General features: G+C 46.0%; 1 protein-coding gene across 1 annotated transcript; it reads right to left on the bottom strand.

Annotated features, from left to right (window-relative positions):
- Nucleotides 1-18,828: 18,828 nt before the first annotated feature.
- LOC147718153 (secreted Ly-6/uPAR-related protein 1-like) lies at nucleotides 18,829-47,742 on the bottom strand. Its single transcript, XM_086919228.1, has 3 exons — nucleotides 47,559-47,742; nucleotides 30,736-30,855; nucleotides 18,829-19,019 (listed from the first exon to the last, which is right to left on the bottom strand). The coding sequence occupies exons 1-3, from the start codon at nucleotides 47,608-47,610 to the stop codon at nucleotides 18,829-18,831; spliced, it is 363 nt and encodes a 120-aa protein (XP_086775354.1). The 5' UTR covers nucleotides 47,611-47,742.
- Nucleotides 47,743-72,089: the final 24,347 nt, after the last annotated feature.

The raw sequence follows: 72,089 nt of genomic DNA on the forward strand, positions 1-72,089 counted from the left end.
CAGTCAGTGATGCAATCCCACTAGCAGCATTTGATGTATAGACCCTGGGCACACATGGTGCAGTGTATTAGGGTCTGACAGTACATAAAATAAGCCAATCATGGAGTCACTAACCCATTATATTCATTTACAATAGGGAGCACTTGCACTGTGGCACTGAATAGCAGTGGCACAGTGTCCAAAGCATCTAAAACCAGCAAAGCATATATATCAAAAACAGAGGAGACATCAGCTAAAAGTGGAGGGGAGACTCATGCCAATGGTACTAGATCTAATACGTGTCCCCTCCAGCTGAAATGTTGGGAGAACTACCCAACCTCTTGGGAGTCCTCTTCAGTTAGGTGGAAAAATCTGGACAGACCATCAGCACTGCCGTGTTCTGTACCAGGGCGGACTTCCACCGTGAATTCCATCTCCTGTAGGGAAAGGGACCGCCTCAACAACTTTGGATTTTTACCCCTCATCTGCATCAACCATCTGACGGGCCTATGGTCTGTCTGAACCCGGAAGTGAGTGCCAAACAAGTATGATCTCAACTTCTTCAGTGGCCAGACCACAGAGCCTAGGCCCTCCTCATTGATCTGTTCTGTGAAAGAACAGCACCCACACCATGCTCTGAAGAGTCTGGTTGGACAATGAATTCCTTTGAGAAGTTTGGTGCCAGGAGCACAAGCGCGTGCACATGGCAGTCTTCAGGGCGTCAAAAGCTTTCTGACAGGTGTCAGTCCAGTTCACTTTCTTGGGTTGCTTCCTGGAAGTCTGCTCATTCAAGGGGGCAACAATGTTGCCATACCCCTTGACAGACCTCCTGTAGTACCCTGTGAGTCCTAAAAAGGCTCTCACCTGTGTCTGGGATTTAGGGGGTTCCCATGCCCCGATGGTATAAATCTTGGGTTGTAGGGGCGCCACCCGAAGGCTTCCTACCTGGTGCCCCAAGTACACCACGGAACCCTGCACGATCTGGCACTTACTCGCCTTGATCATGAGGCCTCCTTTCCCTAGATCTGTCAATACTTGCCAGAGGTGGTGCAGATGTTCTTCCCAACTGGCTTTGAACAATGCAATGTCATCCAGGTAGGCGGCACTAACATCTTCCAGTCCAACCAACACCAGGTTGACCAACCTGTAGGAGAGTAGGATCTGCTTACTATGGTTACCCCCACTTTTTGCTTGGTGTTTCACTGTTTCTCGACTTTAGTCTGGCTGGGGCCCTGCTAAACAGGACCCCAGCCTAGCTGCTTCCTCTCTACAATGATTGCATGTACATTAGGTACACTCCATATTGGTTACTGGGTTACCCTTGTGAGTCCCTAGTATATGATACCTGAAGAAATCAATACTTCACCATTAGACATGTGTCTAAATGAGGAAGGGAATATTCCAGTGGAAACTATGAATTCTAGTCCCAGCCCCATTCCTGCACAAATGTCTGGTCACGTTATGTTAACACCAATATAATAATATAATTATAATAATAATCTGCGACTATGCCTTTAAATAAAGTTTTGGATCCTGAAAAGAGCAATGTTCATGACCAAAAGGGCGCTTTAACAATCCTTAGCTGGAATTTAGCGGGTATACACCGCAAATTGGCATCACCTGAATGGAACTCTCTAGTGGAGGCACACAAGATCTGCCTGTTCCTGGAGACCTGGAGCTTAGAACCACTCCATAGAGTTGGCTACGTAACATATTTTGTGCCTCCAGAGAGACATACAAATGGGAAGGGACGCCCTTCAGGTGGCCTGCTTACCTGGATTAGTATCTCTCTCAATTGTCGTATAAAAATCAAGCAGATTAATAGCCCGGACATTCTAGGACCCTCTTTAAATGGTCCTCGCAGGGGGTTCACATTGGACCTGTATAACATCTACGTCAGAGGCACCAAACATGGGTCTATGTCCCCCATCCTAACCATACTTGAAGTGGAATTAAGAGAAAAAAACGAGGGTGCCAAAATTATAGTTGCGGGTGATTTTAACTGTACTTATGAGCCACTCTCCTCTGATGATATTTTGGACCTGTGGGAGAACGATACTAGAAGGGGCATTCCGCTCCTAAATATTCCTCCGATCAAGAGATGGTCGCATAATGCGATCCAACTAAACGCCCTGACAGTGGAGTTTGGCTTAAGAGCTGTGAACGGCCGAACACAATCAGACCCCTTGGGTGCTGCCACATATAATAGATTCAATCATACTTCCAGGATCGATTACATTTTGATAGATGTAATGCTATGGGATCGAGTTAAGGATATGGCAGTCCTGTCTACTGTGGAAAGCGATCATAACCCGCGCTCTCTCTCTATATCAAATCCCTGGCCTAACAAATTAATTGAGAAACCTCCCAACGATGCCCACAAAATTTCTGTATCCACCTGTGGGAAACGTCTAAAATGGAACCAAATTGCCACTGACGAGGCCAAGCTTAAAAATATAAGAGCACTACTAGTGTCCTCACAATCGGAACTAGACACCACCAATGCAGTCTTGACAATAGATGGGGTGACAGCAATCTTTGAAGACACTCTTAGGTCTATAAGTGAAATATTCTTGAGAAAGGGGTGTGTGAAAAGAAACATGACATCCCGGAAGCCTATGGGTAAGAATGATTGGTACACTCCTGCATGCCGACATGCAAAATCCCTCCTAATTGAAAGTGTTAAAGGTAAAATACAATCCCAGATACAAAAAGCTAGGAAAAGGTACAGACGTACACTGGAAATAGCTAAAAAGGAGTGGGATGAGGAGTTCTGGTGCACTTTTAAATAGGCTAGTGCAAGATTCAAGGTGCTTTTGGGATATCATCAGAACAAGAAATAGACCAGATAGTGACCTCATAACATGCAACATTACTAGCCAAGAGTGGGTTAACCACTTCTCTAAGCTATACACTCGCCAATCTGATCATAATACCCTAGATACATCTAAGAAAGATCAGGTACGGGAAGTGGTTCCAATTAGGATACAAAAGGACTGGGAAGCAGATCCAATAGATCTAGACTTCTCTATAAAAGAGGTTGAATATGCCATTAGTACCATCGAGCCCCAAAAGGCACCTGGCCCTGATGGCATCCCTGGGGATTTGCTGTGCTCTGACATCACGACATGGGGGAAATGTATCCACAGTTTATTGATTGCCATCTGTAGGGGCGCCCCAGTCCCTACATCCTGGAAAGGGGCGGAGGTCGTCCCAATTTTTAAAAAAGGCACCAGGGATGACCCGTCCAATTACAGGCCTATTAGTCTGCTAGATATAAGCCAAAAGGTAGTCGGTAAGGTATTATTGACCAGAATACTGGAATGGAATAATGAAAATAATGTCCTTTCTGACTTCCAGGCAGGGTTTAGAACAGGCACTGGCACAATAGAACAAGCCTTCAGACTGATGCTAGTGTACTGGAAGGTGGTGGTCATAGGCAAAGGCAGTCTTTATCTCGCATTTATCGATTTAAAGACTGCCTTTGACCTTGTACCTAAGGAGACCCTCTGGAGAGTCCTTAGTGATACGGGATACCAAATTACATTTTATCACTACTTGTAAGGCTCCATGATAACAGCTTTGCCCAGATTAGATGGGGTTCAGGGGGAGAAAAAACTACCAGCATTCCAGTAGAGAGAGGAGTTCGCCAGGGATGTGTTCTGGCTCCCACTCTTTTTTCTTTGTACATCAATGGAGTGGTTGAGCACCTGCTTAAAGACCCTTCAGATGAACCATCCCTGGCGGGGAGGCGTATCCCTACTCTTCTCTTTGCTGATGATACGCTCCTCCTGTCTAAATCCCCAATGGGTCTCCAAAAACTCCTCAACAACTTCCAGACCTTTTGTGTGGAGCGGGGCCTTGTAATCAATACCGACAAAACTAAATATCTTGTAATGAATCTGCCCAAAAAACCTGTACGCCCTCCTAAGCTGAAGGACGTACCTCTGAGGAGGGTAGACGTATTTGATTACTTAGGAATCCGCTTGTCACACAACATGCAGTGGGCCCCTCACCTAGACAAAATGTTGTTAGCCCACAAGAGGGTAACTGGGTCCCTTCTGAAGGAACAACGCTCTTGTGCTATAAGACCCATAGCTCCAGTCTTTGACATATACGTAGCAAAGGGAGTTAGCTCTGCTCTGTATGGGGCAGAATTATGGGGTTCATGCAAAATCAAAAAACTGGCAAGCTCTGAAAGGAAGTTTTGTAGGGCAATCATGTCACTCCCACAAGGTACTCCCACAACTCCACTAATTCTTGACCTAGGCTGTCGACCTATTGAAGACCTAGCAAGGTTCAGACCTTTACTTCTATGGGCCCGGTTGTGGCGAGTTCCGGAGCTCGCGTCTTATGCGAAAGGGCTTTCTGAAATAATGTCTCTGCCTGGATGGCATAAAATTAAATGGCTAAAGGAAATGAAATCCCTTTTGTGCGACCTGGGTATAAGCGAAGCCTGGACTAACAAATCATCTCCGCCAAAGGCAGTACTTAAGAACTTGTATTGGAGTTGGATTCTGAATAAAAGGAGCACTGATCACACATTGGGGAGATTGACAGAGGACTTTTTGTGTTTTAAGGACTTACCAATTCGGGAACTCTATTTAGACATTATTGAGAAACCATTTGATAGGTCCTTATATTTTAAATTTAGAACTCGAACACTACCTCTGCATTCCTTTACTTGTCTGGGACACTGAAAAGCACACGAAGAGGCTTACCGGCATTTTACCGGCATCTCGAGGGTTTCAAGGGCAGTTCCGCCCCCACGGCTTGCCGCTCCCGCTTCGCGGGAGCCGCTGCGCACAGGAGTGCGTCTTCTTCATTGGCAGCACCTGGACACTGCAAGCGGAGGCAGGGGTGAGTGGAAAGGCGTGGGCTGCGAGCGTGCAGGGACTCCGACATCCAGGAGTCCCTGCGAAGACCACGGATTGAACATCCGGTCCGCTCTCCCCGCCGGCCCGCCCCCCGCCTACCTGTCAGCTTAAAGGGTGCTTTCTTCAGCCATACTGCGGGACACTGAAAAGCACACGAAGAGGCTTACCGGCATTCTACCGGCATCTCGAGGGTTTCAAGGGCAGTTCCGCCCCCACGGCTTGCCGCTCACGCTTCGCGGGAGCCGCTGCGCACAGGAGTGCGTCTTCTTCATTGGCAGCACCTGGACACTGCAAGCGGAGGCAGGGGTGAGTGGAAAGGCGTGGGCTGCGAGCGTGCAGGGACTCCGACATCCAGGAGTCCCTGCGAAGACCACGGATTGAACATCCGGTCCGCTCTCCCCGCCGGCCCGCCCCCCGCCTACCTGTCAGCTTAAAGGGTGCTTTCTTCAGCCATACTGCGGGACACTGAAAAGCACACGAAGAGGCTTACCGGCATTTTACCGGCATCTCGAGGGTTTCAAGGGCAGTTCCGCCCCCACGGCTTGCCGCTCCCGCTTCGCGGGAGCCGCTGCGCACAGGAGTGCGTCTTCTTCATTGGCAGCACCTGGACACTGCAAGCGGAGGCAGGGGTGAGTGGAAAGGCGTGGGCTGCGAGCGTGCAGGGACTCCGACATCCAGGAGTCCCTGCGAAGACCACGGATTGAACATCCGGTCCGCTCTCCCCGCCGGCCCGCCCCCCGCCTATTCCGCCCATAACGCCCATTATATCTTGGCCTAACACTCCCGCAGCGCGGGACGCAGCCCGGGCGAAGACAGGGCTAAGACCGGGCCGTTTGAGGCCGTTCGAGGACGGCAGCGGACGGCCCTGGCCCACCCCCCTTGCTACTCCTACCCCGCCTGTTGCTCTACCATTGGGGCAAGCATTATGAGCACCAGGATGACACGTAGCAAGGCTACGAAAAGGGGTTCACAAGTCAGCGGCCCGATGGATGACTTCATCACCCGCACTAACATAGCGATTGATGAAGAAATATCCAAACTTCAAACCAGGGTATCCCTAGAACTGGCAGCCGCACGTAGGCTGTCTGAGGTAATGGCCCACTCGAAAAAATCTTCATTAGGCCACATAGCCTCTGTTGTCACCCCTGCTCGCCCTGTTCGCCCAGACAGCATTGTTATTCAGGCCGACCTCCACCATTCCCCGAGCACTCTTTCTCTTATCCCCCCCTTAGAGCAAATACGCACTGTAGAAGACCTAAGTCTCCCTGTACTCCCCCACGTTCAGCCATCCACTCTTAACTTTCCCGCCCAAGAAACCTTAACTACCTCCTGTGCTTCTAGCACACATTCTAAAAGGAAACGTCAATCACGCTCAGCCTATTCCCGCAAAAAGGCTAAAGTGGCAGGCTCCCAACATCTTACAATGGCTAATACCCAGGTATGTATTGCCTTACCCGAGGGCCCTTTAATCTCACAGCCAGTATGCCAAATAACGGGCGACGGCTTAGCTGCTACCACACTAGAGGTTGAGGGGTTGCAGGTACAGGACCAGGGTCTAAAAAATAACAAAGAATTCATAGATCAAGTTTGGGAAACACTAAAAAAACTTCTTTCTCCACTCGACCTAAGACTATCTAGAATAGAAAATAGTCTACTCGAGATGGAAAAGAGCATCATTGCTCTGGCCACTCTAGGCCTAAGAACTCTTGAAAACCAGGGCGTGTCTTTATCCGACCCACAACAGCCAGTTTCCGCTGTACAAATCGAGCAGCACCCCGTGCCAGCACCTGCTGCTGCAAGGCCTGTTCCCAAGCCAAGGACGGTGGCTGTGGATCAAATTTCTACGACCGCTAATCCCCAGGCTTCCCAGCCGCAGGCTCCCGCACGGATCTCAAAGCCACTAAATACAACTTCAAATTTGGCCCCACCTACTAGACTTCTTCTTACTGAAACCCAGGGCCCCCGTCCTAAAGAAAATTTTAGAGGTGGCTATATAGATCTCCCTCCTGAGGCCAATGAGTTTGTAGTTGTGCTGACAGGCGTCCCTGTCCTTGGCACTGACCAACACGAAAACCATTGGTCTTTGAAAAATAAAACAATGCACTGGCTCAACGTTAATAGACCGGCTCCTAATGGGAGGAGAAGCCGGGTAATGATGGTCCGCAGAATACCTTGGGTGGGACCAACAAAGAAATCCAAAAATGGGGACTGTGTAGTTGTAACTTTTGACGATCCATATACGGCACGTCACATCTGGTCCTGGCCAACCAGCGAAGAATCACTTGTTATCCCGAGGCCGCTATCTTATTTTTATCCCCCACGCCAAGCATATACCCAAGCGGTCAACTGGTCCTTGGTGCAGCACCCTTCACGGAACATCCACCCTATGAGGCCAACGGACACTCTTCTACATTGGAATGGTCTCTCAACCTATAACAGCTATGGAGGCCTGGAGGAGGTTGATTGACTTTTTGTGCTCACTACCACTCCGCAAGTAGGAAAAGCTCTGTCTCCCACGGTTCCGGAACTATCTGCAAACCAAACTTGCAGCCCTCAAATTAATGTTGGCGCACTTTTGCCTCAATTGCCATGTGTTCCGGACCCGCCCAAAACGGCTGCTTCAGACTGTTTAGGGATGGATCTACGGCCAGACACCCACTCCTTAACCCCATCTCCTCCTGTCTACCTCAATCAATTGGAGATCGAACAGCCTGGTAGTACTGGCCCCATTGAATTATATCGGACTAAGATCCCCTCAATACCAACCATTCGGGACGAAGAAAAATCTCTTTTATCTTTACATGTCCCTGCAATCCGTCCACCTGGCGATTCCTCATTGAAGATCATAAACTGGAATGTGGCTGGCCTTGAACGTAACCTCGATAATCCAGAATGGAACACCTTCCTGGCACCCTATGACATCTGTTTGCTTCAGGAAACATGGTGCCAGGAACCTAGACATAGAATGGGTTTTTCGACCTTTTTTGTCCCGGCTGTACACCAACAAGGTTCCAAAGGACGCCCGTCAGGCGGTCTTATCACCTGGATTAATATAGCTCTTGACCTCAGCGTTTCCCAAAGAACCACTGAATCTCCCGACCTCCAATGGCTAACGCTCCAATATAAAGGGGGACGGAAGCTAGAACTGTTTAACATCTATTTAAGGGACAGCAGGTATGGAGGATCTTCAACCTTATTAGGTCTAAACAACATCCTGGCTGCCTGCGACGCTGATTCTCTTGTCCTGCTGGCAGGCGATTTTAATTGCTGTTTTGAGCCTCTAGCTGCAGAAGATATCCTGGACACCAATGAGGAGGACAACAGGAGGGGAATCCCCATTTTGAATCTTGACCCGATCCCAAAATGGTCACAACGGGCGATCGATATAAACGCTCTCTGTATGGAGCATAACCTGAGAGCAACGAATGGGCGTTCCAGGTCAGATTCCAAGGGTGCCCATACATATAACAGGATGGGTCACTCTTCCAGAATCGATTTCGTTATGCTCAACTATACCCTCTGGCCATACCACCAAGACATGGAGGTTATAGAATCTTGTGATAGTGACCACAATCCTCTTGTGGTAACTATTTCTGATCCTTGGCACCAGGACTCCCAAGTAACTACGAACCAGATATGGAAATCGTCTCGTGAGATCCTTCCCTCGAATTGTGGGAGACGTCTCAAATGGGCAAGAATTGCATCAGATGAGGCACGGATGACGCAAGCCAAAACCATCCTACTCCAGGCTGAATCCAAGTTTAGTTTCACAAATGGTGACACTAAGAAGGCTCTAACACTATTCTTAGAGACAATAACTGCGTTAAGTGGGCTATTTACCATTTTTAAACCCAGCGCCAGGAGCGCTGCAAAATGTGTCCCAAGACCATATGGAAAGTGGTTTACAGCGAGTTGTCGTAATGCCAAAAGTAAACTCGTGGCTGCAGTCAAAGGGAAAGACCAAACTGCTATTAGGTCTGCAAGGAATTTCTACAGGAATTCTGTGTCCGAGGCCAAGCGGACATACGATCTCAATTTCTGGTGTGACCTAACGGAGGCAAGCACAAAGAAAGATGCCAAGGGGTTTTGGGACTTGCTAAGGTCAAGAGAAAAGCCCGTAGATCACCAACTGACCTGTAACATTCCTGGCGCTGCTTGGTTTGCCCATTTTTCGAACTTGTACACAGCTCAAGCAGGGCCCATCCAACTAGACCCGCCACTAGGGACCAGTTCTTCAGTTCTCCCACCAAATGATGATGTATTTACTACCGTAGAAGTGGAGAAGGCAATTAGCTGTATTGTCCCCAACAAAGCGGCAGGCCCGGATGGGATCCCGGGGGATCTGATGAAAATTAATCCCACATTTTGGAGCAGACTTATTGCAGACCTACTCAATGAGGCTACAATGGGGGGATCCTTACCTGACTCCTGGAGGGGCGCTGAAGTTGTCCCTATTTTCAAGAAGGGTAGCAGGGAGGACCCAGCAAACTACCGCCCCATTAGTTTGTTGGACTCAACGCAAAAGGTGGCCGGGAAAGTAGTTTTGGGTAGGATTCTGGAGTGGGTGGACGACAACCAGATACTATCCGATTTCCAAGCGGGGTTCAGAGTAGGGACAGGTACCGTCGAGCAGACTTTCCGCCTTCTAATGCTCTACTGGAAGGTAGTGGTGCTAGGAGGAGGCAGTTTATATCTAGTCTTCATAGATTTGAAAACGGCCTTCGACCTGGTCCCACGAGCACTATTGTGGAAGGTCCTTGACGGTCTAGGTCTTCCTCCCTACCTTCTGGCCCTATTGGTAAAATTCCATGCAAATAACTTCGCTCAAATCAGGTGGGGTTCTCAGGGAGAAAAAACATCGTGTATCCCAGTTGACAGGGGTGTCCGCCAGGGATGTGTGCTAGCCCCCACTCTGTTTTCGTTATACGTGAACGGAGTGGTGGAGCATCTTTTACAACATCCTGCTGATGCACCATCCCTGGCTGGGAGGAAAATCCCGACACTCCTGTTTGCTGATGACACCCTCCTGATTTCGAAGACACCCACAGGTATACAGGCGTTACTTACCAGTTTTAAGGCCTTCTGTGATACCAAGGGCCTAGCAATAAATATTGGTAAGACCAAATTCCTTGTTCTGAATCCCCCAAGGAAATCTGTAAAACCCCCCACTCTAGACTCCGTCCCACTAGAGCGGGTCAAAGAATTTGATTATTTGGGCATTCGCCTTTGTGACAGTATGAATTGGAAGGCCCATCACCAGAAAGTATTTCTAACCCACAAGAGGGTTGTTGGCGCTCTCCTCAAAGAACAACGTGCCTCTTCTACAAAGCCGATCGGGGCACTGCTTGACATCTATAGGGCTAGGGTCGTGAGTGCAGCGTTGTATGGAGCAGAACTTTGGGGAACCCAGAGAGTGGACACCTTGGCCCACTTAGAAAACAAATTTCATAAAGACTTGATGAGGCTACCCCAAAGCACTCCCACAATCCCAATCTTGCTTGACGCGGGTACTCGCCCTATCTGTGATCAAGCCAAACTACGTCCCTTATTGCTGTGGTCCAGAATCTGGAATGTCCCTGAACTTCATAGCTATGCGGACGCTCTAAAAGATGTCTTGTCCTTCCCTGGCTGGCATAAGATCGCCTGGCTTAGAGAGGTGAAGAAGGCGCTTACCTTGCTTGGTTTGGGCTCTGCATGGGAAAATAAAACTGCACCTTCCAAACAGGAGTTGAAGAAGGCATACTGGACTTGGGTCGACAGCGAGAGACTGTGCAAATCAAATCATCCAAAAACTGTTGCCAACTTCCTGATGATTAAATGCAATCCCTCTAGAGAAGTTTATTTGGACTTGATACACAGCTCTCATGACAGGGCTCTATATATTAAATTCAGGGTTGGGGTTTTACCCTTGTGCCAGTTCACTTCCACTTGGAAACCACCCTTGCAAACTGTTCCAGACTGTCCATTTTGTGAGCTGAAAACGGAATCTGTAGCACACTTTCTATTTGAGTGCCGGGCCTACTTAGCTCCGAGACGGAGGTGGTTGAAGCCTCTTTTCAGGAGCCTAGGAACCCGTTCGCATTTGGAAGCCTTGAGAATACTGCTCTCAGACACAAGACCCTTCTTTTCAATCTGTTTGGCAAAGTTCCTAGGATGGGCCTGGCGTATAAGAACCGCTAAAAAACTGATGATCCAATAATGTCTCCCCTCCCTTTTTTAAACACATTTTTAGTCCATTGGACAGATCTCTTTTATTCCATAAATGAATTGTAAGTTGTTTTTCGTTTAATGTTATATTGTGATGTTCTGCTTTTATGATATGTTTTTATATATCGAAATAAAGCTTACTTACTTACTTTACTTGTCGGTGGAAAAAGCCAACTCTGACCACAGATCTCTGCCCTGCGTGTCCACACAGACAGGAGTCAGTGGCACACTTTTTGTTTGAGTGTCAAGAATATACCAAACCAAGAAGTAAATGGCTTAAGAATCTGTGTCGTATGCTGGGGACTAGGTACCATGTTGAGTCACTTAGCATTTTAATGTCAGACTCACGTTCACTTTATGTTTGCACTCTGTCAACATTTTTATCGTGGGCCTGGCGCATTAGGAGCAAAAGGCTAAAAGAAAAAGTTGAATCCTTTTTTTAACTTAAAACTTTTATGAAATGCTTCTTTTAATGGAAAAGCAAGGTTTTTAAATTCCAATGTAATTAACTTGTTGTACTTTTTCTAATGTACTTGTGTATATCTTTTATTATGAAGCTGTTATGATAATTTTTATCGAAATAAAGCCTTCTTGACTTGACCTGACTTGATACCTTAGGTACTCAAGGCATAGGTACCCCAGAGGCCTACCAGGGGCTGAAGTATGTATTATGCCACCCCTGGGAAGTCTTCCAAAATGGCACCACAGGTATGCTACTGCAGCCTGGTGGTGCATGCACCCCTTACTAAGATATTCGTTACCTATATCTACCTTTAATCACTGACACATACAAACCTGTAAGTCACTCCTATGGCAGGCCTTATCAAACCTGAAGGCAGAGTGCTTGGTTTTGTGTGAGAGGGTGCCCATGCATGAGCAGGATCCCTCTGCAGCTTTCGGAATCTATTCTCTGAAGCTGATCTGTGATGCAGCCAGACCATATACTCTTAAGTGCATTATAACCTCGCAGTAAATGCTAACTTTGGAATGGCTGCATGAAAACATGTTGTGTTTGGTGTCAAACACTTTGGAATCCTACCCCTGCCATTCCTGGCAGCAGGCATAGAATTCCACCCTTCTAGAGGGCGAAGACATGTACACACTGCTCTGCCCTGTAATAGTTTAAACGAGCCCCAGCATCACAAAATGGATGCTGCAGCCACAGACAAAAGTCTGGCCTCCTGCTGCTGACTGAAACTCCAGCAGGGGAGGCCTGGACAATAGGTTTCCTGTCACAGGGAAGTGTAACCACCTCCCAGACAGGGGTTAGTGTATTGGGGCTGGGTGGGTTCATTCAGAGAATGCTTTTCAGAGAATGCCGGGGGCACATTTGGTATCCCTGTGCATACCCCAGTTCAAATCAGTAGCAGGGGCACTCAGCCCATGCTCTGGTGCAAAACTGGACAAAGCAAAAGGGGTGTAGCCCCCCCTCCCTAGATCCTCCCATAGGTGGTCCCCAGAGTATGTCCATCCCTTTACTTCAGTAAAAGTATGAGAACTCAGTCCTTAGGACTTCAAAATTACACCTGGATTAAACTATGCCACATATATCCTAGAACGTTAACATTCTACATTGACTAGAAGGTGGAAGACTCTCCCTTGGGGTCAAGGAGTGACTCCCCTGTTCAAACAGGCACCAAAGAAGCATCTTGCTGGTCTACATTTCCGAGGGTCCTGCCGGATCCCAAAGTATTTTTCAATTCAGGACATGGACTTCCAGACTTCTCAGAGGCCTACACAAGATCCCAGCAAAGCTGATACCTGCGGCCCTTACGAGTGACATGGGACTAGAACTCCTGGACACCGTGCACATTTGCTAGTGCATTGACTTCCTGAGCTTTCCCAAAGTTGTGCATTGGGCTACTTGTAATCCAAGCCCGAGCACCATCTGCACTGAAGATTGTGGGCCTACACTCCATGAGTGTTCTGTGAGCCCACTTCTAGCATTTCTGCTTGATCCCCCTTTGCGATCCTTGGTCCGTAGACTGGTGCTCCAGACGTGTCCTGACTTCCCACCGAGTGGTGAGTCCCTCGGACCTTGCTTGTCTGCACCGAAGCCAATCTTTGTTTCCTGCATGGGTTGCTGTTGCCAAGGCTTGTTGGTTCCCATCCAGAATCCCACACTGCATCACTCGACATCCTTTGTGGGACAGCTCGAATCCTGCACCTGGTTGTCGTCGACACCTCCTAGTCCTCGTGGCTGAAGAGTCAAAGATTTCCTGCAAGCACCCGACATCGGTGTGCATCCGCTCATCGCCTTCCTGGTCACTGGCTAGTGACCCAGACTCTGTCCCCTCTGCTTTAAGGTTCTTCAAAAACTCCGATCCAGACTTGGATCTATCCGGATACTTTCCCATTGGTCGCCAGCAGCACTTTTGCAGCAACTCGCCATTGAAATCAACGACGAAACTCGACCTCAAAAGAAACCTATGCAATCGGCTTCCCTGGGTGAGGTAACTCGAGTACTATGGTGCTCCCATTGGTGTTGACTCTAGAACCTCCTAGATCTAAAGGGGTTTGCTCCAAGCCCTCTTCTAAGTGTCCTTAATCCTTAAAATTCGAACCGCGACTTTCCCCGAAGAAGTTAATGGTGATTCGCCGCTGTGTTTAGACACTGCACGTGTTCCTGGTGGGTCCCCTGTGTCACTACCTTGGGTGGTCTCTGGTGGGCCCAGCGGTTCTGAAGGCTCTAGGCCTTGTATCTATGCAAGTCATGGTTCTTATACCACTTTCTTAATATATGGTTTGGTATTCCCCTAGGGCTCAAAGTATATTGTGCTAATTTACTGTGTGCTAAATAAGTTTACTGCATGTACTTTTGACTCTAGCCTCATACAGAGACTAGAGGGATGTGTTTAGAATAAATACATATATTTTATATATATACCTGGTGTAGTTCTCCTTTTATTTGGTCATTATTGAGATTATAGACTGGTAAAACAAGCTTCTTTACATTCCTCCAACACTTAGCTTGAAGGCTTCTCTCCACAGCTACCCCTAGGATAGCTTTCTATAAAGGTTGTCTTTAACCTACCATCAATAAGGGTCGTTTGGACTTGTGCTAGGTGCCCACTAGAATAGTGGACAGCATATGCCAGGCCAACTTCTCACACAACCTCTGAAAGGTGGCAGGGGCATTCTTCATCCCAAAGGGAATAACTCAGAACTGGTAGTGCCCATCTGGTGTGGAGAATGCTGACCGCTGTTTGGCCCCATCAGTTAAGGCGTTCTTCTTCTGTGGCACCTCACGGTAAGCAAACAGAAGGCATGGCAAGAGGACGTTCCACTTACGCCTCATGGGTTCTTCGAGACCCATAATCATGGCCTTCAGGGTCCAGTTGAATCTCACATCCAGCCCATTACCTTGGGGGTGGTAAGGAGTGGTGAACTTGTATGTTACACCGCACGCCTGCCACAGGGACTTCATATACTTAGATATGAAGTTTGTATCACGGTCTGCAACCACCTCTCTGGGGAGCCCCACACAGTGCACGTCCCACCACGGGGCTGTCACTGTCCTGAGAGGGATGGCCTCCGGGTACAGGTAGCATGGTCCACCAAGACCAGGATAAACCTGTTGCCCATGGTTGTCTTGGGGGCCAGAGGCCCCACAATGTCAATACCAACCCGGTCAAAGGGGGTGCTGACTACAGGGAGAGGCTGGAGGGGAACCATGTGCATCTGCATCCTCCCACTCGAACCACTTACCTGGCAAGTCTGGTAAGTGCTACAATGAGTATTTGAACTCTTGCATATCTGGGGACAATAAGAGTGGGTGAAAAGCCTTTCAAAGGTCTTTTCCTGCCCCAAATATCCAGCTAACCATACATCATGAGCCAAACACTGTAGGAAGGCTCTAAAGCGCTGGGGTACCACCAGCACATGGGCTGACCCAGACTCAGCAACCTTAGGCTTGCTATACAGGAGACCATTCTCCCAGTAGATCCAATGTGATCCAGACTGACCACCTGCTGCCTGGTTTGTGTCGTGTTGCGTAAAACCCACAAGAGAAGGGCACTTCTTCTGCTCCTTACAGAAGTCCTCCCTGGATGGTTCTCCTTATTGCTGCCAATGGGTCAGCTCAAGCAGGTCACCCAGTTCAGAAACTTGCTCCCCTGTAGGTTCCAGGGCATCCCCCTCAAGGTCCGCCTCCTCCTGGACTGTGGGAACTATGGGGGCTGGTTTCCTGTACCCCCAACCTTTTCTCTTTAAGGCAGGTACGTGGGACATTCTTTCAGGCTCCAGGTTCTCTTGAATACCCTTACTGTCTGCCATAGACCGGGTGGTCACACACGCCCACTCAGGCAGACCCAACATCTCTAAATGAGACCTTCTCTCCACCTTAGCCCAAGGGAAGCTCCCTAAATCATTGCCCAACAGACAATCCACAGGCATGGCTGGCCTCACAGCTACTTGGAGAGTACCTGAGAACACCCTATTCACAGGGAACTTAAGCCACCTCACACTGGCTCTGTGAGTTGTCCGCGGAAACTACAGGGAAGAATGCATGGGAGATCACCTGATGTTTGGACACTGCAGACAATTGACAGCTGTCACACTGGCCCCGGTGTCTCTCAGAGCCTCCACCCTATGGCCATAGATGGTCACCCACTACCTGTATTTCTTAGTGTTATCAGGTAGTTGGGTCCAAGGGGCCATCTCACAGTCTCCTAAAGAGATCAATCGACATCTCCGCAGAATCCCACCCACCATGGGCACCTACTTCCTTCCCTTCCAAGGCTACACTCGCCATCTGACGGGGTGGTGCACAGGATGATGCACGGGGTGGTGCATTAGGATCCTTCAGGGGACACTGGGGATCAAACCAATGGTGGCCCACTTGCTTGTACTTAAAGCTTGTAGGGGGCCCCTTGGGAACAGGTTTACCTGTTGGGGGCTCTGTCTTCTTCTCAGGGGGAGGCAGGGAACCCTTACCTTGGTTCCCTTGGTAATTACTTTGGGACCCTTTCTGGAACTCCCTCTGTTTACCCTTGCCCCCCCCCCACTCTTCTGATGGGGACCCTGCCCACCTTTGGCGAAGTCTTCCACATGACCCTTGTGGACCCGGCTACACCCCCAGCGGTCAGCTTCCTATCAATAAGGTGTTGGCGTAGCTCTGGAAAACAATTACTAGACAAGTGCTCCCATGCAAACAAATCATAGAGCGCCTTGAAAGTACTCACTTTCCTACCCTTCACCCAACCATCCATAGCTCTGCAAAAGAAAGATGCATACTTCACCCAGGTAGCTGCCTCCAGTTTCTTACAATTCCTGAATCTCTGTCTATAGAGCTCTGGGGTAACCCATGCCTGGTCATCAGGGCTTCCTTCATGTGGGCATAAAGCATCCTACTCTCATTGGGCGGATCTAACAAAGTATCCCTCCCATCACTAACAAAGCGACCCCACAACCCAGCTCCCCAATCCTTCTCAGGGACCCAGTGGGGCAACATTGTCATTTCATAGCCTGCAAACCACTGTCCAATATCCTCATGCTTATGAAAATCCTTGGTGACATCCTTGGGGAAATATACCCTGCCTTCTGCAGGCGCAGATGCTGCACTGCCACCAGAGGGACACATTTCTAAGCTTTTAGCTTTAAGCTACAATACCCTCAAAAATCTCTCATGTGCTAATCTCTCTTTTTCCCTTTTTAAAAGCTATCCTGTTATTCTCAAGCTCCAGCTTCTTACTCTCTAGGTCCTTTTGACCCTCTAACTTGAGCTTGGCCAGCTCCATTTTTTGCAATCTATTTATCTCCCTGTCTTCCAGTTCTCCTGGGTCAGGCCCTTGGAAGAGACACTTCTGCCTATGGGGGAAAACAATCTCTTCCTGACTGGACCCAATGTCCCATCTAGCTTCCCTTTTGCATCCTCAGCCTCCTCTGCCTCTTTCACCTGCTCAGAGGCATTTCTTGCTTCCATCCAGGCCCTCAACGCCTTTTGGAATTCCTCCTTTTTGGTGAGGTCTGTGATAGCATCTTTAAATGCTTCAGCTGTTTCACAGTGTATACATCCACCTTCTCTTCCTCAAACTCTGGATCCATAGATGCAATAGATACTGGTTTGCTCATGGTAATAAGAACTGTTTTAGCAAAAAGGAAAAGAAATTCTAACAAAAATGTATTTGGTTGCATTAGGTCTGCACTCACTAGTAGTGTACACCAATCACTGTATATGAGTCACAAATGTAAGTCCAGAATCCTCACCGCTGACCACCAATGTTAGAAATTGGGGTATTGCTTCTAGTCAGGGTAAGAGGGCTACACCCCTAAATAACCCCTGCTCACCCCCTTGGTAGCTTGGCACGGGCAGACAGGTTTATCTCAGAGGCAGTGTGTTCACAGGCGAACTCCATCTCTTCCCCTTCTCTTTAATTTACACAGGCTTCCTATCCGGAAGAGAATTAATTTTAAAGTGTGCTGTTTAGTATTTAAGAGTCTTAATCAGATGGCTCCTATCTATCTGACTGAAAAGCTAACTAAACTCATTCTTTCTTGCACACTGCGTTCAGTAGGGAAAGGTTTACTAGTGGTCCCTTGTATTAAACGATCCAGACTAGGAGGCAAATCTTTCACCTGCATGGCTCCCATGTTATGGAACCAGTTGCCTTCGGATCTTTGCCTGAATACCAACTACCTGGCCTTTAGGAAAAAGTTCAAGTCTTATCTTTTCTAGCTCTGCTTCCCTATATGTTGTAGTGCTTAGTTCTTAGCGCGGAGATACCCCATGTGGGGTGAGTCATGTGCTTTACAAATGTCATAAATAAATAAATAAATAAATAAAGCATTTGTGAACACATATAGCAATACAGTGAAAACACTACAGATGGACTCCACACATTTTTTATAATATAAGTATTCTTTATATAGACTTAACACAAGACCCAAATGACAAAAATCCACAAGTATTAACAAAAATGACTTTCTTGGGGGCAAAACAAAAAATTCCCTCTAAGGTTTTTTCCTATATATTTGCGTATGCCAATGCAGAGATTCGGGGGAGCTGAACAGGTTATCTGAGGGGCAGGACCTTTGGAGTATGTTTGACTACAAGGCTCCCCCTTTCCCACTATCTGTGAGATACGTTTTTCTTCCCAAAACAGGAGTAATTTTTGCGTACATCTCAGAGACGGAGAGATTAGTATACCCTCCATTTTTTCACGAAGGAACAGCAAATATATAGGAATAATCTTTAACTTTAAATCCAGGGAGGGAATTTTTTGTGTTTCCCTGAAGAAAGCCCAGGGCCTAGCTGGTGGCTAACAATGGCTAAAACATGTTGGCACATTCTTATGCTCATAGGACCATTACCTCCAAAAAGACCCGCATTTCTATATATAATTTTAATTTCCGCTACGTCCCCTTGAATAAAGGGATACTTGGGGAACGCAGTATGGTTTTTTATCTTTAGACTCCCCGGCCTACATTTTCTAAGTTCTTCTTGAAATACGGTCGAGCCCACCCTGACCTCTAGAAGTCAGGGTGAACCCGATGAGGAAGCATAACACCAACAGGGTATGTGAGGGTTATTTAACAAAAAAGAGTTGCCTCCTTTCCGCATTCAGCAGATTAGGCTGCGTAAGTCTTATTTTGAGCTAGATGGTTTTGATACCTTACAGTATTTGTAAAAAAGTTCAGCCACTTACTACTGGAGAGGTCAGCACATCTGAAAGCTCCCGGGGGTTCTGCAGGTACCCTATGGTTTATGTGCCCATCTGGAGCCCATTTGAGGCTGGGAATTGTAAACAGTTCCAAGATCCTCACCTCAAAGCACAGCTCTGACCACAAGAGCGCTGATGCCGACAGCCAGGGAGAGCAGCGTGTAACTGATCTTCGAATTGTTTGCTCCATTGCACAGATTACTCGAGCAGCAGGTAGTAGTTGTTGTCACACCAAGAAGAGTTTCCGAGATTGGCGTACAAGATGACTCACAAGTCTTAGTGATGGATGCCATTCCTGTGAAGAAGTGTAAGGATTATTGAAAAGGTACTCAAAGACCCCACATTGACTCAGGATTACAGAGTGAATGAATAGAGAAACATAGGAGGTAGAAATACTCCGACAACCCATAGAAGACAGTCAATGCCATATCTTAACCCCTGGTTATCAGACTCACTCTGCTTGGTCACCAGTGTCACATTTATTGCTACATTACTCGGGTGGCTGTTTCCATTTTCCAAACGAGCCCTGTCTGAAAACTATTGTCCCTTTTCTCTTACACAAATTCTGTGAGTAGCTTCATACATTAACTGAACTCTGTACAATCAAAAAAATATGATTTCACACATGATCCCCCAGCTAGCTGGCTGATACCACAGGTTGTAACTATGAGCATGAACCATGATCTAATTGTGCAATCTCTAATCCTCATTGTGATCTATTACCTGGGCTCCCATGTCTGAGTCCGCGAACTCTGTGCTCGACTCTGGAGAGTGTCCTATGACCCGGGCCATTCGCCCAGGCTCTGTTCTATAACATTGGGAGCGTTTTGTGACCTCTGTCATTTAACCTGGGGGCATTCTACCATCAGACATATGCAGCTTGCTTAAAGGGTGGCCTCAACACAGGGTGCTTTCTATAAGCTGAGCACCCCCTTTACAGGCATCTGCAATCGTTTCCTGAGGGCCCTAGGTGTCTTCAATCACCTGAGCCACCAGCCAGCAGATACTGTGACTCTCCACCTCCAGGGTTCTTTTCTCCACTGACTCCAACACTTGCCTATGCTGAGGCCTCTAACACAGGAAGTGTTCTGTCACTAGAAAGTAAAGCTGGCTGTCATAGTGACTTCTAACCGATGCAGTGTTGGAATATGTCCGTGACTACATGTTCCATAGTTGTGTATTTGACCCTTTCCCATACAGGAAGTGACTCAAACCAATCACAATTTTGAAACCTTGTCTCTGCAACACCCCAAAGTTCTGTATATCTTTCTGTAGTTGAAATATTCAGAATACAGCAAATATTTCAAATAAGACCTTTACTATTGGACACATTACCCTAGATGAGACATCAAGCACACAATATTTGAAAAGAGTTACCACAAACTGAACACAGTATCTGAGATGCCATCTTCTAGAGCTGCACACTCTTCATCATTCCCTAGAATAACCTTCTAAAAATGGGCAAATTGTTTGTGCTGTGGTCTCCAGATATCAAAAGGCACACAATTGATGGACGGAAGGCAGAACAAATCAAAACATTCTCCCCCAGTCAAGAGATCTGGGTTAAATCCATCATTCTTTTGCTCACCATGCCACCCCAGTTTAGATCTGCCTCATGGGAACAGTCCAGTCCGAAATGCCAAGCCAGGTGCTCCCTGGACCAGAAGCAATCATCCTAGGACCGGTTTTGGGGTTTTATCTCTCTTCAACCAGGATAGCTTGATTCCAGTGGCACATTGAGCCCAGGACCCACGTCTGGGCATGTATGACAATGTTCTACATTCTGTCCATCAATTGTTCTTTTTGCATTTGTCACCACGAGTGGGAAGGGTATGCCCAGACGTGGGTTCTGTGCTCACCATGCCATTGGAGTCAAACTGTCCTGGCTGACGAGGGCTGACAGCCTGAAACCGGTCCTAGGATGCTTGTTTTCAGTCCAGGGAGGACCTGGCCTGGCAGTTCGGGCTGGACTGTTCCCATTGGGCGTAGGGTCAAGACTGTTTTGCATATGGCTGGGTCCAAACTGGAATGGCATGGTGAGCAAAAAAACAATGGATTTAGGCCCAGATCTCTGTACTGGGGTGAATGTATGATATTGTTCTGCATTCTGTCCATTTTTTTTTTCAGTGGACTCACATTGAGACCTCGAGAGCCAGTCTCATATAAACAGATCAATCTCCGTCTCATGCTCATCTCTTCTATGGACATCAAACCTTCTAAGAATCTCCCTCTGATCACAAGGGCTGGACACTAACTCCTCGGAGACTGACCAGGGGCATATTTAAAACCTGGAGCACTTGAAAGACTTAAAAAGAGGGCTGCACCATTCAAGTGAATACATATATAGTATGCACCACCCTAGTCATAGGATTTAAACAACAGAATTAAATTTAAACACTTTAATGCACTTTGAAGAAGAATATTTCTGAGGGAGATATAGATATTCATAATTGCACATCAAAGAGAACCAAAGCCAATCTTCAATAATACAAACATTTTGGAATCTGTCACAGGTCAAAGAGAAATTATTGGGTTCAAAAAGTGAAAGCAAAGGGAGAAACATTCAAATATGTTTTTTAATATTTGCAGTTACTGTAGCCAATGATAGCTTGTCACATACACTCCTAGTCAATTAAAGTTAGTTTGGGCTTTTTTTGTGGGGGGAGGTAGGCGATGGGAGTTTTCAGGTGGCTATGGTGAAACATAATGGAACCTTCTTTAATCTTTGTGCTATTTCATGCCCTTGTATTCAATGGTCATTATTTTCTATAATTGTGTTTCCGATGAAGCAACATTTTTTGACTCGTTATGGTTTGGAGATCTCCTAAAGACTGTGATATGGTTGTTTCTTTTGATAAATAGCCTGCTTGAAGGAAGTTTTTCCTATAGGGATGTAAAAGAGCATGGGCCTCATTCATGAGAAATGACGCATCGCTGCGTGAAACAGCGATGCGTCACTTCTCAGTGCGCACTCCTTGCAACATTCCTGATGCGTCATATTTAATGTATGACGCATCATGTCGCAAGGAGTTACAGGTACGTCAGTATTTCTGATGTATCTGTAAGCGGAAAAGTGACGCATTGCTGAATTGTGTCACAAAAGTGACGCAACTCCAGCAATGCGTCCTTTCACATGGGGCAAGCCCCATGTGAAAGGGCCTGCGTCAGTCTTATGCCTGCTGTGAGGCAGGCGCAAGATTTTGACGCAACGGCGTCCTAAAAGTGACGCAGTGAAATCTCATGGATTTCACTGCGTCACTTCTACGACCCTTACTCGCGTCAATACGCCCCCGTGCAAACATTATAACTGGCACAGGTGTAATGGGGTGCAGGGGTTTACAAAGTGATGCATCTACCTAGATGCGTCACTTTGTAAATATGGCGCAACAAGGCGCATTTTTTACGCCACTGGTGGGTCACAAAAAGTGACGCCCCGGCGGCGTAAAAGTGACGCACAGCCTCATAAATGAGGCCCCATGTTTTTATGAGTACCAAGTCTAAAGAAGTAAGTAACAAGGCTGAAATCCTGAATTCTTCATTATGCCATGCAGTTGAAAAGAACACTTGTCAAAGAGCACCCCATCGTAATCTTCAGCTTCCGCTTAACACACATACACACAGCTTAGACTGAACATTCTGCCATTAAAGCTCTGTGAACACACCACTACGGTGCACAACCACATCTCAGCAAATACTCACTCAGACCCTTCTTCAACTGAGCATTTTCTCACTCATTGTAAGAGGTCACATTGCTGTGGGTCTCAAATGTCTTTTAATGAACCTCAGTATAGCTCAGACCCTTCTTGTACTGAGCGTGCTTCCACTCAAATTCAGTGAGTATACATCACTGTGGTCTTCACTCACCTTGAATCATTGACAGAGCTCATACCCTTCTTAGACTGAGCACACCCTCACTATAAGTCCAAGCGCAATTCACTGTGGTCCTCAGTTACTTCTCATCACATGTAGAACTAGCTCAGACACTTCTTAAACTCATTACTTGTCAACCACAGAATCAAATGTATTACCAATATTTCCCATCTAAATGGAGAGACCTTTCACCCTATAATACATAACCTTTCTACTGACACTTCACATCCTGTGAATCCTGAAAAAATTATTTTCCAAGGAGTGGCCCAAATTAAATAACCTAATTGGCTGCAGATAAAAAGAGGTGCAGGATATGAGCTATCCTTCTCTTGCTGGAACCCATTTGTAGTGAGTACTGACACTGGAAAAATATTAGCCAGGAATGTGGAATTCCTATATCCCAATGAACAAGACATGTTTGAGGTCAGGTGCAACAATTCTTCATATTTACCTTGTCCAAAAGACACGTAGGCCCAATTCCCTGCTGCACAAAACGTGTGTCTGCCAATTACAATACAGACCTATGAAAGAGGACTTTGGAAACTTCTCAGAGCCCTTCTATCGTAACTACATCTGCATCTAATCCAAATCCTAGATATCGCAACAGGTGAGGTTTAGTCACTTTGCTTTTCTTACCTCATTTGCAAATCAATATTGATACATTGACAAAAATAAACAATTTTATTTTTATTTCTGATATTGAGAAATCATTTTTATAGATGCAGTAGTGGATTTTCAAACAATTCTGCATGTAGTCCGCAAACCTAAGATGATATCATCAAATGTTTTGACAATGTATTCTGTTGCTCAAGTATGAATTTACATTGAAAAAAATGAAAATATAAGAGGCGTTTGGCACCCACACATCCTGATAAAACATTTTGGGCCTCTCTTACACCCAAACTGATGTCTATATCTGATGTCTACTTAGTTTTTGTTTGGGATTTCAATCTTGTAATAGATCTTTTTTTATATCCCTCCACCAAGTCTACTTTTGTCCCTTCCTACATTCACAAAAAATTCAGCACAGCCATCAAACAAAGATTCCTTATTGATTCCTGGAGTATTTGCTACCCATGTTTACAAGAAAATACTTGTTTCTCCCCTCTACAATTTTTTCAGTCTAGGATTGATCACCTTTTTGTCTATTAACCCTTATCTTAGTACACCTTACGAGCTAAGATAGGTAATATTTTAATTTCTGATCATGCACCGGTGATTCTAGTTCTAGAACTCCTTCCCCTTCCCAGAAAGTTAGACATTGGTACTTCGATTTTTCTCTTTTATTGGCTACCTCTTTTACACCATGCTTTGATGCTTTTATAACAGACTTTTATGCTTTGAATGAAACTCTTGACTTATCATTTCCAATTATTTAGGATATGTTCAAAGTTGCTTTTAGAGATGTTATCCTTTCTTATGTTTCCAGTAAAACACTAGGTTTAATGAAACATATTAAATCTTTAGAACAATCCTACTTTGTATAGAAATCTAAAACTTGTTTAGATAATTTAATTTAGGCTAAATTTGATTTCAATAAACTTCCTATAGAAGAGGCTAACTCTTATCTCTTTGAATCTAGTTCCAGATACGATAGTGGCCAATAAAAGGCAGGAACACTCTTAACAAATCATCTTAAAATTAAAAAAGAGCGAACTAAAATAGAAACTATTTTAAGAGATTATTCCATGCGTCTTTTTAGAGACAATAATACCCTAAATGAATTTACTAAATGCTATCAAAATATATTTACGCCAGAGTTAGCTCCTCTGTAATCTGATATTAATTCATATCTTTCTTCTATCCATAAGGAATTTGGTTCAAACACTGATTTTACTTCCCATGATTCTGATTCCATAATTTATGATATTCATACTGCCATTAACTCTATTAAAATGGTAAAGTTCGTAGGCCTAATGGTTTTCCTATTGAATTCTACCTCCATTTCTCTAAAAAATGAATCTCTAAATTCCATCGATTATTTACTTGTGGTACTTCCTCCAATTCTGCTACCGGGACATTTCAAGAAGTCTCAATATGCCTTATACCAAAAAATAATAAAGATTATGTGTTATGCAAAAATTATAGACCTATTTCATTAATTAATTCTGATTATAAGATCATTGCCAAGATTCTGGCATTACCCCTTGATCTTCTCTTCCCCAATTAAATTGGTCAGGGACAAGTAGGTGTTGTTAAAGGTAGACAACTCTGATAATACCAGGCTTTTTTTTATGTTTTGAGTAAATCTAAAGCCTATAAACATTCCTTAGCAGCCATTTTCTTGGATGATGAGAAAGCTTTTGATCGAATACACTGGAAATGTTTATTCTCTACACCTCTGTGGTTTGATTCTGGGGAAAAGTTCATCATCTTAATCTCTCCTTTATTTTCTTCCCCTTCCGCATCTATATTTGTCAATGGCCTAATCTTGTCTCCTTTAATTTACACAGAGGTGTACGACAATGCTGTCTCCTATCGCCTCTTACTTTTTTAGCTATCAAATTTTTTCTTTCTAAATGCAACATAATAGTGCCATACACAGATTCAAATACGGAACAAAACACATTAAATGTTCAGTCTACGCTGATGATATGCTTTTATATATGGCCTCTCCTGATTCTTCTTTGCAACCCCTTTTATATGCAGTTTTCACTTATGCCTCACTTTCAAGTTATATACCTAATTCTGACAAATGAGAAATCCTTCGACTTAACAAATGGTGTATCAAACATAAGTTCCTCTCTTCAGGATTTCTTCGGTGCCCAAAACAAATTAAATATTTGGGCCTCTGGTTCACTACTTTTATAAAAGACATTATGGGGCATATTATCAAGAATGGCGTTAAAAATATCGCCGGTTTACCAGCAGTAACTGCAGCTAAAGCAGCAATAATGGGCTTATAATATGACGTGGAGAATTCAAATAGAAGCCCATGTTCACACCAGAACATGGACTTCTATTGGAATTGTCAAGGGCATATTATCAAGCCCATTATCGCTGCTTTAGCTGCAGTTTTCTGCCGCTAAACCAGCGATAATTTTTAACGCTGTTCTTGATAATATGCCCCTTGTCCCTTAACAGTATAATGTCTACTTTATCTAACCTTAGTCAACAAGGAGATTACGGCCGTGGCCGTGGAGAGTGGGACGCTCGTGGTGGAACATTCTACCCCACCAGGCAGCGTTTCAACAGGAGATGCTTCAACAGAGGCGGACATCGTGGAGGATTCCAAGCCCCAGAGTCTGCAAATTCCTGTTACCCTTGGGGGGGTTGTACTCAATTTTTCAAACGCAATTGGGTGCTGATCTCTCAGGATGCATGGATTTTACAGACGATTCAGGGTTTTCAGCTCAAATTTTGCCAGACTCCATTCCAAGTCACTCTTCCCAGGCAGCTCTCTTTTTCCCAACTAGAGCGCAATTTTATAGATGCAGAACTCGAAGAATTGCTGTGGAAACTCGCAATTGCCTTGCGGTTTCTGCAGCAATATCTTCTTCGTGCAAAAGAAAGGAGGCGGTCACAGGCAACTTTTGAATCTCAGAGAGTTCAACTAGTTCATGACCTACAAGCATTTCAAGATGGAAGGTATCCATCTTTTAGCGAATTTACTGAAGAATGGAGACTGGATGGTCAGGTTGGATCTCAAAGATGCCTATCTGTCAATTCTATTTCTCCTCCCAGCGCTGGTTTCTGCAGTTTCAATGGCGTAACTGGTGGTTAGAATACTTGGTCCGTCCTTTTGGGCTTTCCTCAGCGCCATAGTGATTCATCAAGGTGCTGAAACCGGTGATAGCTCATTTTTGAGAGCAGGAAGTCTGCATGATAGTGTATCTGGACGATATACTTATCATGGGCCAGACTCCAGCTCTAGCTGCGCAGCACTTGAACATGACCATGTCTGTGCTTCAGAATTTGGCATCCTCCATTCAGGTGATATTCCTGGGGCCTCTTCATTATCGAGCCCTACAGAGGTTACAGATTCAACACCTTCAAAATGGCGTAGCCTATCCAGACCTAATTCCCCTTTCCCAAGAATTGTGAGAATAGATTCAGTGGTGGCTGGCCCATGTGGACGCGTGAAACGGCATAGCCATTTTCAGCTCTCAACCAGAGGTGGTTAAAAAGTCGTTGGAGCTGGGTAGCGCGCTGCGGAGATATCTCCACAGGGAGACGGTGGTCCCTGCGCGAGCTCGAGCTGCACATCAATTGTCTAGAGCTATTGGCAGGGTCGTTTGCAATCTAGATTCTGGCCCCCTATTGACTATCTTGTTTCATCCTTCTTCGGATGGACAATATCTCAGCAGTGAGGTATATCAACAAGTTTGGTGGCACGAGGTCAACGATGCTTGCGGAAATAGTAAAGGACTTCTGGCATTACTGCCTGAGTCGTCAGATTTCGATCTTTGCAGAATATATTCTGGTGCAGTCCAACATAATAGCGGACTGGAACTCTCAGTAGCTCAAAGACTAGAGCAATTGCCAGCCCCAGCCCCAGACAGTCAGTTGGCTATAAGCAATATGGGGCAGCTGCGAGATCGACCTCTTTGCATCCAGGCTGAATCGGCAACTGCAGAATTTCTTCAGCTGGAGACCAGATCAGTTAGCGATGGCGACGGATGCCCTTTCTCAGAATTGGTCCGGGGCCTGAATTACGCTTTTCCCCCTTCATCTTAATTCCTAGGGTGACATCAATGGTAACCTGACAGCGGGCAGAGGTGATTCTAATATCCCCCCTCTGGAAGTCACAGTCCTGGTTCCCAACATTATTGGAGATGAGTTGTGACTTCCCCAGGATTATCCTGTGGTCCTCAGCGATGCTCCAGGGCCCTCATGGAGAAGAGCACCAAATGGTGTTATCGGGGCAGTTGTCCCTGATGGCCTGGAGGATTTCAGGCAAAGATGGGAAATGCTGGGATTTGCAAACAAAGCTGCACCTTTCATCAACCAGGCCTGGGCTCCCTCCACCAGGAAGCGGTATTCTTCAGCCTGGAAGGGCTGGGTTCATTGGTGCGTCTCGCCTCAGTGTCCATAATAGAATTGAACATTTTTTGCTCGAATGCTAGTTAATTTTTTATTCTCTTATTTCTTGGGACACAAAAGAACTGTTACAAGTTCAACACAACTTTTTGAGCACCCTCACAATCGCTTGCGTGTAGCGTATTTCTCATTTCTACAAGTTTGCTGAAGTCTGAGATTACATGGGAACAATGATCTCAGTCCCGCTAAGAAGAGAGTTGCTTTTCGCTGATTGAACGTCAGTAAAATGTGATTAATGTGTATATGTCATTCAAGAGGGTTGCACAGTGTTGTACCCAGCCCCCGAGAGTGCGCCTAAACTAATAGTGTGTTTTGTATTAACTTCCACAGAATCCAAACTGACAGACCACTGACCTGTTGCATCCTGGAGAATTGGGAGCCCGGTTGGACAAGACGGCAAAGTATATGAGTGTCTTTTCTCTCCTAAATTCCCCTTCCCTTTGAGTTTGAGAACACCTCCTGAGACTCCTGTACCTCCCAGTAGCGTCAAGAGGTCTCGCAGGAAGTCGAAGGAGCATTCATTGCCCCAGCGGACATATTGCCTTTTAGGTGAGTGGCCGCAACACTCAAAATGTTTTGCTTTTGCTAGACCCTATTTTATTACAAGATTGTAGACTCTGCACCCTGTGGCAGTGCTGTCCAGTGTCCAGTGCATGTGCTCTTTCCCTTAAAATATGGAGAGATTGGCTAATCATTGAATAGTTTATTTAACTTTTCTGTGTGCCTTCAGACACAATGTAGGGTGAAAAGTATTTAAAAGTGAGATATGTAGAAAATTAATGGTACATGTCACTACAGAAATAAGGCCTCAAAAGCTATCTTCACTCTGGCAGGTCTATCTGTTCTATGTAGATTTGCGTATATAATAAAATACTGATTCTGTATCTCAGGAATGGGACCAGCTAGAAGAAAATGTACAAAACTATTTTTATTCGTTTTTAAAAATCCAATTCAATGGTGAAGTTGGATTTCTAATAACGAATTCAAAAATTGCTTTTAAAAAGCCACTTTTTCTCCATAATGATCAAGTGGCTAGTTAGTTCTTTGGCTCTTCCTACCCTGTGGTCTAATTAGAATAAGAGAGAAAAAATGTGAAGTGCCTGTCAGGATCAAACAATAGTCTGAAATGAATGGGCAGATACTCCTCTGAATGCCACAGAGTATTCAGGGTGGGGTCTGTGTGCATCTTGTGACACCATATTGTCAGAATCTGCTCCACAGTTATGATGAGGTACATATAACAAAGCAGGGGACATGAAAGGTAGAGAATAGGATGCCAAGATAATTGTTGTGTTAACCTTCTTTGTTTATTCATGGGTCCTCATGTAGACCTACCAGACTTCTGTCTCAGGCTTTGTTGTTGGATTACCATGGTACAATCCCCCCATGCCCCTAGCTCAAATAGAGGCCGAAGACGTTTTCCATCATGAAAATGTTCTGGAACATGGCAATTTGGGCCTGATGGCAATAAGGAGAAAGGGAACTATGATAGGTTGGGCAGGGTTGGCCCTAGGAACTTTCACCCATTAGTTAGGGAGTGCCCCTGAGTCATATTCCACCAACTAGCTGTTAACAGGCATAAATGTGGCACTCCAAGGCACCTGGACAGAACACTTACTGGACCAGCCAAAGATCAGAAGAAGACTGCACATACTGTCTGTGACTTAAGAGGAGCCTTTGAGCTGGACCTGCTCCCTTTTGTACCCTGGACAAAGCAGTAGACTACTAGCCTCAAATAGCTGACTAGCTGTGTGGCTACAGGGAGACCATTTTGTTTCATGAAAGTAACTAGGTGGCCAGTAACATCTGGCCCTGGACCACCTCCCTACTATTGACCTCTGCCTAACACTCTGGGTGTCTCTATTTGCCTCCCATGTGGTCCTGCTGGCTTTAGAAGTGTACACCGTGGTTGTTTAGACAGTAGAAGAAAGTTGGGAAACTTGTCAAAACCTTTTCTTCAGACCGGTGGGACTTTTTCAAACTTTCTTGCTTCCAGATTTCAGTGGGACCAATCAACTCAGTATATCCAACACAGTCTCCATTGTATTTGGCCTGAAGTTGCACCTTGTTCTTGGTCTGCCAATTCTTATCTACTGTTGCCTCCATTGATTCTCATTTCAGTTTGAGATTTTTTTTGTTATGGATTTTGAATGTATTACTTTTTGGGTATTGCCTAAATACACCTTGCTCTACGTTATCTCTGTCGGTTCCATGCCTTAGTCACTAGGGGGTTGAGCTCAGATTAATTTAGTGACATGAGGGTTCATCCTGACCAGGGTTGTGACTATTTCTCAATAGTTGCCAACTCCAAATACTAATCAAATTTCTTGCCCACATGTCCATATTTTTGATGAATAATTACACTCAGAATTCATGTGAGTGGTTCTTCTTTGACACCTATTTCATAACAGTTAATGTTGAGGGTTTATGCAGGGCTTCAACATGCAGCAACGACCCCGCATGGAGTGTTCATTCATAATTCTTTTTAAAGAGCAACGTTTGCTCAATTTCTATTTTTGCATGTGCCATCATTGAGCAATGTTTAATCCCACCAGTAAGCATTCTTAGGCACTTCCTCAGCTCCTGCCACCTTTGGTAAATGCTTAGATGTATTAAGAGGTGACCATGTATTAAATGAATGGCACCGTTTTATATTTCCCTTTTATGCCCCCAACATCTTCTCAGATGGGTCATGTGTCCCATTCTGGGATGCTGATCGGCTCTGGTTTGTCACTCACTGCCCAGCTTTGTTAATTGTGATCTCCACTTGTGGAAGTAGTCACAAACATCAAACACACATACTCACAAGTAATGTGGTCCAATTTGCCATTTAGCACCCTTAACCCCACAGCGTGTCTATTCATGTGAGTACCAAATGTTGCTTGTTTGAAATTGTCTGACTTACACCCCCACTCACATTATTTAAAAAGATATGCCCCTGCATACATTAATACTTTTTGCATTAACACCACATTGAACATTTCCGAATTCCCCGGAATCTGTATACAGATGCAAGGCTGAGTTTTTATGGAAATACCTGAGTGGGGTGGAATGCCTCATCTAAGAACAGCGTTTGCACCAGAGAGGTCAGCCTTCCTTACCTGAGCCAGATGCGTAGACGCTCTTGCAGTAAGTGTCTGATCCAGTGTTGCACTTGTTGGATTTCATGCAGTATGCGTTGGTCACTACGTCCGAGCATAAGTAACATTCCAAGGCTTGACCTGAGGAAGGACAAACACTTGGTAAGAGTTGGATACCATTTACTGATCACTTCCTCTCACTCTAAGACCATGAAACAGGATCTGTATGTTCCCTCTGAGCCTTTCACAGGCTGGTATTTCAGCTCTGGATCCTCCCTCAGCCTGTATGAATTGTACATGATATTAACATATAAGAGATACATGGTGCTCTCTGTGGTGATTCTGCTGGGGATCCTGTATGAATTGTACATGATATTAACATATAAGAGACACATGGTGCTCTCTGTGGTGATTCTGCTGTGGGCCCTCCCTCAGCCTGTATGAATTGTACATGATATTAACATATAAGAGACACTTGGTGCTCTCTGTGTTGTTTCTGCTGTGGGTCCTCCCTCAGCCTGTATGAACTGTATGTGATATTAACATATAAGAGACGCATGGTGCTCTCTGCGGTGCTTCTACTGTGGGTCCTCCCTCAGCCTGTATGAACTGTATGTGATATTAACATATAAGAGACACTTGGTGCTCTCTGTGGTGCTTCTACTGTGGGTCCTCCCTCAGCCTGTATGAATTGTATGTGATATTAACATATAAGAGACACATGGGGCTCTCTGTGGTGATTCTGCTGTGTGTCCTCTTTCAGCCTGTATGCATTGTATGTGATATTAACATATAAGAGACGCATGGTGCTCTCTGTGGTGCTTCTGCTGTGGGTCCCCCTCAGCCTGTATGAACTGTATGTGATATTAACATATAAGAGACACTTGGGGCTCTCTGTGGTGCTTCTGCTGTGGCCTTCCCTCAGCCTGTATGAACTGTATGTGATATTACCATATAAGAGACACATTGTGCTCTCTGTGGTGATTCTGCTGTGGGCCCTCCCTCAGCCTGTATGAATTGTATGTGATAATAACATATAAAGATAACACATGGTGCTCTCTGTGGTGCTTCAGCCGTGGGCCCTCCCTCAGCCTGTATGAATTGTATGTGATATTAACATATATGAGACGCATGGTGCTCTCTGTGGTGCATCTGCTGTGGCCTCCCTCTTCTCCTGTATGAATTGTATGTGATATTAACATATCGGAGAAACATGCTGCTCTCTGTGCTGCTTCTGCTCTGTGTCCTCCCTCAGCCTGTATGAATTGTATGTGATATTAACATATAAGAGACTCATGGTGCTCTCTGGGGGGCTTTTGCTGTGTGTCCTCTTTCAGCCTGTATGAATTGTATGTGATATTAACATATAAGAGGTGCACGGTGCTCTCTGTGGTGCTTCTGCTGTGGGTCCTCCCTCAGCCTGTATGAATTGTATGTGATATTAACATATAAGAGAGGCATGGTGCTCTCTGTGGCGCTTCTACTGTGGGTCCTCCCTCACCCTGTATGAATTGTATGTGATATTAACATATAAGAGATGCATGGTGCTATCTGTGGTGCTTCTGCTGTGGGTCCTCCCTCACCCTGTATGAATTGTATGTGATATTATCATATAAGAGATGCACGGTGCTCTCTGTGGTGCTTCTGCTGTGGCTCCTCCCTCAGCCTGTATGAATTGTATGTGATATTAACATATAAGAGACGCACGTTGCTCTCTGTGGTGCTTCTGCTGTGGGCCCTCCCTCAGCCTGTATGAATTGTATGTGATATTAACATATAAGAGATGCATGGTGCTCTCTGTGGTACTTCTGCTGTGGGTCCTCCCTCAGCCTGTATGAATTGTATGTGATATTAACATATAAGAGAGGCATGGTGCTCTCTGTGGCGCTTCTACTGTGGGTCCTCCCTCACCCTGTATGAATTGTATGTAATATTAACATATAAGAGATGCATGGTGCTCTCTGTGGTGCTTCTGCTGTGGGTCCTCCCTCACCCTGTATGAATTGTATGTGATATTAACATATAAGAGATGCACGGTGCTCTCTGTGGTGCTTCTGCTGTGGCTCCTCCCTCAGCCTGTATGAATTGTATGTGATATTAACATATAAGAGATGCATGGTGCTTTCTGTGGTGCTTCTGCTGTGGGTCCTCCCTCAGCCTGTATGAATTGTATGTGATATTAACATATAAGAGACTCATGGTGCTCTCTGTGGTGCTTCTGCTGTGGGCCCTCCCTCAGCCTGTATGAATTGTATGTGATATTAACATATAAGAGACGCACGTTGCTCTCTGTGGTGCTTCTGCTGTGGGTCCTCCCTCAGCCTGTATGAATTGTATGTGATATTAACATATAAGAGACTCATGGTGCTCTCTGTGGTGCTTCTGCTGTGAGTCCTCCCTCAACCTGTATGAATTGTATGTGATATTAACATATAAGAGACGCACGTTGCTCTCTGTGGTGCTTCTGCTGTGGGCCCTCCCTCAGCCTGTATGAATTGTATGTGATATTAACATATAAGAGAGGCATGGTGCTCTCTGTGGTGCTTCTGCTGTGGCTCCTCCCTCAGCCTGTATGAATTGTATGTGATATTAACATATAAGAGACGCACGGTGCTCTCTGTGGTGCTTCTGCTGTGGGCCCTCCCTCAGCCTGTATGAATTGTATGTGATATTAACATATAAGAGACTCATGGTGCTCTCTGGGGGGCTTTTGCTGTGGGCCCTCCCTCAGCCTGTATGAATTGTATGTGATATTAACATATAAGAGATGCATGGTGCTCTCTGTGCTGCTTCTGCTGTGGGTCCTCCCTCACCCTGTATGAATTGTATGTGATATTAACATATAAGAGATGTATGGTGCTCTTTGTGGTGCTTCTGCTGTGGGTCATCTGATCCTGTATTAATGTTATGTGATATCAACATACGAGACGTTCGTGCAGCTGGGCTCGCCACCCCTACACTTTTACAAGCTGTGATGCTTCTCCTGTGGGCCTTTCCTGAGCCTGTGTTCATTAAAGTTTCACATAGTTAGAAACGTTTGTTCTGATAAAAATATTACTCGCAGGTCCATGGTGGGTTTGTGCTTGGTTACTCAATCGAAGTTTTGAAGGGTCATATTGCCACACTTCTTCCAGATTTTCTGTCAGTATGAGCTGCAGAAGTAGTTTGCAACCAGAACCAACCAGGCAACCCATTGAAAATTTGCCAACTGCCAAGTTGGAGTGGTAACCTATTTTATGTAAATCAGGTTGCTTTCACGAAAATAGTGTTCTCTGTTTTATAGCAGTCACAGGCAGGTTGGTCGCCTGACCCTTACAGACCCCTTTCCCTGTGCTTTGAATTGCAATTTGAATTGTGTTAGGTGTCATTTAAAATGTTGTCTATCTGCTGAAATATAAGCTTTCCGCGGTAGTAGCTGGACTTCTTGAATTGATGTAGGAGGTTGAGGACCCAAGAACAATAAAAGGAATACAAAAAGAACAAAATATTATTTTGGGGCACTGTACATCACAAATGAACGCAGTAGTTATTTTTAATAATTTCTTTATTTATCATTCATTTGTTCTACCTTACTTTATAACATTTTGCATAGAAATAGCATGGTCCAGATGCCCCATTGAAGCTTAAAACATAAAGAGAAATGCAATAAATAGACAAATAAAATATAAAATATTTTTTACAATATATAACTGATTTAACTTGAGACATGGGGAGCGAGACACCCTCTATGAACTATTAAGCGTCCAACTGCATCAAACACAAGTATCCACTTGCCCAGATTGATCTGTCTACAGAACCTTCACTCATTGGCCAATCATAATTCACAGGGGTCACAGGGTGGGAAAGGACGCCATATTAGAGATGGACTTCTTATGCTAATTTTTCCTGTCCAGGTCCTCCAGTTTGAGATATATTGGATTCACTCACAAAATAGCAACACTTGCTGGGGTATGCCTTTCTAGGTATCACGACTGGCACTTTGGAATTTCTTAATAATCAACCCCTTCATTGGGGGTTTGTTTCTGAGAAACGAAAAGAAATGCCAAGCCAAATTACAAGTGAGACTATCTTGAATTATTATTGTAAATACACTTCTCCAGTCATATCCAATTGGGGACGCCACAGGTGTGCATGAGACTAATTAAGACAGATTGCCTCATACCTGCATGGATCCAGAAGAGTCACATGCTGCCTCACCACTTCAAATATTAGAGCTGATGCAGTACTCAAAAGTACCTACAGTGGACCAGGGCGACCACGCAGAAGACTTCTCCTTCCTCGAACAATTGACAAACTGTGGGCCAGATTGCATTACGCGGGCTCCTAGTGGCAGAATGACTCCCCCTCATTTTACTCATATTAAATTCCAGAGCCATTTTCCTCCTGAGAGCTGCTGAAACACTTTGGGAGAGACATCAAGGAGGTAATAAGTCTACCCGTGGCCCCAGCCGAAACATCGCTGTGCGTCTCTGGGGGTTGGGATACCTGGATTGGAGATCAAGGTGATAGTGAGCCATGCACCCTGGGCTTGAGACCATAGACACTAACAATATTTGGTGAGTTATCAACCTTTAACCAGTCTTTGGCAAGGAGCAGCAGATCATCAACTAAGCAGGCAGGTCAGTGCTATGCCCCTTTGCCTTTAAAGTCACCCCCTGGACCTCATAGCTCACCCACTTTATTTATTTGGGACAACCCTTCTTCTCCGAAATGGCATTCACAGATGCTGTGGTAATGTCACTGGATGCCAAAATAGTGTTTGATGCCATTGAATAGCATTATTTATTCACAGTGCTGGTGAAGATGGAATTGGAACTCAACTTTGTGGCCTGTTTGAAACTCCTTTACAGGAACCCATTAGCACAGGTGGAAGTAAATGATAAAACCTCCTCAACTTTCCCTCTTCAGGGAGGGATGGGGCAGGGTTGCCACTGTCACCTTTGACCTTTGCCCTTGTACTAGATCCCCTGGCATCATGTAACTGTGGTGATCCACTTATAAGAGGCTTGCGCTGGACAGGAGAGTGGAAGGATCACATTTTCCTTGATGCCGATGACGTACGTTTATGCCTACATCACCCGCATCCTCACTGAATAGAGTTCTGAATATATTTACAAACTTTGGGAAATATTCAGGCTTTATATAACCAAAATTTCTGCCCTATTCTATGACCAAACTTTTTACACCCACTACGACGTTTGAAGGAAGATGTGCAATACTGGAAATCCCTCCCATTCTACGTGCTGGGACTCCCTAAATTGTTAAACACAATACAAAACTCCCCATCCCCAGTCCCGGCTGTCTATTTTAAAGCCATGGAAAGTGAACAGAGAACACTTCTATGGGATGGCAAGCCGCCTTGAATAGCTACGCAGAAATTAGTAATGGGGTAGTACTTTAGAGGTATTGGGCTACCAGATATACAGAAATATTACTGGACAGTACATCTAATGGTGGTCAATCAGTGCCTACATCGACAACATGACAGACAGCCTGGTATGGGCAAAGAAGGTCACACAGGCCTCCCCATTATGGGATACTAAATAACTGGGATTCCTGAGAAACGTCAAAGGTTTTGAAAGATGGGACCTCATAGGTATCCCGCGAATGGGAAACTTATGGGCACAAGGAGGGGTGGTTCTCTCTGCAACACTACAGAGATAATATGATCTAGCAGATACAGAGTTGTTTCGATACATACAAATCAGACATGCTCTCCAGGTGGCCATCCCTGCAGGGGGGGGGCTCCCTGAGTCCTCTCCACTGGAAAACAGAATCCTTATGGACTGTATGGATCGTAAAGCAATCTCCCTGACCTATACAAAATTAACACTTCTCCTGACCCCTGCTTCAATTTCGGGAGCACTGGACAGGAGATATTGGGGAACTAGTTGATGAGAAGTGGCAGGGAGTGCTGGCCTCCCCCCCCGGAGGCTGCCTTTTCCTCAAGATTTAAATTAATACATCTCAAGATAGTAAATACATTCTACTTCTCTTGCTACACTATAGTTAAGATAGGTCGCGGGGTATATCCGAATTGTAGGAGGCACTGTAGTCATGTTTTACCACATAATGTGGCACTGCATGTACATAAAGAAATTTTGGGGAGCAGTGTCCGCTGTATTGGAGAGACACTAGGGTTGACATTGAAGCCAGAGCCTAAATTGTGCCTCCTAAATGTATGAGGGGCTACAGATTTGAACAGTAAAGAAAGGGCCTTGGTTATGCGGGTAAAGACAATAGCCAAACGGAACATAGATAAATCAGGAGGTGCTCCTGAAACACCAATACTCCATGCATGGACGGAGGGCATGGACTGGTGCATGTTATCAGAAAAGACAATATACGAAAGCCGCAGTTGCCCGATGAAGTGGGTTTATATATGGGGTAAGTGGAACTCATTTAGGGAAGACAAATGTTTGCTGCCTGTACTGTACTCCCAGCCCACATGAGGAACAACTTGGTCTTTATGTTAAAGGGGAAGGAAAGTTAACATAACAATGCATATTTTTGTAATTGTGAAGTATATCAAGTCTCTTAATGCCGTCTGTCCATTGCTAATGTGCTGTAATATGACAGATATACCCTGTTTTTGTCATCAATAAAAAGAATTTTAAAAGAAAAAAAAGAAAGGGCATTTAAATAGCACTCATCCTCGACTGACCAGGTCACCTCAAATGGTCTGGCTACCCTATGGTCACCTCATACGAAGTGCACCCTTCCTGTAGGCTGATGACAGAGTTGCCTCTAACTACTGTCTTTGACATTGTCCTGTAATTGGGTCATATGATTTACCCTCACACCATGGCAGAAATGTTTTTTTACTGTCCCATGTCATCTAGTCTCCCACAACTACTCACAAGTCACCACATGCTGTCCTCAAGGACGTCTCAGCATCTGCTCTTTTCTGGAGCTCTTGTGGACAATATAGTGCGGAGCACCCCAAAACAGGACACTATGGTAGAAATAGCACTAAACCCAATTCTCATGAAAACCTCTACTTTGGGCCCTAAAATGGTGGCCTTTGACACTACTATGTCAGGGCTTACTGCAGAAATGCAATCCATGTGCTCTGACTTTGCATCAGTTCATAATTGACTACACATGTTGGATAGGAGGTTAAAGGACCCAGACAGGCAAACATATCAACAGCCAGACTTAAGCAAAAGGTTGCAGTCCTTGAAGATTGCTCCCAGTGGATCACTAGCTGCATCTAAGCAGTATACGAGGAAGTGAAGATACATACTATGAATAACTACACGCAAGAGGGTTAACCTATGTTAATGTGATCTCTCCAGATTGAGAGATCAGTTGTGTTGCCCTTAGTATACCCTAGAGATTGAGGGATCTGCACCGAAAGCTTGTCAACTTGCTAGCTCATGGGGGCCTATTTAAACAGAATAGGTGTGTTCCCATCCCCCTTGTGTTTGAAAAGGCTCTCTTGACCCATTGAGCTGACAAGCTTTTGGAGATGCACCAGTGCCCCAGGGGGAGGCACTCAGACCTGAGAGGATTGTGGCAGTTTTCTCAGCATCTCTAGATAAATTTAGTTTTTCATCTCTACTGATGAAGGATAATATCCAGAAACACATATGTCTAAAGATTCACAGTACTAATCAGCACCAACTTTGGTGAAACGCTTCAGCAAAAATACACAAAAGCATTTAAATTGTACTGCATTTACCATAATGCTAAGGGGTAAACTGTGGTGGGAGGTGAGGAAGTGTGCTCCCATCCCCTTTTGTTTGAAATGGCTCCCTTGAGCCATTGAGCTTGTTTTTTTATCTGTACTGATGAAGCATAATATCAGAAAACCCATGTGTCTAGAGATTCACAGCACTAACCTGCACCAACTTTGGAGAAACACTTCAGCCAAATTAAGCATTTAAAGTGAACTACATTTACCATAATGCTATGGGGTCAATTGTGCTGGGAGATGAAGCAGTGTGCTCTCATCCCCCTAATGTTTCAACCTGTGATATGGCCCCAAGGATCATTAGGCTGAGAAATATATTGAATCCCTACGATTAGTGAATGATATTTCCAACTTTAGACTAGGCGTGGGCGGAAAATCCGTTCCGCTCCCGGATTTTGCGGATTTTCGGGAAATCCGCAATCCGCGAGATTTGCGAATTTCCCGCAAAATCCGCAAATCCGCGAGCAGCGGATTTTGCTCGCACTGCTCGCACTGTTCGCGTGAGTTCGCGCCCCGCGAATAAGTGCAAAATTGCAGAAATACGATCTTAGCAAAACTGAAAGTAACTACTTACCAGGTTCAAAAGTTCAGGCTCATCATTAGTAGCCATTTCCTGGAGTGCTTCCTGAGGGGCCCCTCCAGAGTTCAGTTGCCAGTTGAAACTATTATGTGACCCTGCTCTGAACCTCAGAATAGTTACACATATGCCACAAAGGTCCTGAATTAAGCAGGAGCCAGGCTGGAAGTTAAAATCCATTAATCAGCCCCTAATTCATTATTGTCAGTTGGGGCAGGGCAGGTGTTGTAACTAATTTTGCAACAATGAAAGCACTTAGCAAGTGCAAAAGATCACTAATCAGGGCGCACTAAGGAAGCAGGTGCCAGCTAAAAAAATATTCTGTGACACATGAATCAGCCCCAAATTAATTCAGGTCACTTGAGGCAGGGAAGGTGTGCTTTGCTTTGCCGAAAATAATGTACACTGGACAACCAGAGGGTGTGGTGATGAAACAGAGGGTGGCATGGGTGGGCCAGAGGGTGGCATGAGTAGTCAGAGAGTGGCAGTGGTGACAGAGAGTGGCAGTGATGAAGAAGAGTGTCCCAAACAGGCTGGACACGTAGAAACAACAAGTTCGCGAAACTTGCGACCCGACAGGTAAGTTCGCAATTTGCGAAAGTGTACAAAACCCTCGCGAACTGGCAGAAACACGGGCGAACACAAAAAAAAAAAATCCGCAAATTTGCGGGAATTCGCGGATTTTGCGGATTGCGAATCCGCAAATCCGCAAAATTCGCGAACGCGAGATCCGCAAAATTCGCTCATGCTTACTTTAGACTAGTGCATTCAGACAAATAACATGAATCATGCATGCAAACATACAAACCATAATGAACCTATTTTCTCTGCTAGGAAAGAGAAAACATACAACTATATTTCATTTGTTGGGGTACATATGTCCCCATTACATAGTCTTGTCTCATGCTTTGACACAACTTGCCTATTGTGTGCAACAAGAAATGCAAACATGTGGTCACCCCTCTATCACGCAGACCCTCCACATATATACACAATTAAAAGCACACAATATAAGAAAACCTATTTAAAATGAAAATAAAGTTACAGACAGGTATCATCTGTGACCTACATGTTCTAAATTTTAGTTAGGCATCATAGGGTAGAGGGGGCAGGCGAGCCCTGCAGTCATACACTGGGGAGATAAGAGAAAGATGACCATTCATTAATTTCCTCATTCAGTGTGGGGTCATTACCACATTTCCAGACAAAAAACTGCTGTTCACTTACTTCATCAAGGAACATCGTCTGTAATTTTACTTATTTGGCTCTCCGCATGACCTGAATGTTAACTGTGCTTTTTCTGTGCAGAGTTTCGAGTAGAATGCTATGCAAGTCACATGCCACAGAGTATCATGCCACCAGGGTTGTGAATGATTGTTTACTGGTTGTGAGGCATGGACTCAGTTCGGCCACCTCACATTGGTTGGTGTAGGGAACATGTAGTAATGTGCTTACAGTTCTCTTCCAGCTTGTGTTGATGGTGTCCTTTGTTAAGGTCAAGATGGGAGAAGACTTTGGCTCTATTTAGCTGCATGAACAGGTCCTCTATGTGTGGACTAGGAAGTCTTTCCCTCTCAATTGCTTTGTTGGCCTAGCATATTTCAACATAGATGCGCACCGCTACTCCACTGTCATTTTTTGGCACCACCACTATTGGTGACAGCCATGACGTAGGACCGGGAGGTTCTCAAAGATTTCATGCTTCAACAGCTTTGCAGTTCTTTCTCAATGGCGTCTTGCACGTGAAATGTGACTCTGGAGTGCTACTGGGCGAATGTCTTAATTAATATGAAGTTGCTCATTCATTTTCTTGAACCTTCCCAAGCCATAAAACAATGACTGAAACTGACTCATAGTTTCAAATTGACAATGGGGTTATAGTTGAGGGATATCGTCTCATGTCAGCAGCAGTGTCAAACCTGAGGAAGCATGCACTGGATAAAGTTCTTTGTAAAACGTAAATTGGCATTTGCACTAACATTGAGTTATGTTGCATATTTGCAATGAACGACCTTTCACTGGGCAATGGTTTGGCGGCAGCCCAAATGTATAACTTTGTGTTTGACAGGTTGAGGAACAGGAGACAGGCTGTTAAATTGTTTGACTGCCATAATGTTAGTTGACACACCACTGTCTATGATAAAGGTTATGGGGCCGCCGTTGACATTTATCGGAATTTTGAGACAGTGTACAAATTAATTCTGCTGTTTACTTTGTTCGTAAGTCATTGTCCTTTGTTGTTCTCTTCAAGCAGCAAAACCTACATGTGTATGTTAATATTTGGTCAATACCATCATCGCACATCTATCTTCAACACTCGTGGTTGATAATGAGGTTGAAGAGCCTTTGTAGGATGACATTATGACAATTAACTTTTCTTGGCTTCTACATGTTGTAACTGATGTTGCTTATTATTCTCGCTGTAATGCAGTTGGTTTCTATTTTGCCGTGCAAACTACTATGAAGTAGTTTTCTTTCTCACATCCTTTTCACATCTGTTCTATGCCTGGATGTTTACCTTCATGGGGAAGCAAAAACCGACATAACAAACACAACTTTATCTTCTTTGGAGATGTTGACTTGCGTTCATCTACGTTGTACTTGAGCTTGCTTTTCATGATGAACACTGATTGCGTTTTCGCTTCTCCAGCTTACATAGCAGCAGCTTGTTGATTCAAGTTTTTATTGCCCCTTCAAGCAAGTATCTCTCTCAAAATGCATCTTCAGAATGAGTCTGAAAGCCAGCCATTGATGACTCGGAGGCATATGGCTTCTCCGTCATTATAACCATTAAACTTGCAGTGTTTGCTTGGCACATCAAGTCTCCATGGCCGGAATGGGAACCGAAACCGGCCCTGACAAACTGCTTGGCAGGTGCCCCCTGGAGTGAGGGGAGGTGCAGCCGAGCAGTTTGAAAGGGCCGGTTTCGGCTGATTTTGGTACAGGGGCCAAAAATGCAGACCCCCGGTAACAAAAATGTCCCCAAAGGGCCCAAAACTGGCCCCCACCCTAGAGGCCCACCAGAGAAACACCTGGTGCCCCCTAAGGCCAGTCCAGCCCTGCAAGTCTCAACAAATTCATCCATCGTTTCACCATATCGTTGTTCCACTTGATTGAAAATGTTCCTTTCTTATTGGACGTTTGGCATAAGATTGAACTTGGTTCCCAAGGCTTCTTTGACCTGACAGTATGATATTACATCAGTTTGTGAGATTTTCTTCTGTCTTTCTTTTACTCCATTACCAGAAAGGTTCATTAGGTATTTAATGGTTTTGTTATAATCTACTTCTTCCAGGGCATATATAAAATCAACAACATCTTTATGCAGCAGTTCACCTGGCTTCAAAATTCTTCTCCTTCACGGTGTTAGTTTCAGGAACGTGGCTGTCATGTATTTAGCTCTTCCCTAAGCTGTTGTTGAGAGCAGGTGCTGTTCTGATTGGTTTGCTGAGCACCTGAAGCTGCACCTTTTTTAAGCACTGGCCTTGTGCTTGAGCTTGGGTCCTCATGCTCCTTCAGAAGCTGTATAGCACTTTACTCATCCTTGATGGTGAGCTTGTTTTCTGTTTCTCGTAACTGAATGTCTTTGCTGTCTTTTTGTTTTGTTTGAGTTATTTCTCTGTATTGTGGCTCTCTTTTCAACGCTTTTCTCAAGCGCTCCGCGGTTGGGCCTTCAACTGTTCCACTGCTGTGTCTGGGCTGGAGCAGTGCCAACTTCAGACTGCTTTCCATCAACTTGAACGCATGTGGCATGCACAAGCAGTTTGCTGGACCATTACAAACTATCAGGGAGAACAATCGTGTTTATTCGGGGCACATATACCCTATTTGTCTCCAGATGTAGCGTCCTCCATAGCCTAGGAGCATGCAAATAAATTCACCACACGCAGAGCTCTGTAATATTCATCTTAATTCCTCGGAGTACAATCACACACTTCATTCTCATTATGTCAAAACTGTTACTAACCACACCTGAACAACTCTCAGCATGTTACATAATTCATCTGTTGAGTTTGCACAGAACCACATGGTTCATAGCACACATTCTCACTGCAATACAGCACCCACACTTCCACACCTGAGTTCTGAACATGGACTGCATCCTCCCACTAGTTATCTGCCTACACCTCTATTGCACCCCGGGTGGCTTCCATCCATTTGTGGTTAGAGGAGCAAGGTTTTCAGCATAATGATTAGGTTTGATTAACCAAAGATCCCTTTTGTGATACTTAATTGCATCTGGACCATCAAGCTCTAAGTAGTACCTCAAAAGGTTTTCTTGTAACCCACACACCCTTCTGTGAGAGCATCATATCTCACTTCTCCTGAGCTAATACACCCAACTGTAGCACTACGTCACCCCATTGTGTAACATGTAACACCAAGACTCTCTGCAAAGGTGTTACATGTTACACTCTCGCTTTATTTCTTAAGTGGAAATATGTCCCCATCACCACCTCACCCAGGTCCTCCTAAACATTGCAGAGGTATTTGCTTTTTATTATAAGTCCCTTTACACAGCATCAGTGAGAAAAGATCACAAAGAGAAGGATATATTACTCAACTGACTCTACCTGCTGTACCTCTCTGAAGATGACATAAATCTCCTAGAGGGCAAAATCACATTGGAAGAGATCAGCAAAGCCATCACCAACCTCCCAACGTTTATTTTCAAGCTGTTATTCTTCATCCACCTCCCCACTCCTTCCATGCAGCCCTGGAGTATAACAACGGTTTTATAAAGGTCACTGGAGACTGATACAATAATTTGTGTGTCATCAGCATTTGAAACCAAGGAGAAGTTAAAGGATCTCATGAGACTAGCAAGGGGTGTAACGTAAATGTTAAAAGGAGTCAGGCTGAGCAACGATCCCTGTGGAGAACCATGAGGCAGGGTGAAGTGGGTGGAAACGAATCCGTTAAGGAATACTGATTTTTCTTTTCCTCAAAGGAACGCTCTGAGTGTAGGGTGCCCTTTATTCCTAAACTCTTCAGGTAATTTAGTAGGACTTTGGGATTGACTGTATCAAAAGCTGCCGATAAATCTAGGAGGATTGGGGTAGCTTTTCCTCCTTGATCAAAGCAGACTCTAAATCATTATGTTGCCACAATTAGGGCTGTTTATGTAGTATGCCCATTGCTAAAGCCAAATTGGATGTGGTCTAGAAGAAGGTTTGTTTCCAGAGAAGAGATAAGCTCTATCTTCATTGCTTTTCCACTACTTTGGCTGGAAATGGAGGCAAGATATTGGGCGATAGCTGTTGGTTTCAAGGGGGAGTTGTGGATTTTTTAAGGGAGGTAAAATAGATAACTTTTTCTAGTCTTTTGGAAAATGTCCCATCCTCATCATCACATTAACTACCTTCGTCTGGTGCGGCACTACAGTCTCTGAAGCCTTCTGTAATGTTGCTGGGGGACATGGATCAGATGGTGATCCAGAATTAACCAGAACCAGCAGGCTGCTAACCTGATTTACTATAGGAGGGGAACATTTGATTAGTCTATTTAATACTAGTGATGATGAAAGGACTTCAGTAGAAGTTTTAGTAACCCCCTCAGTTAATGCAAGATCATTGTAGACATTGGCTACTTTATTTTGAGAGAATTCTTACAATTTGTTACAGAACATTTGATTGCCGATCAACTAATTGATTAATTAAAGAATTAATTGTTTGTCTGTAAAATAGGATAATGTTTTTCCTGCTTAATTAATTTTTTTATAATCGGATACATTTTTGAATTTTTGTTTCTCATTACTATCATACTTCTCAATCCATTTACTTTCTTGTTCGCGACAAACTTGTTTCTGCCATCTGAGTTTATCGTAGAACCCATGGGCGGACAGCTTGTTTTTATGGTTGTTAAATGATTTTATAGGCACCAATTGCTGAGTGTAACCAATTTGAATAGTTAGTGATGTTGTTGTCAAGTCCCTCATGGCATAAGGTATTGTGTCGGATAGGACCTGGTTCAGTTTTACAGGCTCAGCTTTCACCAGGCTTGGGTTAGTGCCATGTGAGTTGTGTTGCTGGGGGTATTGGGAATCTATAAATAAAACATGACGGCATTGTGGTCTGACCAAGTCAGTGATAATATGGTAGTAAGCGAGAAAGCTGGATTATTGTAAAGATGTCAACTAGAGTATGGCCCGCTTTGTGTGTGGGTTCATGGACCGTTTGGGTTAGATTCATTCTGAACATTTTATCTGTTGGTGTTTGTCAGAGGGTGGCGATCAATGCCTTGACAAAAGATGTATTTTTAAGCCAGCGATGCTGACAGGGTCTTATTCCAGGATTGATTTTTCCTACTTTTAAAAGCCAGCAGCTCTCTCATGAGTAAACTTCATGTAAATTATGTGGCGGGTAAGAGGGCATGGTGCTAAGTGCAAACCAGGCATGGATGGGTGCAAACGGGCTTACCTTTGGTGCACCAGTGGAGGGCCCGCTGCATGCGTCCACTGCACATCCGCAGCATAGAGTACTTCATGTACTAACTGCAAAAAATTGGAGGAGGATTGTTGGTCCCATCACTAGGGTGCTGAAAAATGGCACCCATCCTCCTTTTTCAAATGAGATAATGTATCGGTCAACCTGAGCTAACTTCGAAAGTTGGTCCACACCCGGAGTGAGGTGCCACCATCGGGCTGGAATCTTCACTTCCAGGCCGAAATACCCACAATGCATCAGACATACTCCATTAACACCAGATTGTGTGTATTCTGGCCCGTAAGCCGATATTTCGGCCCAATGGTGGAAATTCCTCACCGGGTGTGGAACTTCCACTCCCGGTGCAGAGCTTACACTCTGGGTGCGGAGCTTACACTCCGGTGGCAGAAATTCCGGCCTGAGTGTGGACGAAAACTTAAGAGAGTCATAAGTGCATTCGGTGAATACCATGAGTAATACGTTTAGGATTTTTAAGTTAGCTCTGTGAATCGGGCTCATTTTCTAAATGTGACCAGTCTCACACAATCCACACATGTGCATGTAATGGCGACCAGTCATGCACAGCCCCCACAGTTAGATCTGCAAGTGACCATGTATGTACATCCCCCATAAGTAGATCTAAAGATGACTAGTAATACACATCCACACACAGGTACTTCTAAAGATGACTGGGCATTCACAGCCCCACCCAGGCAAATCTTAAGACAACCAATCATACACATTCTCACACAGGTAGGTCTAAACATGTCCAGTCATGCATAGCCCCACAGAAGTACATCTAAAGATGACTGGGCATTTACAGCCCCACACAGGCAGATACAAAGATGACACTTTATACCCACCCCCTCATAGTAACATCTACAAGTGACCATGTATGCATCTTTAGATGACTAGTCATACCCAGCCCATCACAGGTACATCTAAAGATGACCGGTCATACACACAGCTCCACACAGGTACATCCAAAGAAGACAAGGCTTGTATAGCTCCACACAGGTAGATATAAAGATGATTAGACATACACAGACCCACACAGGTAAAGCCAAAGAAGAAGAGGCTTGAATAACTCCACACAGGTAGATCAAAAGATGACTAGACATACACATCTCCACACAGGTACATGCAAAGGAGACAAGGCATGTAAAGACCTACACAGACAGATCTAAAGATGGCTAGACATTCACAGCCCCACACAGGTACATCCAAAGAAGATGTTGCCTGTATAGCCCCACGCAGGTAGATCTAAATGTGATCAGGCATTCTCAGCCCCTCAAAGGTACACTTTAAGAGGATCAGGCATGTATAGCACCATACATGTACATACAAAGGCGAGTGACCAGGCATGTACAGCCCCACACTAGTAGATCAAAAGATAGACTGTGATAGACAGCCTCATGCAGGTAGATTTAGAAATGACTCTCTATGCACAGCTTGCCCTACACAGGTATATTCAGGTGTGACCAGTCATACAAAGCCCCACACATGTAGATTGAAGATGAGCAGTCATGCACAGCCCCACACCAATATATCTAAAGATGGCTTGGCATAAACAGCGCCACATAGGTACATCCAAAGAAGACAAGGCTTGTATAGCCTCACACAGGTGGATCTAAAGGTGACCAGTCATGACAAGTTATGCATGGCTAGCCCTATACAGGTACATTCATTTGTGCCAAGTCATACACAGACCCACACAGCTAGAATTAAGAGGAGCAGTCATGCACAGCCATACACAGGTACATCTAAAGAAGACGAGGCTTGTATATCCCCACACAGGTAGCTGTAAAGGTGACCAGTCATATACAGCCCAACAGAGGTAGATCCAAAGGTGACCAGGCATGTAAAGACCCACAGAGGTAGAGCGAAAGAAAAGCAACCATGCACAGTCTCTCACAGGTAGATTCGGAAATTATTAGATGTACACAACGCCCCCTACACATTCAGATGTAACCAGACATGAACAGCCTCACAAAGGGTAGATTTGGAAATGACTAGGTGTACACAGCTTACCCTACACAGGTACATTCAGATGTGACTAGACATGCACAATCTTACACAGGTAGCTCTAGAGGTGACCAGGCATGTACAGCCCCACACATCAATGTGTATCCTTTATGGGTCTTACCTGTGCCAACAAGGAGGGCAGCAGCCAGAAGAGACCCCAAGACAGCCTTCATCCTTCAAAGTGATGGAGCAGTTATTGGGAAGAAGGGATGCTGGTGATGTATGTGTGCGTTACCTGTGCTTGATATTTCTGTGTGAGGTCTGTGTGTGATGTCAGTATGTGGGATATGGATGTGAGGTCTGGGATTGAGATAGGTTTGAGCTGTATTTGTGATGTCTGTGTGTAATGTATGTATGTGATGTCTTTGTGTCAAATGGTATCTCTGCCTGATATGAGTCTGTGCTGCCTTTATATAGCATCACAATGTTGTGTAAATGCAGATCTTGGCAACACGTGTACACAATACACACGCGTTTCCTGTTTTGACTCTATTGTTCAGATTTTTCATTGAATGCACCCCAAGAACAATATCTTAACTTACTAAGTTTGAAAGATATTAATTACAAAAGTATTTTTTTTCGTAAGAGTCACTACCCCTATAAACAAAATACATTCCGGCACGCGAAGCAGGTGTGGGTACACAATCAACAGTAGGTTTCACTTTCTTTAACAAAGAATGAGAGATCCTGGCATGTAATTAATGAAAGCTTCCCAGTTGCTATTGTTACTGGCACAAGTCCTTAGAAACATCCATTTGTGCACAAGTCCTGGGCTCAAACTTTGGGTGAGATGTTGAGTGTTGGTCACTGCCCCCACTAGGGAGGAGGGGCCCAGGGTGGGGTATGTGACCTGAGGTGAATGACTGTGTGTGTGAGGATAGAGGCCCCCAGGAGCCTGGATATAGATGAGCCCTTGTAGTATTGCACCTGTGTGATGCCTGGGGCACAGAGCAGCATGGACATTAATACACTGGGTCATGTCACCATTTGCCCATAAACATATACAGCATATATTAGCTTTATGTCATGTGTACATGTATGATATAAAAACAGTATAGTACCAGAAACACATGTGATACAGTGTGGTAACAGATAAACACCTTCCCTACCAGTGACGGTGTATGTACAAGCCATGCTTCCTTTAAACCCAGTAGAGATGGAACACAACTGCTGTTGTGGCTTCTTTCAAAGGCCTGTTGTGAAAACAAAGGCTTATCAATACAATACACAATTCACCTGTAGATTTATGTGTGCATACTAACATTGAGGAGTTCTCAGGTAGTGTTCGCATCAATTTGTATATAAACTGGAGATTTATAAAGTACAGTGTAGAAAGCTGGCTCTTTATATGATATACCACTAGGTGGTTTTATCGTGCAAATAGTCCATAGTTTCCCCCAGAAATGCACAGGCCTCAATGTAAACCCAAAGTGCTTCATTTGTGGTGTTGTGGACGATCACCCTTAGTACTAACACAGAGAAGTGCAAGACATTTGTTACACACAGAGATTAATAAATGACACATGACACAAAAAGGAGATCCATACCAACTTTGGAAAAATAAGCGTCTTTTCAGGTTTATTTTAAGACCAATATATACATTAAAAGGGATGTGCAGTTTTCATAAGAAATACTTTTCACTTTAAAAAGTGGACACGTAAGTGCAATTTTCAGTTCAGCAATCTTAACCTATGGGAGAAAAACAAGAATGCAGTTTTACAGTTAAATACTCAACTTAAAGTGCCAGCCTTAAGGGTTTCAGGTCAACAGCAGGCAAGGTTCAGGTTAATTTCAAAACTGTCCCACATGTGGCACAGGGGCGGCAGGACCCTGGTGCCCTGCTGGCAAAATCTGATATTGAGGCTGCTTTTTAGTTGTTGCCACTTCACCCTTTAGATTTTCACCTCCTGGGTTTTAACTTTCAGGGCAAATTCTACATGGACATGTGCATACCCATGGGTTGTTCTGTCTACTGCGCTTACTTTGAGAAATTAAGTTCATTTTTGGAATGGGTTTTTATACAGGCGTCAGGGCATCAGTTTGTCATGTACTATCTGGATGACTTTCTTATCCTGGGGTTGACAGGCACCCAGGAGTGTGCATGGGCACTGCAGGAATTGTGTGTGCTCATGTGGATTTTTGGGGCCCCCTGGCTCCTGGAAAGACAGTAGGACCAACAACTAAGATAGAATTCCTAGGCATTGAGTTAGACTCAGTACAAGGGTGTCTTCAGTTACCTGCAGACAAGATTAAGAAATTCAGGACAGCATTGCCGCATTGCAGCAGTGCCTGGCAAAGGATAAGGTGACCTTGCATCAGTTACAACAGACGGTAGGGCAGTTGAACTTTGCTCTAACAGTCATACCAATGGCGCGACCATTTTCCCACTCCATCTCCCAGGTCAAGACCGGTCTTCAAGAGAAACACCACCACACTAGGCTGTCAGCTGAGGTTAGGCAGGACATGCTAATTTGCATGGCATTCCTGCAGGGCTTCAATGGCAGGATAGTGTGGCCCGGGCCACCCACTACTTCTGCTGAGTTAGGTTTATGGACCTACGCTGCGGGAAGTGTGGGTTTCGGTGCCATACTCGGTAATGATAGAGTGGCACAGCAGTGGCCAGCTTGGTGGGATGAGAGCGGGGTGACAGCTAACATTGGTTTCTTGGAACTGTTTCCCATCTGGGTGGCATTAACAGTTTGGCCAGACCGTCTGCGTAATCAATCAGTAGTGTTCTGGTCTAATAACATGACTGTAGTCGAATGCATCAACTCACAGGCAGCACAGTGTAAAATGATTCTGCGCCTGTTGAAAGATCAAGGGCCCGATGTAGGTAATCCCAGATTACCGATTCTTAAATACCGAATCATACCGAATCAGTATTTAAGAACAGGCAAATGGGATGTAGGTATTTTTACCGAAAAAATTACTGAATCGGTAAGTTTCGGTAATTACCGAATCGGTAAATACCGATTCAGTAATTGCCATTCATTCCTATGGGCCTGGAGGCCCATAGGAATGAGTGCCAATTACGGAATCTGTATTTACCGATTTGGTAAAAGGGGGAAACATTGAAGGGTGGCAGGGTGTCACTTTGACACCCTGTTGCACCCCTCAATTGTGTATGGATGCACATGTTGCATACATACATGCCCTAAGGGCATGCATTTCTGCAACATGGCACTGTTGGAAAAGCAAATAAAAGGCTATTTCCAAGGTTTTCATTATTTACCACCAACTTGTAGTTGGTGGTAAATAACAAATCCTAAAAGGGGAAAATCACTCATTTGAGTGCTCCCTACATAGCAAAATCGGTAATTTACTGATTCGGTATTTTAAGGAATCAGTAATTTACCGATTCCTTAAAATACTGAATCGGTAAATTACTGAATCAGTAACATGCCCACCTACATCTCATTTTCCAAACACCGGTCGGTAACGGACGAAATTACCGAATTTCGGCCGTTACCGACCGGTATTTGCCTACCTACATCTGGCCCTTAGTGTTGTTATGTATGAAATTGAGCATGCAATTCAAAGCTAAACATATGCCAGGGGTATTGAATCATGCTGATGATGCACTCTCTCGCTTCAAGATGCAGGTTTGTAGGGCACACCTCCCCTCTGCAGAAGTGCCTCCGACATCCTGCTCAGAAGTTCTTTGGTAGATTGGTGCCCCTAACTACCGAACCTCGTGGCAACTTGCCTAGCTCCCACGACCAGGAAAGCTTACAAAGGGGCGTTTTGGGCATATTGTAAATTTTTGGGAAGAGAGTGGGTGGAAAAGTGGCATGAGACAGGGGCACTTCTGCGTTATTTGGGAGATTTGAACGAAGAGGGGCGCTCAGCAGCTGCGGCCAGGTGGAATGTGGCAGCGATCTTGTTCTTTGTGTGGAGTAGAGACAGGGGAGATCCCATCAACAGCTAGGAAAACTTTAAAGGGGTGGCAACGCATTCGGGGGTCAGCACCAGACACAAGACGTCCAATAGGGGTTGAGTTGCTGACATCTTTACTAGGGGGTCTGGATATTATTTGCAGCACCACTGGGGAGGCTCTGCTTTTCAGAGCAGCCTTTTCATTAGCCTTTTATGGTGCTTTTAGGATACTGGATTGGTTGCCCAGAATAAACAGGATATAAAAGGAGGCCTACAGTTAGAACCTGCAAAAATTCTGGGCGACGCTTTATTGATATCCATTATGAAATCCAAACTGACCAAGAAGCCCGTGATGAGGGGGTAGTACAGTATCAGGCACACAGTAACCCCTGCTTCCCAGTAACACAGGTGGAGGCATTCTTACAGCATAGACCTAGTACAAGAAGGGGGGGCATTATTAATCCACACTGACAGTACCCCAATCACAAGGTTTCAGTTTAAAAGAGTCATGGATATGGCTGTACAGAAGGCAGGTTTAGATCCTAGTTGCTTTGGAACCCATTCTTTCAGAATAGGGGCTGCCACTGAGGTGACAGCTAGAGGTTTTCATAGTAGCAATGTGAAAAGGATTGGGAGATGGTCCTCCAATTGTTATAAACGCTAGGTGCGGCTGCACATGTTGTGAGTGGACATTTGCCTGGTGCTGATGCATGTTCCTTTTTCTGCTTACACTTACTGTTTCTCAAGCCTGTCACACATGGGAGAAACTGGCGGTGGCACATCAGCAGCGACTATCAACACAAGGACGTGCACATCTACTAAAGGCAGGACAACATATTGTTTGGATGATTGGCCATTCATATGTGAGACGTTTGAAGGCATTTTTCTTTTCAGGAAACTATGAGTCCGGTGCTGAACAGGCTGTTTCTAGGGTGTCTTTCCATGGGAAAGGGGGTCTCTGCTTTAGTCAGTTCAGGGGTTTTGTAATGGACCTGTTGAGTAAGGATGGGGCTGTTCCTAGCATAATTATCCTGCATCTGGGAGGGAATGATCTGGTAAATCTGGGTAGAAGGGGTCTAGTGGAAGCCATAATCACAGAGGTGGGTTGACTAGCTAAATCATGCCAGGGGTGCACCATAGTATGGTCACAGGTGGTACCGAGATTTTAATGGAGGGGGGGGGCGTCTGTAAAGGCACTGAACCACTCAGTAAGGAGGATCAACAATAAGATAGAGAGTTTGTTCAGGTCTCCTCATTTACAGTTGATTAGGGGGTTTCAGGAGCAGGATATGACCTTTCAGTTAGCGAATGGGGTGTCCAGATAATCGGTTTAACTATGCATGCCTGTGGCGGTAAGGCCATGATTGATGAGCAGTATATTTAATGTCCTTAAAGGGCGACGCCATTCTTGGGGGGAGGGATAAGTGGTCTCTCCTAGAACTCCAGGGGGGCTGGATGGGTGCGGGGGAGTGGGGAGTTCCGCTTTACCTAGGCTGGTTGGCCACCCCGCACGTGCATAATGGCGCCAGTAAAGAGCTCAGAACTGCAAGGGCCCCTTATGGAGATAGTATACAGAGTGTATGGGGGTAACCGGGGGGCGGAAGTACCCTTACAGTGAACAGGCCCTCTGCGCATGCGTACTCCAGTTGGAGGGCGGGCTTAATTTGATAAGGATCTGACACCAGTTATTGACCTTGCCGTAGGCTCAAATAGGGATACGGAGAAAGGTAATTGCTAATATGATTATTGATGATGATATGCTTAGATTCAGAAAGGAATAACTTGTATTAGAGTTATGTTAAGGATAGCCATCTGACATCTGTACTTATCAATGTAATCAATGTCATTTTATGTTTTCTGCATCTTGACTGGGTCTTGACAAGGGAGGAGGGGTATAGGTAGTACCAAGCCATACACGTGTGCTCATTTTAAATGTGCACTAACCTTGCCAATTAAGCTAAACTTATCCAGTGCCTCCATTTTTCATTTGCTAAGGACTCGATGTATAATTGTGTTGCAAGTTCGAAGAAATACGAATATGATAAATGGCGTGCCTGCACTCTCAAATGCAAGAAATATGTATTTAGATGCATTGCACAATTTGCAAGAGCCCAGTGAATAAAAGGTTCATTTGTACAACTGCAGCGTTCATCTGTAGTAATCAAATGTGAGTTCCATTCAGGACCATAACGTCATCCGCGAGAAAGCCGGGATTCAATGGATGGAGATATGGGTGTACAACCTTTCAACTTTAATGCGGCAAAGTCGGTAAAAGACTTCTGAGTTTGCCTGACTTCCCCCGAACCACAGTGAATCTTTTCTGACAGTGCTACAGGTCAGGTTTTGCTTGCAGTTTTTGTTTCTTGACAAAAGGTGCTCCATTGGGCGAGCTTCTCATGTGCCTTTGACTAGGTTTGGCAGAGAAGGAGGGAAGGGGCTCATGGAAGCGGGGGAGTCCTCGGGTCTACTGTGGGCTCATGACCACAGCAGGGTTGACAGGTTTTGGCCCAAGGTACCATAAGCCTGCGGGGGTTGGGTGTTAGGGGGAGAAAGATCTGTGTGGCGGACTAGGACCAGCCAACCAGGCAAGTGCACTCTTGTGCTGAAGCCTAATGGGCAGTAGGCAGCCCAGGTGTGGGGCATTAGGTAACCTTGTAACAATGAATGAGGGACATGGCCAAATGCTTATGATGTCCAAAAGGCGAGACCAATTGCCTTGCAGATGCTTGTTAGAATTGCTTGCCACAACAAGAAAACAAAATAAATGATTCCAAAGAGAGCATAAGAGACTGACTGGTTACCCCTTTGCAATGTAGCTGTTTTCATATGTCTGTGGAAATCTACAGGGTTGACCATAAACATTTAAAAGTGATGCGCATCATGGGAGTATGGGCCGCATCTCAAGGCCCTGGCAGGTCAACACATTAGGGCTGAGCTATGTATGCTGGTCTGAAGGTCCTGGTGCCCACAGGGGCATCCGAGGAATGACTCAGCTCCTCATCCAAGATGGCTGCCCTCCTTCCATCTTCTGTCAGCTAGTGGCCCACTCCTGCGGCATTCACCCACAACGTGTAGACTTACCCATAATGCTTCTCCTGTCTGCTCTGCTGAGCGGACAACAGTGCACAGTGGTTGCACCTGGGGTGGTACTTGTGGGCGGCTTCCATACTTCACACTCACCCCCATATTTGCATCCCTGGTCCCATGGGTGTTGTTGACCTGCTCATGAGAAGGCAGCGTGAACTGATCAGATTTACATGGACCAGACCCAGGGGTCTGTGTTTGTGTGTATGCAGCGGCTCCAGGGAGCTTAATATCCAAAGAGGGTTGATATGTACTGGGTGGGGAATAAGAGGGGCTCATAGTATACAGCATTCTAGCACTAGCAGCGCCCAGCAGTTCCAGGATCCATCACTTGTGACAGTCCAGCAGACAGACGGTCACTGTGGACAGACACCGACTCACAACCAAACACAGATGAGGTTTAAACAATATGCGGCAGATTTACAAGCCCCTTGCGGCTCTTTTGCCTTGTCAAAAGTAACGCAAAAATGGCGCAACAGGCTTGTTAATATTAAATAAGTCCATAACTGAGCGGAAGAAAAAAAGCACATGAGAATCCCAGAAGAGTCAACACTCACTCAGCTCCATGAGTGGAAAAGGAGCTGTGTGAGTTCCGTCCCTTGTGGAGACGTTACAATGGACAGAATCAGAAAGAGCCTCTGTTCAAAAGAACTACTGGAAAACTAGAGTAAGGCCTACTATTGTCTGCTAAAATGCAGCTTGGTACAGCCATGGACAAAACAATAACAGATGTACACCTCTGATGAGCAAACCAGAGCAACGAAAGAGCTCCTGCTGGGGGAGGGCGCATCTCATTCACTGACTAAGCTTGTGTGACGTACAACAGGTCGGTTAGAAGGGGCCCTGCAAGTATAGAAACTGGAGAGGAGGGGCCGACAGCCAGCTGACGGCCAGCTGACCCTGGAGGAACGGGAAGCTTTACACCAGGGGGCAGTGCTTGCAAGGTGGCCCTGTGAAGATCAAGAATGCTGACAAAATACCATGTAGCTGGCAACACCCAGGAGCACAGGCAGTAGCACGTGTTGTAAACAAAAGCGGCTCTACGCTTTGCGGCCCCTCTGGTGTTGGCAAAGCCGTGGGTAAAAGGCATGCCCCCCCTCCCAAAGTGTGGCTAAGCCTCCCTCTTTATATGCAAGGGTGCCTGCATTCAGGGCAGTGAGTGTGGATATCTCTCAGTGCTTAATTTGTCAATAGGTGCCAAGGCCCAGGAAATAGCAGCTTGCACCATTTGTTGCCCCTCCAATGTCACCACCAACCAGCACACTCTTGCAAGTGTGACAGCAGTATTCCAGGCTGGGATGTACGGGTCTTGGCTTGGGTGGCAGGTTTTAGTCATTGCTGTTGTACAGCGCTCTGACGCCTTCGGGTAATGTCCGCGCTTTATAAGAATGAACTAAATAATAAACCTAAAAATAAAAATAAATAAAATAACAGCGTGTGTTGTCCAAATACCTAGATTGGGCAGAAAGCGCCACTATGGGGCAGACTGTCATAGGCACCGGTGAGACGAGTAAATGCACTGGACTCAACCAGCAAATTCAGTGCTAGCAGCGATCTCACTTCCATATGGGCCTACCCTGCCTGCTCTGGCTTCTACAACTACGATGAATCATGGGGCATATTATCAACAACTAGTGAAATTTATCGCTAAATAAGCTTAGCGACATTTTTTTTATCGCCGGATTTTATCGCAGAGATAACGTGCTATTATCAATGTTTATCTCCAATGCGATATCATTTCCGGCAATAGCGGTGAAATGCGTGAATATCGCGGGAAATCCAGCGATTTTCAGGCATTATCGCTAATAGGGTCTTAACCTGAATATCCACCTCCCATTAGATATACAGGCTAAGATGTGGTCTGAGCAGGCATTAGGTGTTTGCGATATTCACGCTTAGCGCAATTCTTTTCATCGCTACACCTGCGTTGATAATAGGCGATAGCGATGTTAGCGACTGATTTCAGTCGCTAACAGGTTGGGTATGCCCACTTTGCATGTCATTAGCGATAAATATCGCTAACATGCAAAGCGGGCCCCAAACCGCTCTCGATCGCCTACAAGCTGTCGCTAACTGCTGTTAGCGACAGCTTTCTAATAGGGCAATAAAATGATCGCAGCTAAAGCAGCGAAAATCTCAAATCGCCCGCCTTGATATTATGCCCCCAAATGACTTGAGTGTTTGGCAACTGTCACAAAGTCGATCCCCAGTACGGTACCTCATAAGAGAGGCTTCGCTATCTTCTGGCCGCTGGTTCGGGGCATCTTTCTGGCCCAGCTCAGCAACAGTGTACAATACAATAATGTCACAATGCACGCCCCCTTATCTAAGGCATTTTTAGAGAGGTTAGCTGAAAGAGCTGAGGAAGACACACTGACTGCTGCACGCAAGTGCAGCAAGGTACATTATAGAATGTAAAATAAAACAAACAAGGGGGTTAGTTTGTTTACCACAACTTATGATCCAAAACACAAGGCGAGGTTAGGGTGGCCAACCTTCGTTAAATTTCACGGACCGTCCGTAATTTGGACCTCACATCCGTTGTCGGTGAGGATCCTTTTTACGGATGTTCCCCTGCATGTAGGCTCAATTCCTTGATGGGACTGCCTCGCACTCACTCGGAGCACAAGAGCAGCCCCACCCGGCCCATTGTCATTCTGTCTGCGACTGATTACCACATACAGAATGACAATGGGCCCGTCTGAAGTGTTACTGCATGCGGTGGGCCTTCTCCTGCCTCGGTCTAGGGCAGCTCATTTTGTAGATGGAAGGAATGTGCAAACACGCAAATGCTGCTGCGAGAGAAACCAGTTCATTCAAAGAAGCTGGTGAAAAAAGTTGTAAAGAAGGGGCCGGGGCTAGCGTTCTTTCAGTCTCATTATTTTAGAAAAGTGCAGTTTCAATATTATATTCAACAAAGCCATGGTTGCTGCATTTTTATTTTATGCATCTAAGAACCATTGACAAAGCCAATAGTTCTGGCTTGTTGTAGGTGTAACTTTACCTGTTATTTAACTGGATACAATGACAGAAGAGGCAAAATACCAGTCCGGCGGCACACTATGCTAAACACAGATTTTTAGCTTAGGTGTTTTAACCCGTTGCATGTTCATGACGGAGCCGCTCCGTCATGAGCCGCGGTTGCGCTGTGCTCATGACGGAGCTGTTCCGTCATGGCCATGCCGCCACGCCTGCGCAGCGCTGATTTTGCGACTGTGCGGCGCATTCTATTGAGTGGGCGGGCCCATGTCTGAACCGCTCCGTCATGAGCACAGCACAACCGCGACTCGTGTCGGAGCGGCTCCGTCACGAGCATGCGAGCGCCGCTTGCCCCCCCGTGCTGCGGCGGAATTGCCGCCGCACCGAAGGGGTTAAAACCCACCCTTAATTACATCGAACATCCCTTTTGAGAGACCCCCCATTTTTCATCCCGCTTAAAGCCCTGGAAACTACACCATGTCCCAGTTACCTCACGTCCTAGCGTTGTGCATCATGCATGACTCATGACTTCCACTTTTTCAGATTACCTATGTGCAGGGCATAGTGAGCACTCCCCCACCCCACCCCTTGCTTTAGGAGCTACAGGGAGGGTGACATTCTTGATGGGCCTCTTCTGTCTGCAACTCTGCAGACAAAGGCTCAGCTCATACTTAATATGAAAAGATGGGCGAGTGAGTAAGTGAAGGGATGCATGGATGGCTGGCTGGATTAGTAAAAGGGTGAATGGATGAATGAAAGGGTGAATAGATGGATAATGAGGAAAAGGATGGATGGATGAGTGAAAGGGTGGATGATCGGTGAGTGAATGGGTGGATGATAGGTGAGTGAATGGGTGGATGGATGAGTGAAAGGCAGGCAGTTCGCCCCCACTCCGCTGCTCGGCACCTGACTGCCTGGTTGCCTGAATCCTGCCTCCTTGTTTCTGGGTTTCATTTTTCCTCCCCTCTGCCCTGCGCTCCAGTTCTCTCTCCGCCCCCCCACCGCTCTCGATCCTGGCCCTTTCCCGCTACTGCCTTCCTGCGGCAATGCCCCCCTGCACACCAATTGACCTCCCCGCTTCCGCATCCCAGCTGCTCCTCCCTCCCAAGCCACCTCTTATGCAGACCGAGAAGCGGCAGCACAGCGGCCGAGTGCAGCGGGAGTGCCGAAGGCGCACCTAAGGCAAGTCCGTCTGCGCCCTTCCAGCGCCTGGACCGCACCCGGCGCCAGAACCCCTGGACCCCGCGAACAACACGACAAAAGACTCCACTATGACACCAGCATCCTCCACGCACTCAACGCCAGCCGAAACCACACCTGCTTCCAGGCCACCCCGAAACGGACCCACAAACCCTTCTCCTGCCGCACCTGCAGCTTCACCTGCGACAGAACCTCCAAACCCCCAAGGACTGGACCCAACCACCTCCACTGCATACTCCTCAACACCCCCTCCGCACACAAACATGCCTACGAGCTCTGGGTTCTGCTCGACACTTCCGCCCCAGACGTGGCCTTCCTGACCGAGACCTGGTGGAATGACTTCTCAGCGCCCAACATCGCCATTGCCATCCTGGACGGCTACAAGATCACCCGCAGGGATCGCGCCAACGGAATCAGAGGAGGAATAGCCATCATACACAAATCCACCCTCAAGGTCACCACCCAAGCAGACGACACCCTCAACACCGCCGAACACCTGCACTTCCGGATACACACCGATCCCAACACCACCCTCAGATGAACAATCATCTAATGACCCCCCGGACCCTAGGCGCAATTCAGTGACTCCATCGCTGACCTCGCCAGCACCCACGCACTCGCCTCCAAAAACAACATCCTCCTCGGGGACCTGAAATTCCACCTCGAGAACAACAAAGACCCCCACACCACCACCCTGATCGACAACCTCACCAACCTCAGCCTCAGACAACTTGTCACTGCACCCACTCACGCCGCCGGCCTCACACTGGATCCTGTCTTCTCCACTGGCTCCCACGTCGCCTTCGACCACACCACCAAACTCCACTGGACCGAACACCGCTAGATCCATTTCACCTTCAAGAAACCAACCACGCACCACCGCACCAAACAGCTGCCTTGCCGCTGCTGGAGCAAATTCACTGAAGACCAGCTGATCACCTCCTTTGCCAAGAACCCACCCAATGACCCCAACAACCCAGATGTCGCAGCCCGCAAACTCATACAGTGGATCAACGACTGCGCCAACAATCTCGCCCCACTCAGGAAACCCTCCAACAGCCACTCCAACAAGAGAGCCACCTGGTTCACCGACGAGCTCCAAACCTCCAAACACGCATGCCGAAAACTGGAGAAGACATGGCTCCACAAACGCACACCGGACAACCACGCAGCCCGCAAGGACGCCACCCGCAGACACCACCACCTTATCAGATTAGCCAAGAGATCCTCCTTCAAAGACCGCTTGGATAACAACGCACACAACAGAAAAGAGCTCTTAAACATCATAAAGGAACTCTCCAACCCCAGCGCCAATGCCAACGACATCCCGCCCTCACAAGAACTGAGCGACTCACTAGCCATCTTCTTCCACCGCAAGATCACTGACATCCATGACAGCTTCAACACCACGCCCGCCCTGACTACGCCAGACTCCACCCCCCTGTAAACTCCACCAGCATCATCCGCCTGACCTCCTGGTCCAACGTCAACGACGACGAGACACGCAAGGTCATGAACTCCATCCACTCGGGATCTCCTTCTGACCCGTGCCCTCACCACGTATTCAACAAAGCAGACGCAGCCATCGCACCCCAACTATGAAAGGTCATCAACATCTCCTTCGAGACAGCAACATTCCCGGAAACCTGGAAGCACGCCAAAATCAATGTCCTCCTTAAGAAGCCCAATGCGGACCCTAAGGACCTCAAGAACTTCCGGCCCATCTCCCTTCTCCCCTTCCCGGCAAAGGTCATCGAGAAAATCATCAACATGCAACTGGCCCTCATCGCCGCCACTGACGACATCAGGCACCAACTAGACAACGGCAAAACATCAGCCCTCATCCTCCTGGACCTGTCAGCCGCCTTCAACATGGTCTGCCATCGCACTCTAAAGACACGCCTCCGAGAAGCCGGAATCCAAAAGAAGGCTCTCGACTGGACAATGTCCTTCCTAGCCGGCAGAACCCAGAACGTCCGCCTCCCACCCTTCTGATCTAAAGCCACCAGCATCATCTCCGGCGTCCCCCAGGGCTCATCCCTCAGCCCAATGCTGTTCAAAGTCTACATGGCCCCCTTCGCACAAGTGGGCAGACATCACGACCTCATCATCTCCTACGCCGACGATACCCAGCTCATCCTCTCCCTCACCAAGGACCCATACACCGCCAAAACCAACCTCCACGAGGGAATGAAGGACATCGCCGACTGGATGAGGAGCAGATGCCTGAAGCTGAACTTGGACAAGACGGAGGTCCTCATCCTCTGACCCACCCCCTCAGCCTATGACGACACCTGGTGGCCGACCACACTGAGAACAGCACCAACACCCACCGGCCAGGCACGCAACCTAGGTTTCATACTCGACTCCTCCCTCTCCATGTCTAAGCAGGTCAACACAGTCTCCTCCTCCTACTTCAACACCCTCCGCATGCTCCGCAGGATCTACAAGTGGATCCCGACCGAAACAAGAAGAACGGTGAAACAGGCCCTTGTCAGCAGCAGACTGGACTACGGCAATGCACTCTATGCAGGAATCCAAGCCAAACACCTACGACGACTACAACGCATCCAAAACGCCTCCACCCGTCTGATCATCAACGTCCCCTGCTGCAACCACATCACTCCCCACCTGGGAGACCTACACTGGCTCCCCGTCGACAAGAGGATCACCTTCAAGCTCCTCACCCATGCACACAAAGCACTCCACAACGCCGGACCAGCCTACCTGAACAGTAGACTCAGTTTCCACACCCCCACCCGCCAGCTCCGCTCCGATAGCCTCGCCCTCGCTGCTGTCCCCTGCATCCAACTGACGACCGCCGGCGGCAGATCCTTCTCCTACCTCGCCGCCAAGACCTGGAACACCCTCCCCACCCACATACGGCAGACCCAAGACCTACTCACCTTCAGAAGGCTCCTCAAGACTTGGCTCTTCGAGCAGTAGCAGAACCCCCCATCCCCCCTCTCCCCTCAGTGCCTTGGGACCATCACGGGTAAGAAGCACGTTTTTCAAGTACTCTTAATTGATTAATTGATGACTAATAGGATCAATGGATGGATTCATGAGTGGATGAGTAGAAGGATGGGTGGATGGATGGATGGAAGGATGGATAAGTGAAAGGACCAATGGAGCGAGAAAGGGAGGATGGGTGAATGACTGAAAAGGTGAATGGGTGGAAGCATGAGTGACTGGGTGGATGAATAAGTGAAAGGGTTGCTGGATGGGTGAAAGGGTAAATGGCTGGATGGAAGAGTGGATGGATTAGTGTACAGATGGATAGGGTGAAAAGATGGATGGATGGATGAAAGTGTGGATGGGGGATGGATGCGTGAAATGATGGCTGGAAGTATACAAAATGGAAAGGTTTGCAAATGGATGAATATGTTTGGATATAAATGGGATTACTTCTATACTATTGCGCAACCTCCTTTGTTGTGTCTGTAAAACCTACCTTTTGTCCTGAAGTTTTGTCCTGAATTTTTGTCCTGAATTTGACCCTCTGTCCTGAATTTTTACACTCGCTGTCCTGAATTTGCACCCATGCCAGGTGGTGACCCTAGGCGAGGTTAGGATTTTTTTTTGGGCCCTGATAACTTTCTTTTCTTTTCTAAAGTTTGGAAGCCCTCGGCTCGGCATCATGTCAGAACATGCTGCCTCCTCCCTTCAAACTCAGACTGCTGGTTGTGCCTCCGTCTGCCTGTGCTAGCACAAGAGCAGGCAGAGCCGACACTGGGCAGGAGCAACCGCTGATGAGAATGTCCCTGGCTGAGCTCCGTAGAATTACTGACATCATCTTCCAGGTGATCAAGACCCCGGCAAGCATATCCGGGCCCCGGCACAACAGGGAGCAGGCCCCCCACTCCACGGGGGATTCTCAGCATTCATTATTAGAATCGAGCCATGCTTAATTTCAGAGGGAGCATTCTGGGCTCAGAAGTGACCGGTTTAGTTTAAACACTAGCACGGTCAGATGGTGCATACACACTTCCCAACAGTGCCCAACATTCACATGCAGGGAGCATAAAAAAAAACACTGGATTTCGATAGAAGCCAACAAGCTCTGTCCCACAATGCCGATGGCTTCCAGCTAAAAACCTGTGTTGCAAGGTATCTGCATCGACTCACCCTGACGGACCTTGACATCTGGGGCTCGAGGGTGCTGAGCGGGGCTCGAGTCGGGGTACCACGCGGGTGGACGGCGTCCCCCCACTTATTTTACCGGAGTTCGAGAACTATAAACTGCAAATGAGTGCACGCTACCTTTCGTGACATCACTTTCTTTTGTGACGTCAGCGTCCCCCCGCTTCTTTTTTTAGGACTTGTGCCATTGTGCTGACAGCAAGTGGCTTAAAGCGTGGAACCAAAGGACAGATCGAAGCCTGTGCCCGAGGGTCTTCAACGGGCCCGAAGAGGAAGAGGTTAACTCCTCGCTTCAGACAGCTCTGTTACTTGTACCCGGGACTCAAGGGCGGGATAGGTCACCTTATGGGCTTCAAAAACGGACATTCACGCCAATCTGACCTGAGGCAAGCCCTGCCCTAACAAGGAGTGACCAGGGGTCTCTCAACCAAAGCAATACAAACTTCTCAGCTTCCAGTTTATGCACCTGCCCTTGACATGTCATTCACAATCGATCGATGCCAGGGGGCCCCAAATCGGTTAGTTGAAAACAAAAATAATTTATCAGCGTATTCTGAAAAAATATGTATGCCACCTTCAACAGAAATAATAACAATAATAAGTGAAGGGTGGTAAATTGTAGAAACATATTGTTTATAACACAATAATCATATTTCAATATATAGTTATTAAAGGTGGGCATACAGCCATCTGTCTGGTGACTTGTTTGTTCCAGCCTAGAAAGGCAGGGCCTTATTTATGAGGCCTAGCAACAGTTTTGCGGTGCCGCTGCGTCACTTTTTGTGATGCATCAGTGGCGTTAAATATGCGCCCTATTGGGCAGATTTACAATAACTGGCGCATCCCAGCAGATCAGCAGGGATGCGCCAGTTATTTTGCGTGATGTTAGGCACCCCTTGCGCTAGCATGGATGCGCCACATTTACAATGTGGGTCACCGTGGCGCAGGGAGAAACAGATGCGTGATGGATCTGTCAGCGTAGAGGTGATGCAGTGCCAGAGTCATATCGCAAGCGCGATGCAACTCCAGCACTGCTCAGGGACATCCTATACTTGCAATGCCGAGTCACTCCTTACGCCTGCTACAAGCAGGCATAAGGTTTTGACGCAGAATGGACGTAAAAGTGACTCAGAGAAATCTTGTAGATTTCACTGCGTTACTTTTACGGGGTTTCCTTGCAACAGAACGCTGACCCTGCATACATTATACCTGACACAGGTTTAATGTAGCACAGGGCTTTACAACTTTACGCATCTCACTAGATTAATACCACATGATTAGAACAGCGAGTTCTCGGCAGCGGGTATGGAGGCATTCTGAAAGGACATAGACACTTGTGCATTGAAAACACATTAGAATAAAAGGATGGTTTGATGTTTTGCCCACATATAGGCTTCTGTGGCATTATGATGCATTATGGGAGCGCGACTTTACAAAGATACACCCATGGTTAACCTTTCACCTCGACTGTTTGCGCATGAAGGGGAGGGGTCAAATTAGTTTATAAGTTGGGCGGTAAGAAAGAGAGAGTAATTAGGAGTTCATGATGAACCGGGATTTGTGATTAGGAGAATGTAAAAGCAGGTACGCATTGCGCGCGATTGGCATTAGTAAGGTTCAGCAATAAATCGTGTTATCTGAACTTAAGTATTTAAACTGATAAAGCCACAGGCATGCGTAAATGATAAATATCGCAATTGTGTTAATGTTATTAATAAATAGCGTAAGAACCATGTGAGATAAGAAACCGGGTGTTCACAAAAATGTGCATGAAAAATAGTTAGAAAGCCTAATTATAGAGTTTTTTTGACCTTGGGAACTATACGTTTTCATCGTTTCTGGTTTAAGTATTAGGGGTGATTTTATGAGAATGACTGATTAATTTGTTAATGCCATAACATAGTTTTGAATATTAAACATGCACGAGGTAGATTTTAGATTTAAATGTGGGTTCGTTCAGACTAAATTAATGTAAAACTTGTTGTGTGAAATTTCAGATACCCCTGACGAAGAGCAAGCAATTGCTCGAAATGCATTGGGTCACGAATAAAAAAATGCTGCAGACAACTATTTTTTTGTGTATGGATCGTATTTACAAGGAGGCCTGGATGGGCACATGTTGATCCGTAAAGTTTCAAAAGCAATTTGGCGACAATGTGGAACAGACGGAATCATAAAAGATAATATGATAAAGTAAAGAATAAAATATGGATTAATATGTAAGAGACAAATGGATAAATATATGGTGGATCAAGTATTCGAAATAAATGAGGTGCACCATAGTGTGGAGTGTGAATGTTGCTCTCCCCACTTTTGCAATTTTTCAAATTGCGTGATGGCAAGGCGAAACCCAGGTTGCACGCAAAAGGTCAAACATGCTAAAGAAATTTGGATTGGATTAATTTTGGTTCATATGGTGTGCTGCAGAACAAAGCCAATCTGGGCTTTAAAAGAAGACATGCATATCAGGGCGCATACACATCTTTCGACACCATCAAAGAAACACACAACTTACAAAGCATAGAGCTCTACAACTTCCTGAAAATCAAAGTAGCCATCAGGAAGGCAAACCTCAATAACCGCACTCCTCCGCTCATACAACTCGCAGCCAGTCTCAACACACTAGGACACCAAGTAGCACACCTATACAAAGCCCTCTGCCCCAAGAACTCCAAACTAAACGATAAGATCACAAATTCCTGGGGGGAGATAGCAGGAAGGGAGCTAAGCGAGGCAGAGATGTGGAGATCCTCCACTAGGAAGAAAATAACCAGACCAAATATTGGCTAGTGCACAAGGCATACTGGACACCAGCCCGCCTGGCCGCTCTGGGGATCCGAGACAGCGATACATGCTGGAATTGCCACAAAGCGAAGGGAGACCTAGAACACCTTCTGCTCAGCTGCCCTAAGGTCAGGGGATTCTGGAACAGAATTGGAACAATCATCAATGAGATCACAGGTTTAAACATACACATAGATTTTCCAAACCTAGTCCTGGGCTTTACGTCTCCGTCAATCACAACAACAGCAGACCGCGACCTCATTGACCTATTGCTAACGGCAGCAGTCAAAACGGTCCTAAGTAATTGGAAGGACACCTCAAAAGCCGCGCCCCAAGCATGGCTCAACTGGATCATGTTCTTAAGGGGGGCAGACAACATCACAGCGAAACACTCACCGAAAACACATAGGCAAGCGAACATGTGGGGACCCCTAGACCATTACCTAACATCACACAAACCCCCATAGGCGCAGAATCCAGACACTACAGAAGGGACACACGTTCCTGCGTACCATGCACTCTCTCTATCGACCTCGACCTCCATTCCCCCCTTCCTCACTATTGTCCGGGGTTGGGGAAAGAAATACCAACAAACAACGAAGCGTCGCACAAAGGAGGAGGCATAAAACAACGACCAACAGAACATGGACAATCAAACTATTAACCCCCCCCCCCCCCCCCCCTCCGGCGCTTCTCTCTATCCCTCCTTTCCTCTTTCTTCTCTCTCTGTTTTTCCACTCATGTATATCCCATGCTCCATGTAAATATATATATTCTCTTTTTTCTCACTCAATAAAAAATTACAGAAATAAAAAAATAAAAATAAAAAGAAGACATGCATTTTCAATGCAATAGGTCTTGCAATTGCAACACTGAGAGCTATTGGGATGGTCAAAATTTAAGCAGACGCCCACCAGAAACATAAAGTGCTGCATCATGTTGCAATCATGAAAGGGGGTGTCCTTCTGAAACATAAAGAGCGGCACCCGTCTATATAAAAGTTATGCACATGGGGGCCCACATGGAAGCAGTCACCATGCCATAACATGAAGCACGGTGTCCCTGCACAAAAAGCTTGTGCATGCTATGGCCCGTGAAACAGACACTGTGGTGAATGACTAGCAGGAAATAAAACAAGTAGTCCCTAACGGAACTCATAACCACCTACACCATAAGTAAACTGTCGTTGGCCGAAGCTCCTTGGAATAAAATTAAAATGATGTATCAGGAGCCCCAACCAGTAAGGAGCTAGAAAAAAGAGCAATCCGTGAGTGAACCAATGGCAAGCAGCAGGCGGGATTACTCTCCTCATAGTGATCACAGCAGGTCTTCCAGACAGTGAATGCGCGCTACTTGGGCTCGACCTAAAAATGAAATGAAACAATGATCCACATTAAAGTCCTCGGTGCCGCCTGACAATCAAAAACTAGCCCCCTCTGCCACAAATCGCCTCAAGATGAGTAAAGCCCTCTCCCCACCATTTGCCACTTACCAAACTGACTGGGCTTGTAGCAAATGCTGCTGGGCAGCTCCGCTCTGTACACTACTTGTAATCAATTGGAAATACAGTAAATTAGGAACAGGTTGAATTATGGACTATGACTGACAACGGACAGAAGTGAATGTATGTAAACCAAGGTTTTGGTACAAAAATTGATGTTCTTTATTCAATCATATTTGGTTTTTTAAAAAAGAGAGGAGAACAATGATATTTGGCTACTTTAAATATATATAAATGACAAACTTTCTACATATATAACATACTGTAAATTCCAATTCATGGGTATTTATAGTGCATTACAGTTGTTGTTTAAAACATGGCTATAAGTTACAGTGTACTACGCGCGTTTCGACTGTGAGCCTTCATCAGGAAGCCATGGGTATTTCCAGAGAACCTGAAAATGGGTGGATGTTATCACAGACAGCTTAAAAGTGGTATATAGGTTGGAAGCTATGAAGTCTTATATGAGGACATTAAGGACCTCCTAAACCATTCATATAGGTGAGATTTTGGCTCGTACTGCGCACTGAATGTGTCGCATAATCCAATGATGGAGTCTGATGAAATGGTAAAGCTGTGTGAACAGGCTATCAGAGTAGGAGGTGGAGAAGCTTCTATGGTTGTTTGTATCTGGTAGGCAGTTTTATTGATAATTCTATGCGGGGTTCCGAGTGTGATGTCCCAGGATAGCAGCTTGTATGGGGTCCGGAATCCGTATTATCGTTATCTGTATTGACGGTCCCGCAGTCGATCCTATAGTGGAGTCTGCCTTGCGCCTCGGAAATGAGTCCCGATGAGCCGTATTTAACTGAGAAGACTTGCCAGTACTTACTACCGCTGAAAAGCTAATTAAATGCTGCTGTGCCTGCCTTCTCTGCCTGTACTTATCAGGACGTTGATTATCGGTCACTGCTACAAACTGCTGCTTGCTGCTTAGAGTTTCGCAGCTGCTGGAGCTCCTCTTTGTTACTCTGGGCAGGCTCTGACTGTGAGAAGTTGGCCTGCCATCTGCTGTCCACTATTCTAGTGGGCACCTTGCACCAGTCCAAAAGACCCTTATTGACGGTAGGTTTAAAGTCAACCTATATAGAAAGATATCCTAGTGGTAGCTTTGGAGAGCAACCTTCAGGCTAAGTCTTGAAGGAATGTAAAGCAGCTTTTTTTACCAGTCTATAATCTCGTGAATGACCAAATGAAAGGAGAACCACACCAGATATATATATAAAATATATGTATTTATTCTAAACACATCCCTCTAGTCTCTTTCTGAGGCTAGAGGCAAAAGTAAATTCAGTAAACTTATTTAGCACACAGTAAATTAGCACAGTATACGTTGAGCCCTAGAGGCATACCAAACCATATACTAAGAAAGTGGTATAAGAACCACGTCAGACATTGATACAAGGCCTAGAGCCTTTATAACCGCTGGGGCCACCAGGAACCACCCAAGGTAGTGACACAGGGGACAACGGGGGAAGCGTGCAGTGTCTAAACACAGCCGCAAATCACTATTAACTTCTATGGGGAAAGTCGCGATTGGAAAATTACAGATTAAGGACACTTAGAAGAGGACTTGGAGCAAACCTCTTTAAAACTTGGAAGTTCTAGACTCAACACCTACGGGAGCACCAGAGTACTTGAGTTACCTCACCCAGGGAAGGTGCATAGGTGTCTTTTTGTGTCGGGTTTCGTCGTCGATTTCAATAGGCGACCAAGTGGAAAGTGTCTGGGTAGATCCAAGGGTGGATCAGAGATCTTAAGAACCTGAAAGCAGAGGGGACAGAGTCTGGGTCACCTGCCAGTGACCAGGAAGGTGATGAGAAGATGCCAACCGATGTCTGGTGATTTCAGGTGAAGAAGGTGAAGCTTGACTCTTCAGCCACGATGACCAGGAGACGTCGATGACAACCAGGTGCTGGATTCAAACTGTCCCATGAAGGATGTCGAGTGCTGCGGTGTTGGTATCCGGATTGGACCCAACAAGCCTTTGTGAGAAGGTGGCCTGATATGCAGTGCTCACTATTCTAGTGAACACTATGTATCAGTCCAGCAACCCTTATTGATGATTGGTTGTAAGTCAACCTTATAGACCAGCTATCCTAGTAGCGTGGATACGAGCAGTCTAAGGCTAAAGACTCGAGAGGGCGCGTTAAGCCAGCTGTTTACCACACATATACCCCTTGAATACCAAGTGAAAGGACACCACACAAGTGTTATGAAAATAAACAGTTATTTATTTAAAGATCACAACAGCCCTGTACTCTTTATGAGGACAGGGTACTAAGCACAAACCAAAACTCTTACAAAAATACTTAAGTTAGCACAGTATATACAAATGCCCGAGGGGCACGGAAAACCATATACTCTGAAAGTGGAATGCGAAATTCCTAGCAGGTAAGTACAGTACTAATAGCTTTTGGAATCGCTAGGACTTGACTAGGGAATCGTTAGATTACGTCTAGGAGGCCTAGGGGACTCGGGTGCAGTGTGTGCACTCTCACGCGAGATGCGGGACAAAAGTCTATGGTAGCTAGGAAATAGAAAGTTAGTGTTCTCGGGCGAACCCGACCTGGTAGGGAGAAAACGAAAGTAGATTCTGACCCTTGGATAGTGAGGCTATGCTGGGGCACCGAAATGCCGAAGTTACCTAGCCCAGGGGCTGCAGCTGCATAGGTCTGAAAAGACGTCGGGAATCCTCGTAGACGGACCAGGAGCCGGAAGAAAAGATGCTGGCCGGTGACCAGTGAAGAAAGTTCAGTCGGATCCAAGCCTGGATCTTGAAGATAGATGTCACCTGAAAGCAGAGGGGACCAAGTTCGAGACTACTAGCCAGTAGTCAGTGGGCACCAGGAGGGCACCGGATGGTAGCCACCTCGACTAGGTGAGTGGGTGACGCTTGACTCGAAGATCTCACGGACCAGGAGGCGTTGTCGGCGACCAGGATGGAGGATCGAGCTGTCCCACGAAGATAGAAGCTGTCGGCGTCGCTGGACCCAGGATTGGGCAACAAAGCCTTGGCAAATTCAAGCCCACGCGGTGGACCTAAAATGGCGTCTGGAGTGGACCAGGAGGGTCCGGGGTGCCTCTCTTGAAGAAGGAAGCAAAGGCCAGCCTGGAGCAACCAGACCAGCAGTCGTGAAGTCGTTGGGCGTCGTTCAGAGGGCCACAAGCCAGCCGGCTAGTAGCCAAACAACGCGGTGCACAGCAAACAGCAGAAGGGCCCCACGCAGATCGTGGAGATGCAGGGGGGCTGATCTTGGGTGCTGGAGCTGCGCAGGGTCGGGGCTTCTCGGACCCCAAAGCACTCACCAGTGGAGGACACGGTGGGCTTGCAGTAAAGATGTCGTGTAGTCTTGGCGATCGTCGGTCCCTTGAGGTCTCGTCGCACTCACGGTTCTCAGCTGGGCTGTAGAGGTGAGTAGAGGTCAGAGGTGCCAGGGAAGCCGGGTCTCGTCGAGCTGGGTCGTCGGATTCGTGATGAAGGACTTGCAGCAGACCGCAGTGTTCTTTAGGATGGTGCCTGCGGATGCAGGGTGACTACTCCTTAGCCACAAGGGAGAATCTTGAAGAAGAAATCGTGAAGTCCTTTCGAAGAAAGTGGTATCTTGATTCCAAAGATGATCTAATTTTAACAGGGGGCCCGCTCCCCTCTTTATACTAAAAAAGGGGGCTGACCCGGTGACTAGGTCCTGCCTATGGGTGGGACTAGGTGGGGGGTGGTTACACCCCTCAGCCATGCTGGACTTCCCCAGGCCAGGGGCTGGTGTGCCCCTGGAACTGGTTCAGACCGGCCTATGCGTAGTGAGCACCGGGGTGCCACTCAGCAGTCACCTTCCTGTAAAGCCCTGCCTACCCAGGATACACAAAACCATGTCTGGGACGGTGCTAGCACCGCCCCTGACAGGAAACCCTTTGTCCAGGCTCCCCTCGCTGGAAGGACTCCCAGCTGCAGGGGGTCAGACTCGTGTCTGTGGTGGCAGCATCCATTTTGTGGAGCTGAGGCTTCAGTTAACTTTAACCGGGGTTCACAGTTACATACATGTCGTGTCCCTCTAGAAGGGTGGAATGCTAACCCCGTCGCCAGAATTGGCGAGGGGTTAGTATTCCAATTCGTATGACACCTTACTCGACATGTTTTGATAAAGCAATACCAGAGATAGCATTTAACCGCGAGGATTATAATGCACTTAAGAGTATATGGTATGCGATATCATGGAACAGCTATTAGGACTTGATTCCGCAAGCTGCAGACAGGCTCAGCTCATGCCAGAGCACTATCTCACATGATTCCAAGCACTCTGCCTTCAGGATTGTCAAGGCCTGCCATAGGAGTGACTGATAGGAATCTGTGTGTCCATTTTAGGGTTAGGTATAGGGATACTACACCTACAGCAAAGGGTGATTACACGACTTTGCCCCAGCTGTCATGCAGCCAGTTGTGTCAAATTTAGGAGGCCAGCCAGGGGTGGCATAATACATGCTGCAGCCCCTGGTAGCCCTGGGTACACCTATGCCCTGAGTTACAGGGTCTGATAAGGTGGCCCAGTACCAATTGGTAGATGCACCTAGGGTACATGAAGTAATTTAGAAAGAGAACAGCCAGGCTGTGGGGCTGATTGGCAGGCCCACAGCCAGAGAAAGTCGTAAACCAGTGAAACAAAAGCAAAAAATCTGGGTGATCATAGGATTGCAGACCCTACTCTCCTACATGACCCCCCCCCAAACTTTGGGACAATAAGCTAACCTTGACCAGGTGAGTCTTCTTGTTCTAAGTGGAAATATCTGGAGAGCCCATCGGCATTGCCATGATCAGTACCAGGCCTATGTTCCACTGTAAAGTCCATCCCCTGTAGGGAAATGGACCACCTAAGCAGTTTGGGGTTTTCACCCTTCATCTGATTTAGCCACAAGAGGGGCTTATGGTCGGTCTGAATCTTGAAGTGAGTGCCAAACAAGTATGGCCTCAGCTTCTTCAGGGCCCAAACCACAGCAAAGGCCTCCCTCTCAATAGCTGACCAATTCTTCTCTCTGGGGGTCAGCCTTCTGCTTATAAAAGCAATGGGCTGATCCTGACCATCAAAATTC

This window comes from Lissotriton vulgaris, chromosome 4_2 (genome assembly GCF_964263255.1).
Source record: "Lissotriton vulgaris chromosome 4_2, aLisVul1.2, whole genome shotgun sequence".
NCBI lineage: Eukaryota > Metazoa > Chordata > Amphibia > Caudata > Salamandridae > Lissotriton > Lissotriton vulgaris.

Bases quoted from the DNA above. Each gene is read 5' to 3' on its own strand.
- LOC147718153 (XM_086919228.1), bottom strand. From the start codon at position 47,610: ATGAAGGCTGTCTTGGGGTCTCTTCTGGCTGCTGCCCTCCTTGTTGGC. The intron at 30,856-47,558 runs GTAAGACCCATA...GTCCTTCCTCAG, and splicing joins TGCCCTCCTTGTTGGCACAG to GTCAAGCCTTGGAATGTTAC. The intron at 19,020-30,735 runs GTAAGGAAGGCT...ACTTCTTCACAG, and splicing joins CGTCTACGCATCTGGCTCAG to GAATGGCATCCATCACTAAG.